The sequence below is a fragment of the Lipophrys pholis genome (genome assembly GCF_963383615.2).
Source record: "Lipophrys pholis genome assembly, chromosome: 2".
Lineage (NCBI taxonomy): Eukaryota > Metazoa > Chordata > Actinopteri > Blenniiformes > Blenniidae > Lipophrys > Lipophrys pholis.
This window is the reverse complement of record NC_137636.1, coordinates 35,280,768-35,352,856: the sequence shown is the minus strand read 5'-3', so window position 1 is coordinate 35,352,856 and position 72,089 is coordinate 35,280,768.

Sequence of the window (72,089 nt, the reverse complement as noted above, 5' to 3'; positions counted from 1 at the left end):
AACTAACTGGCAAAGTTAAACCTTTAAACCCACAGGAGTGGTCATTTAAAATGTTATTGTTGATGGGAGGAGTTAACAAACCTTGATTAAGCTTATAGTTCATGAACTTTTTTTTTTTTTTTTTAAAGGGACCTCATGTTCTTATCATTTTATTTGTTTGGAGGCTTGTTTGTTGTCCTCATGAGTCTTCACTCACAAACTTCACAACTTTCCTTGTGAGAAAATCTTTTGTGGCCTTAATGACACGTTGAAAAGCTGTTGGTTGTTTGTAATAAAGACACACACGCTGGAGAACGAGACGCTATATAACATTAAAAACAATGGCGAGGCCACAGACATTAATATGCAGTTGAATTGCTGTCACGGGTGACTGTCAACTACAAAACTACCAAGTTCCAGGAGAAATATGGACTCGGGAGTCATGACACCCTGGAAGCCACCGTTGTTGTACTCACATAAACACACCTATACACACATGTGTGACCTTCTGTAGTGTGGTTCAGAGTCCAACGGCATTGTGTAACTACAGAGAGAGGCCCTGTAGGCTCGCTCTTTCCTCTCTCTCTCTCTCTCTCTCCTCTCTCTCTCTCTCCTCTCTCTCTCTCTCCTCTCTCTCTCTCTCTCTCTCTCTCTCTCCTCTCTCTCTCTCCTCTCTCTCTCTCTCTCTCTCTCTCTCTCTCCAAAATCAAACGCACGCCGATATGGATGCAGGCCTTTGCTTTGTTTTGTTGTTGGCCTTCCAAAGCTTGGATATTCTGTTTTTGGCCGCAGCCTTGTCCTCGGTCGCGATGAGGCGGCCCTTTATTCTGCACAGCTAATCTGGGGTTATTTTAAATCCAATCATAACTTGTCATTTTGGTTTTTTAGAGGGAAAGTACTGCCATGATCAAGGGCTTTCTTTTAGTATTTACATCATGTGGTACATTTCACAAATAAAAAAAAAAACTAAAAAAAACTTTTCTTGATGTTTTTCGGACTCTGTTCACTCAACAGTCAGATGACAGCAAAACCAAAGTTCAACTCTGTGCAGAAACACAACATCAATTTTCTTTGTCTGCAAATGAATGGAGTGATTGTTAAGGCAATGTCAGAATTACACAATTTGGTTTGGCAATTAAGTGGTGAGAGACGCAGTTGTGCCTGAGCTCTTTGGGGGTAAAAGAGGATGTGTGTAGACGGCTGGATGACGCCCACTATGCATTTACTGTGTGCAGACACAAGCACGTTAATCCTGGCTCATCGTCACTTTCTTAGCTGAGGGATTGCTTTCACCTGTTAAAACATCTGCTCTCTCTCTCCCCCCCCCCCCCCCCCCCCCCCTCTCTCTGTGGGTTTGGGTGGTTTCATACAAACACAAAAGTTTTTTTTACAGGCAGAAGATTTTCTGTTGAAATCTTTCAACATGAGTGATGTGCTGTTAACATAGGCGGTTAGAGCGCGGGAGACTTAGACATGATTGTACATAATCAGCACCTACAGTACACAAGCAAACGCACACTTGTTCCTGCAGGTGTACTTGAGGTGAATGAATTAGCGCGCATGTAGACACATGCACATTTTTTCACACGGCACACACACACACACACACACACACTGCAGCGCTACCTATACAGGCTCACACACCTGGCCTGTTGGCATCACGTCTTTAAAAACAAAAAGAAGAAGAAACAACCCAATTTGAATGCCATCCTTTCTTGCATGACTCACAGCGCCGGCAACGCCGCTGTAACCAGAAGAGGCCCCGTACTCAGAGGGAGCGCACCGAGGCCTCGGCCGAGGAGAGGACGAAGCTAGTCCTGGGGCAGGGCACGGCTTTATGTAGAAGACACTGAAAAGAGCTTTTGATATGGCTTTGTGGGCAGAATTGTCTCCCAGGGCGAGATTAAGATTTTTAAAGCAAGATGAATTGCTGCTTATCATACGTCTTCTCAAAGTGTCAGACAGCATGCATACATAGATCTTATGCTGAACGACTAATCCTGAGTGGTCCTGTTGGAAAACTGAAGAGCAATCCAAGGACAGGATTTACTTGTTTATCATTCATATTTACATGTTTTCACAGTAGCTATAGGGGAACCATTGTTTTAACAGCTACGGTAGGAGAGAGAAGCTTTTGTAGAGTAACACTTCAAGCTTCTCTACTCTCTATTGGCAGTTTTAATGGTAGTAAAAGTAGTGTTTTGCTAATACTTTATTGGGAAAATTCTCATAAGTGAAGGTTATGATTTGTGTGTGTTTCTGTAAGCATAAATCCTACGCGTGTTAGGTGAAAAATGAGATTGTTCATGGGTTCGTTTTCTAAAACATAAATCTGGATGATGTTAAACTAGCACGCCTTGTGGCCGGCACCCCACAAAAAAAAGAAAAAAAAAACCACACATTATGTCTTTTCTATTTACTGACTGCATGGGATGAACAAGCACACATACAAGCATGATACTTCACATCCATTAGGTTGTGGCAGGTTTTACAGATTTGAACATCTTGTTCAGTTTTGTTATGTTCACTTTGTTGTTATGACTCTGGCAGAAACACATATTTGGTTTTATGTTAGAAACACACTCTGGATTAAAAAAATAAGGTTAAACAAAGAACGTTTCTTAAATTGTTATATAAAAATATTGCATTTGACAACCGTGCGGTGTTTTGAAACATGGTAGTCCTGGTGTTTGACACCAAACATTGCTGTACAAACATTGTATAAAAACTTCATGTATGCAGGGAATCTGCATACCGGTGTTAAGTAAACCGACCCCCCCCAAAAGTGAAGAAAATTTTGCCGACACACTTGTATTCGTTGTCTTGTAAACGGGGTCTTTGTCATCTGTCCATACGAATGTCCGTGCACATTGTAATATTTAAAGCATTTTGTTGTGTGTGTATGTGTGTGCGGTTTCACCACAAATCATCATTCCATAACAATCACAAGTGTTAGAGCTATCAGGGTTTTACATCCACACTCATGTTATAACTAAACAATCTATCTCCACCATTAAATGCAAATGGGTTAAAGCAAGAATTTAGGGCTGTCACCTAAAAAAGATTTTGAAAGTAAGTATTCAGTTCAAATTCAAATACTGTCACGGAGCAGCTTTTGAAATGTATATAATCTGTGTGCAAATTATAAGTATATCAAAATCTGGATGCCATTCACAGAGCCCGACACATGTCAGCGATACACGTTAAACAGGATTACAAAGTAATCGTCTGAACTGTCCTACCTTAAAGCGGCAATTAATTTCGTCTTTTTTTTCTTTTTTTTTAAGGCAAAGCTATTCGCATCGCTATAAAATGTATAGTTAACCATGAGAACGCTGGTTTTTTTTCCTGAGATTAGCACTGAATCTCTTCAAAAATTTAATTTAGGGGGCGTCCACAACAGCAAGACGGTAAACCTAAACGAGCTGCTTTTGGCCTATCATCCAGACGGTGTTTTAGAAGCATGAAAAGTTTTTTTGAACACAGGTCCCAGAGTGGGGAAATTCCAAAACCCCGGCTCGTGACGTCCAACACCCGGCGGTGTGGACGGCAAAGACGATCATCTGTGGAAAAAGATGACGTAATCGCCCCCTTCTCCCCCCAACTGCGGTCCGCAATGTCATCAAATAACCACAATAATCACGGACAACAAGCTCCGTTCGAGCTGCAAAAGCTACTGACGCTAGTTAGCCGGAGGAGCGGGGCCCATAGTCCTATAGAACTAGAGTTATATAGAAGTTTAAGAGCAGGAGTCTACTTCTAAATTTCTATGTGCTCTGTCTTCTTCTGCATTTTATGTGTGTATGGTGAGTCACAGCGCCCCTAAAGGCCTGGCATGTGTACTACATGCCCTGAAGTTTCGTGTTGAGCAGTGTTTATAGTGAGATGTGGACTGAAGTGTTTTTTGAGAACCTTGGGGAGAAAAAAGATCGTTTTGCCTGGTGTGGATGTGGCCTTTGAGGCCTGCCAATGAACCTCTGGGACACATTTCTCACTCTGTCTCTCAGAAGAGATTAAACAAAAGCACAATTCACTGCAATTTAACTTTCCCAACATCTATTGCAGGGAAATATTTTTTTTTGTTTTATTAGCTTTGCTCAGATCACAAATAGCTGTCTCTGGCAAAACAGCATTTTTCAAAATGGCTTGTGGTTTGGGGCAATAACATAATAAGGTATTGTATTTGCTGTTGGAAGGAGCATTGGGGTAATGTAGTGCAGCATATTTGTTCGTTGCTGGCCCAGCTGTCTTTGGAGGGCCGCAGTACAAATCCAAGTCTGGCTGAACGCATCACAGCTCTGACCGCAAGCATGGCGACCAAACATTGACATCCACCTTGGAGAGACAGAGCTGCTGTAAAGCTCACGTGTTTGTCAAAGGACCACTGGGGAATTCGTTTCCTGCATTGTGTTGAGCCACCAAGGGGAGATTCTCACCCAGGGTGTGCTACACAACAGTACAGATCACAATTCATTCCCCCGACACAAGAAACTCCCCCCGAATCCGCCATTAATCTATTTCACGGATCTGGATCTGTCTGCACGTTGGGATAGCGGTTTGCATTCTTGCACTTTCTAGCATTTCGATTCCAGGTTGGCCTCAGACACCTCATGTACTTTCTTGCTACAGCATGTGTGAAACTCAAAATGTGCAAATTGTTGTGAACGTGAGTGTGTGTATGCATGATTGTCTGTTGTTGTTTTCTGTGCGTTTGCCCATGTTTAGCTGGCATCTGTTCCATTACCCCGCGACCCTCAGTTGGATAACGAACTAGAGAAGTTGGATGGATGTCAGTTTCTGATGAAGATTTATGTTGAGTTCAAGTGGATGTTAAAGGGGTCATATTAGCCAGCTTTTCAACACTTTCATATGGGTCTTATTGGCCCAAAAATTTATTCAAAGTTTAGTGCCCCAAATCCAGCTTTTCCTTGATTTTCAGCCAATTGAATATTGGATCATAAGGGCTGCATTCAGAATCTGCTGCGTCTGTGTGAGCTGGACTGGCTCCGCCCACACATGCCCATCTTGGGAAGGGGAGGAAGTACTTCCTCTCATGGCACCATGTGCCAGAGCAGAGCTGCCTAATTGGGGAGAGTCAAAGGGAGGGCCTACCTTGATTGGGACTGGCTAAACCCCTGATGACACTATAGCCCCGTTTCCACCGTGTCAAGGATTGCAGGTGGTGTGTGGATGGACCCAAGCGCAGACTCAGTGTTCCATAACACCCAGAGTTTATTGAAACCCAGGGAGCATGTGGAGATGCAGGGGACACAAGGGCGACGAGAGTTGCGACATGATGACATGTAGACAAGGGCCGAGATCGCGGATCCCATGCGAGGACAGCCACCAGGTCTCGGAGCAGCTCCGGTGTCCCAGCGCACCGTGTGTAGACGCGGTCTGAGTCTGATCGTCGCTGTTAGCCTCGGATCCCCGATAGAACGGACTGGCCGGAGAACGGTTTGAGCAGTGAGAAAAACAAGTGAGGACAGAGTCAGCTTTTTGGGTGGTCCGCATCTTTTTGTTTTTATTTTCCAAAAAGTGCATTGGAGGATTCAGGCGTGTGGCTTCTCCAGCAGCAGAATACTGAATGATGTAAAATGGCGCCTTAAATAGAGTTCCCTCAACTGGGTGAAACCATTAAAACTCCATAGGTAATAAAAGTAAAATTTAGTGTCTTAAAACTAAGTTAAAAATCCTCCCATCCAAAACCTTACATATAAGTTAATAAAAGAAAACCCATATTAGCAAATACACCTAAAAACCAAACACCTATATAATGAAATAAATCCTAAATCCTTCTAAAACTATGTGCCACCCCCCCACTTGCTCCTCCTCTAGGTTCAGCCCGGAACCTTCTTTAGCAGTGTCTGTGCAAGGGGGAATCTTTTGCCTGGACACCGGCCTGAACACAAGAGAAGAAGGTAAGCGCAAACTCTCCTCACACACCACAAAACACTCTCCCCCACATCTTAAAACATTCACAGCACACACATCAACAACTAAAAGAATCAGCCCTTCTTAAATACACATATATTGCACAATGCTCAATTCATCAATTAATTGTTGTGTTACCTCCACAGATGGCCGGATCTACGGACAACAGAAAATTCAATAAATAAGTTAAAAACAACAATTGTGTGCAAACTTATTTATATGTGCTAATAGCCTGATCTTACAGTGCTGTGTGCTGCTCAAAGTGCTGGTGAACATTTAAAGTGCTGGAATAAAGTGCTGCCAGTGCTTAAATCAGGAACTAACTGCCTGTTCGTTACAGTCGCGTTGCATCAAGTCGCACACACCAGCAGGTTCCACAACTCCAGCGTTTGGGAGCTCCGGGGCCGGCCAGTGTGAGTGGACACGTGGCGGCCCATGCAATGGAGCACCGGCCAACACCGCGACGTGCGGACTTGGTAGTGCAACAGTAATGGCCGTACCGTCTGCTCCCGAGTCCCGGTCTCCATTCCTGCCTCATGTCGCTCTTTCGGAACCAACATGAAAGTTGCACAGCAAAAACAAAAACCAGTGCAAAGCTGAATATGTTAACAACAGAGGATTCATACAGCCGACATAATAAAATATTGAGAGCCTTTTAGTAAATCACTGACCAATCAGCAGACGGCTCCTCGAAACCGGACCGTTTTGTTGTCCTGAGTACCCCAACGGATAGCCCTAAAACCAAAAAGCGTCAACCATTGGAGCGGTTATTTCCGACAAATCTGCAATTCTTGCGGTAGAAACCCGAACTGTACCGGACCATCCGGTCCCTGCACTTTTTGTGCGGTGGAAACGTGGCTTTATATACAGTTTGACTTCTGATTGGCTTGCTTGACACACTTTTTAAATCTTTTTACAATTTCTTCACTTTTGGGGCATCATTTCAGGTATGGGGACGATTATTACTGTTGGAAAACCACTAGAAAGTGGATTTTGCATAATATGACCCCTTTAATATTGACATTTCACCTATTAACAGAAAGAAATCTGAAATACGCACCAATATTTTAATTGCAGCCTAGTAAATAAAATGTTGCTTTTCTGACCCATCCTTGATAAACTGTTTGCATAGACCACCTTCTATCACTCAATGTGATGTGAGTACGATGTTGTTCCTTTGAGACACATGACTGATGAATAACAGTGAAAATACACTTCCAGAAATGGAAAAGTTGCATCATCCAGAGAGAAGCACATAAATAATGCAGCTTGTCTTGAGGGCACACACACGAAAATGCTGCTTGAGGAGCCACTATGCAAATTAAAGCTGCAAGCAGCCTTGATCGGGACTTCACACTCTGGATTCTGGCTCATCGGGGTCGGCCTAATCATGGCCTCTGGCCCATTTAGATATTGATCAAATACAAATTTTGAAGGTTTTAACAAAAAATACCTTTTTTATTCACATTTTTATTTCAAAATGTTGAGAAGAACAGATACATTGAAATTACTTGTGGGACACAGAACCAGTCTGCGGCCAATTCACACATGTCCCTTCCCAACATTTTTTAAAAGTACAAACATAAAATTGTACAAATGAACAAAAATATTGAACATTGGATGCATTATAACACAATAGAGAATGACCGAGAGATCTCGTCTCATGGCAAAATTAAATGTATTTAAATTAAATGAAATAAAACCTTTCCCAAGTCAGGTTATTAACCCCTTCCTTTACATGTCCTGTACATTCAGAGTTGCTACATATTGCATTTGGTTCGCTGAAACATACAATATCCATTTTGGAACTTCCATAACTTGGAAAATGATGTCATCTGTAACCAGATTGAACAAGTAAATCTTCAATCTGATATTTTTCGTTGACAATATCTGTGCATTGTTCCATACTGGGTGGTTCAGGGAGAAGCCAGCACCTGGTAATCGCCTTTTTACCAGCAGTTATATATATAATCCTATATAAATATGTATTGTCTGGGTGTATTTTAGTCGTACCCGTAATGAATGTAGTAAATTCAAAAGGTAATCTATTATTCAATGTAAATTCCGTAGTTTTGTGTATATCCTTCCAGAATTGTATTAGTTTTGGACAGTCCCAGAATATGTGCCAGTGATTGACGTCTTGACTTCCACACTGCCTCCAGCACTTAGGTTCCTCCCCGGTACAGTGCTTCTTTTGCTTTGGAGTAATAAAAAATCTAATCAAGCATTTCCAGTTGAACTCTCTCCATGAGTGCGAATTCGTGCATTTCCAAACAGATATCCAGTAACCCTGCCAATCTTCATCAGTAATTATGTTAGTACCTTTATTTCATCATTTCAACAGGGAGAGCCTGAAACAAAAAAAGAAATCTTGGTAGTATGTTCATTTTCACTTATTCGATTCTTTGAGTCAGGCTTAAAAATGAACTGGCAGTCCATCTCTGAATATCTTGTTTGATTTTTGTGAGAAGATCATCGTAATTACATTTGGCTACAGTTGAAGTGTTGGTAGGCACGGCAACTCCCAAATATTTAACAGTAGTCAGGTCCCATTTTAGATTAAATTCTTTTTGTAAATTTGTTGGGTCATAATTTAAGGTAATTATTTGAGTTTTACTCACATTCAATTTATATCCTGCATAACTGCCAAAGGTGTTTAGGTATTTAAACAACCCTGGCAGTGATTTTGTTGGTTCACTTAAATATATATATAAAGACATCATCGGCATATATTGCCACCTTATGAATGTCTCCAGAAACAGCGATGCCCTGTACATCGGCTGTTTGTCTTATCATCTGCGCAAGAAGCTCTATGTAAAGAGAGGACAAAAGAGGCGACAGCCCACAACCTTGTCAAGGTCCACGTTCCAATTCAATCGTATTAGACAAGCTATCGTTAATTTTTATTCGAGCAGTTGGTTTTGTGTACATTACAATAGTTTTAATAAAATTATCATGAAAACCAAATTTCTCTAACACTTTATATAAAAAGCTCCAGCTAACAGAGTCAAAGGCCTTCTCGGCATCGGGACTGCCCGAAGCTGCCTCAATCTTATGTTTCTTAATGTCGTTCATAATGTGAAGAGTGCGTCGTATGTTATCATGTGTTTGTCTCTGCGAGATGAAGCCGGTTTCATTAGTATTAATGAATTTGGGTAAAATGTCTTCTCGTCTCTTAAGGTTAGGATTGATGTTAATATTTTATAATCAATATTGAGAACAGGAATGGGTCTAAAGGAGCCACAATTAAGTGAATCCTTTGGGAATTATGGAGATTGTGGCTTGTTTCCATGATGGTGGGGTTTTCCCATATTCTAATGCCAGAGTTAAGATTTTTAATAGAAACGGTGATAACTCACTTCTTAACTTTTCATACCATTCGCCGGGAAAGCCGTCTTGGCCGGGTGATTTGTTTGGTTGTAGTTTTGATATTGCCCATGACAATTCTCTTTCGTTTATTTCTGCCATAAGGATTTTTTTTTTGATTTTCAGACAAAGAAGGTAAATTGAGAGATTTCAAAAATTACTAATCTGTTGTTCATTATGTAAATATGGTTGTGTGTATAACTGTTTATAATAATTTTAGAAAACATGTTGAATTTCATCCTGCTTATACACCCAAATTTTAGAAATCGTATCTTTTATTTTATATATGGTATTATCTGCTTGTTGTTTTTGTAATTTACTTGCAAGTTATTGAGCAAATTTTGGACCTGATTCTTAATACTTTTGTTTTGTGTAAATCATCGTCTTCCTTATTTCTAGCTGATACATTGCATTTAGCCTACGTCTTAAAATTTTTTAATTTAATGTTAAGTTCTGGATTCAAATCTTTCTTGTGTTTTGTCTGAATCTCTTTTAATTCTTTATTTAATTCCTGTAATTTAGATTGCCTCTCTTTCTTTTTGTGTGAACAAAAGGATATAATTTGACCTCTCATACCTGCTTGTAATGCATCCCAAACAATTTCTGGACTGATTTCTCCATATAAGTTTTCCTTCAAAAAATTCATTTTGAAAGCCAGCCCACCTTTAGCCAAGATAAACTTACAAAATTGTAATTTTTGATGAACAAGGAAATTTATTTTGAAGGACTTTTGGGCTTTTATTTTGAAAGCCAGCTCACATCTACGACTAGCTATTTTTGAGAAACAAGGACTTTTATTTTGAAGGCATTTGGGGCTTTTATTTGGAAAGTCAGGCACATGCAGGTGAAGTGGTCACAGTTTGATTGACAGGGTTACGCTTAATTCTTGGTTTGAATGATGGACACAGCTGCAGTTAGTGATATCCTCAGAGTGTGGAGAGGATGGATTTTATCTACATAGTTTGGAAACAACTCCTCAAAATCCACAGTTTCGGGGCAAATATGTTCATAAAATTATCATTTCTTGAGAGGAAAATTTGTTGTCTTTCTGTGAGGGTTTCGAAGCAGTCGGAGGTAAACTTTAGACACTCGGAGGCTCAGTTTGACGCAGATGCACGATATTGCTCCATGTGACTCAATGTCGCTTGAAATCGCGGGATGAAAAAAAATGACAGAATTGTTCTCTCTCATCCAGAAGGTCATGTTTTATGGAATTTTCCCGTTTTACATCGTCTTGTTTGACAGGTTCTTGTCGCGCCTCCGATCTGCTCGTTTTGTTGATCAAAGTCATGGTTTAACCACAGTCGCCACTTTTTCCAGGTGTTCTATCATGGCTTTTTTTTAATACTTGATGAGCAATTGTGTCAAACACAATGGAAACTAAAATGACATGAAAATATACTCTGATGGCAATACAGTCATGAGTAAGCGGGTACTTGAAGTGAAAGATGTTTTAGTTACATATTGATGGCTATGCTGAATGGTCTTTCCTAAACAGCAAGAACATTATGGTTTGAATCTTCCTTGATTATTTTGTGTGGAATTTGCATGGTCTTTCTGTGTCTTCTGTGGGTTTCATGTGGGCTCCAGCTTCCTCCCATGTCCCAAAGATATGCGTGTTTGGATTCCCTCTAAGTTGCACGAGTGGTTGTCCAATCAAAATCACCCTAATACATGTTTTTGGACTGTGGATGAAAAACCTGGAAAAATTCCACACCTGCAAAGAGAGAACATGCGAACTCCAAACAAAATGATCCCCAGGCCCAGACTCGGGCTCCATTTACAGTGAAAATGCAATCTTTTTTAAAAGGTTTTGCATTTACACTGCATCATTTTGAAAACGATGTCCATTTACACTGCAACGGCAGAGATGCTGAAAACCATGTCGTTTTCATGTTGGGCTACTAGCAAGTACTGTTGGTAATGAAATCCCACACGTGGAGACACCAATATGCTATGACATTAACAATGGGAATATACGTGCACATTCTTGTGGACAGACGACCATGTTTGATTGTTATTACGGTGACTGTCAACTACTGTATAAAAACTGCCACCTCCCAGGAGAATATGGACTGGGAGCCATAACACTGTGGAGGCAAACAAAGTTCTTCTTGTCCATCTTCTGAGCATGTGCAAATGAACTATAGGTGATAACTACTGTTATATCTACTTAGGCCAAACTCCGCCAACACATCGTTCCAGGTAAATAATTCCAGCAAACTGGGAGTAAAATGTAGAGAACCACATTATCCAGACTGTAAGTCTTACCAGCAGCTGTTGCTCCAGAACCTTCCAGATCAGCTCTGGTTATCGTGTTTTCAGCTCATGATTAGCCTTCTTCGTAGCAGCATTCTGTTGTCATACAGTGACAACGAGTGGTCCCTGGTAATACGTGACAATATGTTTCTATACAGAGGTCGTGTTTTTGATTGAAGAAATGTGTCTGGAAAAGAAGGTACACCCTGAACATGCATATATGCACAAACAATCAAAGATACATTCACTTAAAGGTAATTTAAGGTCACCGATTACTCTAACAAGTGGGGATTTGGACAGTAGGAGAAAAAGGACTTCAGTTCCAAAGTTCAACCGAGTTTCCACAACATTTCTGAAGTCAGGCTGCCATGTTTTGGGTATAAAACTCTTTCCTTCCAAAAGCTCAATTTTAACAGAGAAGAAGAAAATATTTGAAAGATATCCACATTGCTCTGGATGTGGCGTCTTCCTTTCTGTTGGTAAAGAAGCAACGTCAAGGTAGGTAAACACTAACATATGTTCCTACACTTTTCAAAGAGAATCCCTTTCATGGCGGGTTGCACTCCTGTGCGTGTTCAAATCACCCGTTGATGTGCACTTGATGCAAACCCGTTTCTACCCTCATTTTCTGAAATCCTCAGCTGCTGTTGATAACAAGGCTCTCGCAGACTCGCGCCTTTCAGTTTCCACTGAAATGATAGGTCAGGCGCTTAAACAGGGTGTAATTACGTGACAATTTCCCTCATCCACATGTTCCATCACAAACCCAAAGCTGCTCGTCTGTAAATGCCCAAGAGTTCACTATAAATAGGCGCGTTTTCCTACTGGCCTGTGCGCCGCTGCCTTCCCTTTGTGCTCCTCAGAATGGAACTTGTAATTGTGTGCCGCGTCTTTTTGAGTCAACTGCACTTTTTTTGTTTTGTTTGTCGCTGGAACACAACGGCGCGCACAAAGTTCACAGGCTATCAATCAAAAACCACACATGTGGTATACACCAGCATGTATGCATATATGTGTGCAGGCATGCAGAGAATCCTCATTTTCTGCTTACAAAAGCTTTGAATCCTCTTATGAAATCAGCTTATGAAAGCTTGTTTTTTTTTTGTTTTTTTGTGTGCGTCTGGCTTCTTCAGAATATCTTCAACCCGCTTGGAGTTTTCTTTCAACTTTGGAAATAACAGATCACAGTGCATGCAGGCTTCCACGCTTGCTTCTTTTCTCCAGGTGATATGGGCAGAAGGTGAGGCCTGCAGCTGTGTCAATAGGCTACGGAGTAATCCTAAAGCAGCCACAGAAAAACCCAGAGAAATGATCTTTTATGTCGGGCCTCCTGGGTAAGAAAAAAAAAAAGATGGGCCTGTTTACACTTGGCTCTTTGTGAAGATGTCCGACACCTGCGCTCGTGGGAGGGAGGGGCCAGCACAGCTTAGTGTGAAGGTGTGTCCGCATACCTGTTGAGTGATGAGCAGCACCTGTTGTTCCTATGGACCCCGTGAACTCGCACGAGTCGTAAATCCCGGCAAACGTGGAAAACTGCTCCATTCAAAGTGCGAAGAAAGAGAAGAAGTCCAGCGGGGATTAAAACAGGGATTAAAACAGAAAACATTTGGTCAGAATTCATGTTGTTGGTTGTTTTTATTTAATTTATAACAAATATATGATGCAGAAAATATAAAACATATTTGTTCATCACATTATTTTCTCTGTGCAATTTTTTTTTTACACTTATTTCTTAATAACACTCTCAATAAAACACTTATTTCCACTTAAGATTTGCTTTCATGTGGTACTAGTATTAAAAACGGGTTTACACGTTGCTCTTTGTTCAAAGTGCTATATTGTCCACGATATTTGGCCGTTGATTCTTTTGTTGGTGGAGTTTCCTCACCCGTTTGTGGTTTTTGTTTTCTTTCTCTCAACCAACAATCTCAATTCATGTGTGACAGTTCAGGGATTTTCCAAAGCTTGAAACCAAAAAGCTTTTGTGGATTTTGTATCCAAATATTTTAGTCTTTCTTTTCTAATTTGTCTTTTAAAGACTTCAAAAGACTATTTTCTGACACTTACAAAAACAAACATGAGAATGATGATTGGAATGTCTTTCTGGATTAATAAAGAAGTCCTTCATTTGAATAAAATATAGTGTGATTTTTGTTTAGGACGAGGGTTCCTTATAGAGATGAGCTGGCCGATTAATCTTTTTGACATAAATGTTAGTAGTTTATGAACCTGCGAGGCTCCTCAGATCATCTGGTCTCTCATTGGTCCCAAAAAAGCAGAACCAAAACATTTAGTGATGCTGGAGCAACATTCAATAAGATCTGAGGGATCAGGTACATAAATGTAATATTTTTTCAATTCAAATATCACCTCTGTCTGTTTTGTTTTGTCACTTATAGCTTAATATCATTTAATTATTTGGTTTAATGTTGATCTATTCATTCTTTTCACCTTTTATGGAATGGATATTTGAACTTTCAGAGAGTATATTTTACCTCCATAAGATAATTTTTATTTTATTTTGGGGGGAATATACTGTATATATTTCATATACTCAATCAATCCTTCAAGGGACCATTGTTTAGAGAAGTGAGCTGCCAGGGGTCAAGGGTCTTGTTCTGGGACATGTCAGCCATGGGATTGGAACCTGAAACCTTCCAGTCCAAAATCTGTGTTCTTAACCGCTAAGCCACCACTGCCCAGTGACTGTGCCACCATGGCTACAAATGTTGGAACATATGTACATGTGTGAGTATAAAGTATAATCTGAATAAAATATTAACTTCACGCAGGCTGATTGTTTTATTGAGAAATTACTTATTTTATGGCATCTACTTTCAGGTGTGGCCACATGGTGGCATAGTGGAGAGCTCTCTCATGTCACAACAAGACTCCCCCAGTTTGAGTCTGAGCTTGAGAGCCTTTCTGTGTACAGTTTGCATGTTCTTCTCCTGCGTCTGTGGTTTTTTTTCCCAGGTACTTTTTTTTTCTCTCAGGATCTTTGAGGCTAATAGGCGCCGGAAATTGCTGCTCAGTGCGCGTAAATACACTCACCTGCACTGCACAAAAATATCAATGCAACACTTTTGTTTTTGCTCCCATTTTTCACGCGCTGAACTCAAAGATCTAAGACTTTTTCTATGTATGCAAAAGCCTCTCAAATATTGTTGACAGATTTGTCTAAATCTGTGTTAGTGTGTTAGCCTTATATTGTGGCCACCCTAAGGCACACCTGTATAATATTCATGCTGTCTAATCAGCATCTTGATATGCCACACCTGTGAGGTGGGATGGATTCTCTCAGCAAAGGAAAAGTGCTCACTAACACAGATTTAGACAAATCTGTCAACAATATTTGAGAGAAATATGCTTTTGCATACATGGAAAAAGTCTTAGATCTTTGAGTTCAGCTCATGAAAAATTGGGAGCAAAAACAAAAGTGTTGCATTTATATTTTTGTTTAGTATATGTGTTTTAGAATTACTCTTGCTTCAACATATCATCAGTAGGGTAAAAGTGCAGTCTTCATCCATCATATTTTAATTCATTAATCGTATTTGATTGTTTTTGTTTCGTTTTTCCATTTGATTTGTAGTTTCATTTATGCATGACTATATAAACAAAACTACAAAATATGAAAAGAGCTGCTTAATTTTTACATTCAAATACTGTTGAACAAAGTGAACTTTTTCTCAGTGATATTTTCGCTTGCGCTCGATGCACTGAATAAGCTATACTCTATAAAATGATTTGCAAGAGTAGATATTATCTTTTAGCTCATTGGGACACGCTGCAACAGCACATTTATAACTTTGCATTTGGACAACAGTGCTGTGTAAGAGTCATAAATTTGTGAACGATTGGTGAGAGGCGCTCATTCATGTAATGTCCTGCTGCTACGTGCTAATATAGCTCTGAAATAGTTTTAGTAATAAAGAAATAAAGTTTCTAATCAGATATCATGACTAATAAGTATTTGTATTTATCAGTATTGATAACAACATATCTTAAAATGTACATAGAGGTGAATATAATAAAAAAAGATTTTCTATTAATGTCTGTGTATAAAAAATGTGATAAACTAATGTTAGTTTTTATAGTAAAAAGGGAATTCAACTACAGATAAAAATATTTCAACAGTTCCGAATCAGCTAATAATTTAAACTATAAATAATCCCATTGCCAATATATAGACTAGAATGGTATGCATCTTGCAAACTGTTATGAGTTTTATCTTTATAAATAATCATTATCTTTATTGTCAATTATTATACCACGCTAGAAAACAAAATACAAACACCCTATTAATACAATTTTTACATTAATATGAATTTATTTACACGCACACACACACACACACACACACACACAACCCCTTGTATCTACATAAATGAATAAATCTGTTTTATGAATATATATATATATATATATATATATATATATAGTCCCCCGGCTAGCTCAGTTGGTAGAGCATGAGACTCACAATCTCAGGGTAGTGGGTTCGTGTCCCATGCCGGGCGCCACCTTCCCGTGGGCTCACCACCTGCAGGAAGGTTCTTAAATGGTGCAATGTGATCTGGGTGACGGTGCTCAGACTGTCACTCCCGTGACCCGGAAACGGATAAGCGGAAGAAAATGAATGAATGAATGAATATATATATATATAAAAAATAAATTTTACCCAATATACACAAATATAAACATACATACTTAAATAAATACACAAATACCACCGATATCAAGTAAAGTAAAGCTAGGGCAAAGATATAAGGGTTCAGGGTCATGTCATCGCTTTATGGAATCACTGGAGTGCCAAAATTAAAAGGAAATAAATGTGGAAATATAAAGAGAATCAATAATACAAAAAATATTCAAAGATATCCTTTTTCTATCATGTCTTTGCTTATTCCAGTTTGTCAATCCTTCTCCTGTTTTGTCTTTGTCTTTTCCATTTGTTTTTTGTCATTGCGTTTATTCGATGAGTCAAGACATCTGGAAAAGACAAAAGCACTACAATGTAAATCAGCAAGGGCTGTGGGGGGTCTTTCTGTTCAGGGGGACTTGTCCATACCTGATCACATGATTCCTGCTTGCAGTGGCTATGTAGTAGCAGTAAGTAGATGCACGTTTATTTGAAGTAAAATAGGGAAAGTTAAATATGACGGACGTGAACGAATTGAGAAGAGGCTACTACATAGCCACTCTATGCCGGCCTCAGTCAAACAGCAAATATATGTTTCCTCTAAAGTCCCAAATGCCGTCTCTTGTTCATCGGTAAAACCGGAAATATAAATATGACGACGAGTGGACAAGTTCACATTACACCAGAAAACCAACATAACCAGCGGATTCTTAATCAAACAAAATACTTTTGTTACCAAAACAAAGAAATGACATTTGTAATATTCCATCCATCCATCCACTCTTGCTTATCGGTTTCTGGGTCACAGGGGTGGCAGTCTGAGGACTGTCACCCAGATCACATCGCACTGATTAAGAACCTTTCCTGTGGGTGGTGAGCCCACGGGAAGGTGACGCAGGACATGAACCCACTACCTTGAGATTGTGAGTCTCATGCTCTACCAACTGAGCTAGCAGAGGACCCATTTATAATATTGTACAAGAAATATGAAATCTGTAAAAGGAAAAACTAATTAAATACTTCAAAGTTATTCTTTTGTCTTTTCCAGACGTCTTGACTCAAGGAGTAAACGCAATGACAAAAAGCAAATGGAGAAGACAAAGACAAAACAGGAGAAGCATTAACAAAATGGAATAAGCAAAGACAAGATAGAAAAAGAATATGACTACCTTTGTATATTTTGTGTATTATTGATTCTCTTTATAGTTCCACATTTGTTTCCTTTTGATTTTGGCACTCCTGTGATTCCATATTGCTTGAGTTCGAAGGCATCATACAACCTGGACAGGTCAGCGGTCCATCTCAGGGGAAACAGAACGAAAAACAACCACGCACACTCACATTCACATAAATATGAAATAAATACAATGACAGCACTGTGTTTGTCCTGGAAGCGCGAACAACTTTTTGTGTTCTCCAGTTAGTGTTTAGCCGGGGTGCAACGGAGCGTGCCAGGAATATATCTAAGACTCACAATACGGAAATATTGAAAGTTAGGGTCAGACAATATAATGACAAAGTTCGGGCTGACAGCATTTATTCACCAACAAGAGAAATAACTTAATAGCAAGAAAGCAAGTAAGTGTGCTGGCGTCGGCCCGAGCCATTGTGCTGTTACAGTCCAAATCCAGCTGGCCCGGCTACTGGCCACAGAATTAATTTCATGCTTCATCTCTTGGCCTAAAGAGCCGAGACAGAAAAGACCACAGTGATAATTGTGCTGCTGAATTCGGCGTGAACAAAACATTTTTTTTTTCCACAAGGAGGGGGCCAGAGGGGGAGATGGGCAAACATGCTGACACATCCAAACTGTCACACTCCCACTTGGAAGCAGGAACACCAGAGACGTTCAGTCAACAGCAAGGCTTTGACATTGATGTGCAAATACAAAGATTGTGTAATTACATTATACGACAGATAAAGTCCACCCAATATAAATAAACTGAGAGCCTATTGAAATGTGGAAAAACACAACAACAATAATGTCTCTACTCATCAATCAGTGTTCCTGCTTCAAAATATTCCTGCCTGGGTAGGTTACACTTTTTATTTCCTGTTGATCCTATTCAACCATTAAGATTTCATATCTTGACGTCAACCGTTCAAGTACCAGCCTTTCTGTGTGGAAATTGCATGTTCTCCCCGTGTGTGGGATTCCTCTGGGTACTCCAGGTTCCTTCCACAATGCATGTTTTATTATACTTCATTCTTTATACATTTTTTCTTGGGGGGGTGGCGGGTCAACTGGGTCTTGGAAACAGACTTTCAACAAACGTATAATGGTAGGACAATATAAACTGTTACATCTCAAGTACTGAGACTGAGGCCACGTTTACACGTACCTGGGTATATTTAATAAAAACTGTGATATCATTCCGGAAAACTTCGGCCACAGTGGAGAATTTGATGAACTCTGTGTCTCTGTTTGCATCTGAAAGGTGGAGGTGGGAATTTACATCACAATTTGTTTTTTTTTCCAGGACTATGATTGGCTGTCGTGGCTTCATGCTTCTCAGTACACTGCTCCCTACAGGTTTGACATGCTCGTAGTAGCTCTGAATCAGGTATATATGCGGATCAGTGTCAATGAAGATTTTTTTGTAAATGTAGAGGGGGAAATACTCGTTTCTGTAAAGAAACCAGGTGCATGTAAATGTGGCCTGAAACTGTTAATCTGTAAATTCAAAATGAAAGACATTGTTGTAAACATGTAATTCTTTCACAATAGTTACTTTTTGTTTATTGAATTACAGGTGTGTCTCTTATTGTTTTAAACTCCATTCTTTCTGCCTTCATCACAAAATGCATCTGGCATTTCGATATAATCATTGACTAATTATTTGAATAATTTTGAATTGGTTTATAATTTAAAAAAAAGTCTTGCATGCCTCCTCCTGCACTCCACAGTACTCATAGTAATACCGGTAAGCTCATTTAAAAAAAAAAAAAAAAAAAAAAAGACATTACCTACAAGGTAAATTATGCTAATTGGAGGTATTCCAGATAACCCCGGTTAATTTGTTTCCTCGCAGCAGACTCTCTTTGGACCTCTAAGACCTTGGATTTTATCAGAAGAAATAAGGAAGGAGGGAGGTTAGAAGGACAATATTAGGTCACAACCTGAGATGACCTTGCACCTCATTGCCCATGTGTCCTTGAGAAAGAGACAATGCAGCTCCCACATGCAATCTCGCTGGCTCGTGTGGGTGAAAAGCCTCAGCTTAACGAAACACGAAGCTCTGCCTGTTTCAGTTATGCTCCTCACCGCTGACTCAACGAGCTCTGCCGGATCCCTCAGAGGAATATTCTCAGTAATTACAGACTGTTGACACTGTCTAATATTGCAGCCGGGTGCTTGAAATTCCTGCGAATTGCCCAATCCTAACGCCACAGTGTGATTGTACGGTTTAATTTTGTAAGCTGTCATTGGGGCCTCTGTGTGTTGAACACTTCCGACCGAAACAGTTCTGTTCTAGAATTATAATTGTGGTAGGGGTCTAACTGAGCTGTCTGGCGCCATCCTCCTCCGAAACATGTCATTACTTTAACCACGAGGTCAGTGCAATACCCCCCCGCCCCCACATGCATACATACATATCCTCCAAACCAACAATCAGACCCACCAAGGCAGTGAAACACGGACAATATGTCAATAAGAGCTTTCTCAAACAAGCCACAAACAAACCACAACAATTATCATGTCTGCAAATTGTAAACTGATTTATTAAATTATGAACTCAACACAAAGCGACAACACATCTCATGGAAAAAAGCAATATGACGACACATTTATGGAGATGAATCATAGCTGAGTCCCGATATTTCAAGCTGTTTCTTTGAAAGATGATGCAGTATTTCTCCTGGGATGTTGGGATGTTTGGATGGTAGCTAATATGTGAAACTGACAAATGCACATCTTATAATCAGGGCTTTATTTATGCGACAACTTTTCAAATGAAAATGCATACTTTTTGCATTTTCTTTTTTGAAAAGTTTCACGTTTACACAGCAACATTATGAAAGTCATGTTCATGTTGGGCAACTAGTGGGTGCTGGTGTTTTCTTTTTGTAATGAAACCACACACGTGTAGAGAATAATACGCTCTAAACATTAACAATGGGAGTACACAGAGATTCGTATGGACAGATTCGATTCGATTCAAATTCGATTGTTATTATGGCAACCATCAACTATAAAACTAAAAAAGTCCCAGGAGAAAATGACATTGGAGTCATGACACTTTGGAGGCAACCGTTTATTGTTCAGCTACTGAGCATGTGCACAACAATTGGCCGTGGTGAACATGTGAAGCAGCATTTCAGAAAAGTCGGGTTTTCCCTTGTTTCCATGGATAAAGAGCGTTTTAGAAAATACTCTGCCATGGCTGTAGTAAACATTTATTCCCCATGCATGGGAAAAGAAAGTTACAACTATGGCGGCATCTGACATGGCATGAATCCAAGTCCACTGGTGGTGCTACATGGTAACTATATAATTTTCAGTCTTTCTGTGGAGAAAAACTACTTAAGATAAGATAAGATAAGATATCCCTTTATTTATCTCGCATGTGGAGAAATTTGCAGTGGTACAGCAGGATAGTACAGAGAAAGAAGCACACATAGCAGGAACTAAAAAAAGCAGATAAAAATACAATATAATAAAAAAATATGCACACGGTGCCTATAAGTGTGGACATGTACAGAATATGGGGGTGGAATGTATTTTACATTGTAAATACGTTCTTATAGATTATTATAGTTATTGCACCACTTCTTGCCCAGTTGGAGTGGAGTGATATTGTCCGGTTGTGGTGTGCAGTGGTCTACTGGCTTGGTTGAAGAGTCTGACTGCAGCAGGGAGGAAGGACCGGCGGTATCTCTCCTTCAGACACCGCGGGTGGAGAAGCCTGTCACTGAAGGAGCTGCCCAGTGATGTGACGGTACCATGTAGGGGGTGGGAGTGCAGTAGTGACTGCAGTGCACATGTACAGTACCTGTTTTGTTTTTTTTTAAACCAGTTTTCTCAGAAGAAACAGCCAAAACGCGGCTTTCTGTGTGGGACATGCGCAGTGAGTGATTCGAGTATGACGTTATCGAGTGCAATCCAACATGGCGGCATCCAGCTTGTAATACAAACTTTTCCGTCTGACGGGAAGAAAAACAAAAAAAACAAAGAAACAAAAGGGAAATTAAGCTCACCCACAACGCTGGAAGAAGAAACAATAGAAGACCTTCAAGCCTACTTGGACGAGTGGTACGACCGTCTCGTCATGTCCAAGACTCTGCAGACCTCTTCATTCAAAAGAAGCCGCCCAGAGCCGTCTCCACCCATGGCTTCGTCACCATCCAAACAGTTTGAGGAGATCCTAGACAGCATTAACATCAAGCTGTCCAGCTTCGATACCCAACAAGCTACCCAATGACGAGGCGGAGTACAGAGAACTCAACCTGGACTTTGTGGACTGGTGCCAGCGGAACCACCTCCAGATCAATGCGGGTAAAACCAAACAGCTGGTGGTGGACTTCCGCAGGCGGAGACCCACTCCCTCCCCACCGGTGAACATTCAGGGAAAGGACATTGAGATAGTGGACTCTTATAAGTACCTGGGTGTTCACCTGAACAATAAACTGGACTGGTCTGACAACACCGAAGCTCTCTACAAGAAGGGCCAGAGCAGACTCCATCTGCTGCGGAGACTCAGGTCCTTTGGAGTGCAGGGAGCGCTCCTGAGGACCTTTTATGACTCAGTGGTGGCATCAGCCATCTTCTATGGAGTGGTCTGCTGGAGCAGCAGCACTACGGCTGCAGACAGGAACAAAGTGAACAAACTGGTGAGGAAGGCCAGCTCTGTCCTGGGCTGCCCCCTGGACCCTGTGGAGGTGGTGGGAGACAGGAGGATGTTGAAGAAGCTTTCATCCCTGATGGAGACCGTCTCCCACCCCCTACATGGTACCGTCACATCACTGGGCAGCTCCGTCAGTGACAGGCTTCTCCACCCGACGTGTCTGAAGGAGAGACTCCGCCGGTCCTTCCTCCCTGCTGCAGTCAGACTCTTCAACCAAGCCTGCTCCCAGTAGACCACTGCACACCACAACCGGACAATATCACTCCACTCCAGCTGGACAAGAAGTGGTGCAATAACTATAATAATCTATAAGAACATATTTACTATGTAAAATACATCCACCCCCATATTCTGTACATGTCCACACTTATAGGCACCGTGTGCGTATTCTTTTATCATATTGTATTTTTATCTGCTTTTTTAGTTCCTGCTATGCGTGCTTCTTTCTCTGTACTATCCTGCTGTACCAATGCAAATTTCTCCACATGCGAGATAAATAAAGGGATATCTTATCTTATCTTATCTTATCTTAAGCTCTGGTTGAGGTGCTCCACCGCGAGTTTCAGGCTCTCCGGGACTCGCTGGAGTTCAGCCAGCAGCAAGTAGTGGAACTGACCACTGAGAATCAGGGACTTCGGGACGAGGTGAAATCACTGAGCAAAGGACTGACCGGGTTGACGCAGGAGAACAAGAAGATGAAGGAGTCCATCCTCGATCTCCAGAGTTGGACCATGTGGGACAACCTCGTCTTCGCGGGACTGCCCTAGTGGGTGGAGGAGGATCGCTGCGGGACTTCATTCAAGTGAGCCTGAAGCTGCCCACCGACACCGTGAGTAAGATCACCTTCGCTTCGCCTGGGAGGAAGACGACAGGACAACCATATTACATCGTTAATGTACACCATGTTTGCAATATTGTTAACAAAAACATCCTTCAAAGCCTCAATGACCAGGATTTATTTTATTATGTCAAAAAGATCGCCCTAAATTAATTTCTCATCTCCGCTCCACTCCCCTAGGGTGGGGGGTCCAGGCTACTTAACTGTGGCCTGGCCCCTCCCCCGACTTTGCACCGCCCACAATTTTAACCACACCTGGTCACGCAGGGTTCCCGCTACCTCTCAATTTTAAACCGCACCTTAGACACACACATTGCACCCACTTCTTCAAAACACAAAGACACACCCCTACATGCATCCAACACTCCACAGGGTGGGGGAGGCAGGAGATGGGGCTCCCCCCACCACCTCCCGCTGTGCTCTCACCCCGGTCCGGGGTGAGTACAGCTGGAATACGGGGGGCGCGCTCACTCAGGCATTGTGCTTGCGGGGGGCTAGGGTGCAGTTCTCCCTCCCCATTCATGGTTGGATTATTGGAGAATAGGATCTCGCAGAGGCCTGGTGGGGACCCGGCTGGGGGGCGGGGGCTCGCTCGGCCCGGTGGCCCTTGTTCGGCCGGTCTTAGCTTGGCGGCTTGGGTCGGGGCCTGGGGCCCTGTGCCCTTTATCCTTCTCTTGTGGGCTTCTCTTGCCTGGGGGGGATTTCTCTCTGCATTCTCCATCCGGTGCTTTCTGGCCTGGGGCGTGGCTCTCTGGGGTGGTTCGCTGGGGTGGTGGCATCCGGGCCCGATGGCCTCGGGCCCCGGGGTGTCGCTACAGGTCCCCCCACAACAGTTCCAACCACACCCAGTGGACAAACGACACACACACACACACACACACACACACACACACACACACACACACACACACACACACACACACACACACACTCGTCAATGAGATATGTTACTGTTGTCACTAGTTTTCTGCCATCATTCGTTCAACTATCAAAATCATGTTCTTCTTTTGTTGTTGCTTCTTTGTTAATTCATGTTCCTGCTTGAAAATCATGTTACTGTCTAGATCAGGGGTCTCAAACTGAATTGACCCGGGGCCCACAGGAGGTAGAGTTTGGGTGAGGCTGGGCCGTATCACAGATTCCAATAAAAAAAGTTGTACAAAAACTCCTCAAATGTCATTATTAACAGTTTTAATGATTTCTTCTGAACATGACCTGTCCTGAACATGAATGGCACATTGAATGTAGATCATAAACGGCTCTTCTAAAAAAGGTTTCTCTTGCCTATGCATATTGGTCCCTCGAGTTGTGGAGCGCTAACTTTCAATAAATTCACATATTTGTGTGTGCTGAGGATCCCCGATATGGCTTCTTTAGCAGTGTCTGTGCAAGGGGGAATCTTTTGCCTGGACACCGGCCTGAACACAAGAGAAGAAGGTAAGTGAAAACTCTCCTCACACACCACAAAACAGTCTCCCCCACATCTTAAAACCTTCACAACACACACATCAACAACTAAAAGAATCAGCCCTTCTTAAATACACATATATTGCACAATGCTCAATTCATCAATTAATTGTTGTGTTGCCTCCACAGATGGCCGGATCTACGGACAACAGAAAATTCAATAAACAAGTTAAAAACAACAATTGTTTGCAAACTTATTCATATGATCTTACAACGCTCTGTGCTGCTCAAAATGCTGGTGAACATTTAAAGTGCTGGAATAAAGTGCTGCCAGCAATACAGAGTATTTAATAACATATTCAGAATCTGTGATGGGATTCATGTAATAAAGAATTTATTACCTTGATTATCATCAAGAGCACCATGGCAGGACGACACCCCACACAAAACCCTCTTTACTCCTGGTTGCCCACCCTCAACTAATAAACCAAACTAAACTAGATGAATTAATGAACTACATGAACAAAGCAACAAAAACACAACACAATCATTACCAACACTACAAACCTAATATAACCCCCAATAATTACATTTAAAACGCGACTGACAGAAACTCCCATGATGCACTGCAGCGATCCCCTCCGTGATCGCTGCAGTGCATCATGGGATTTTCCACTGCGGTCGAGCGCCCGGGGCCCAAAGTTTGTGACCGCATGGCCTGTGCACTGCCGACTGTGCATGCGTCAGAGCCGACTGGCCACTTGTGTGAGGAGATCCTCTGTCTCTCCGTCTGAACAATCACAAATTAAAAGCAAATAAAGAACCAGACGGCTCAGAACTCCTGAAATGGAACCTAAACTACTTTAGGAAAGGTGGAGAGCGCCGGGCAGCAGAAGTGGAGATATTTTTGGGATCGTTACGTTCCGTTATGGAATGCGCACGGAAGTGAACCCAGAAGTAGAGCATGAATACTATCATGTGTGCACCCGCGACCTGCGCATGGTCTGCAGACGAGCCTGGCTGAGAGCATGTGAAGGCCTTAAGAAATGATCCGTGCAGAAACCTTCCATCAACGATCACCAAAGTGTGCAGTGCCAATCGACACTGTCACACCGAGATACAAAAAAGAGCTTATTTTCCACTGGGAACGAAGGTCACAAAGAAGTACGAGGAGACCTTTAAAGACACAGTGCTGTGTCTTTTAGTCACCAATCCCCAAGAGTCTTTTTTTTTTTTTTGCCTTATTTCTTCTCACTTCCCTCCTTGTCCGTCAACCCCAGCTTGGCCAAAGCCCCCGCTGTGCTCCCTGACAGATTGTAGGAAATGGACGTCTGCAAATTGGCCTCGGCGGCGAGGGTGACTCCAAGACCAAGTCGGCTGTGCTTTCCAATCCTTGCGGTCTCTCGTCTGGCTCCTTGGTCTCCTGCACTAAATTAGCATCGGAGAGCGGCCCCGTTTGGATGTCAGGATGATTATGGCATTTGGGGTTTTGTGTTTACATTGGAGTGTGTGAGAGTGCCTATTAGTGGTTAATATTAGCAGCGTAGCACGTGAAAGGCTGCGATGTGGACTATTTTATGTCCTAAACAGCCTCAGTCTCTGCGTGGGTTTATTGTGCTGTGAAATGGTCAGTCCTGCAGTTCCGTCAAGTTTAAGGCTTTTAAGGATTTTAATGTGCTGTGAAGTGCTTGTACAGGTTTGTAAATGACAAACGGGCACTCTGATGATGACATTACTCCCCGCCAGTCAGTCAATTAATTTTTCATACGAGTGCTGGTAACATCTGCATAATGAGGGCTCTTTTCGTAGCGCGATCCAGTTTCTCCTGTTATTACAATCAAAAGGAGCGGTAATGTGTTTCACTGCTGCCTGTCTCTCCTTCAAGCAATATACTTTCCAGCAGTAATGATCGACGGCTGAGAGGTCTCTCGTAATATTTCTTTTCCAATTATGCCCAATTTATAGTTTAAAGGATGACATTTACACAGTATCACCCCTAATAGAATTGCCCCATCAATGGACAGTAACCTACCATATAAAATCTAAATTTTTCTATATAGACCATGAAAGTACAGCCTCATGAGGCTTCTGCTTTCTTAACTTTTAAACAGGAAATGCCTGAAAAGTCAACAATGGAGAAACTTGTTTGTGTTCATAGAATTGTGGCGTTTTGATCTTTTCATTTCAATTCACCAACCATCGGACCATTTGGCCATTAATAGGAACGTAAGGTGGATTTAGACCATTGTGAGACTGGTTAGTTTTACCATGCTGATCAGCCAATGGTGTGTTGCAACAGTAATGCGTCCCAGTATGAGCAGAGTCAGACATTTGGTGTATGTGCCTGGTCGTCGCCAGGCACATACTCCAAAGGTCTGCTGACAATGATGCAAAGCTACCATCTCTGGTACTGAATGTCTCTCAGTGAAATTACTGTATAGATGTAATAATACTGTAACACTAGAGAACTTCAGTTGGTCTTCTTGTCGCAGCCAGATGTTGGGAAAGGCTCATTCCAATGCATTGGGCATTTTAAAATATATAATGTCACTGACATATACACATTTAAAGCACGTATGTTTGTGTTTTTGTGCATACTTGGAGCATAAATCAAGGGTGTGGAGAACATTTTAGTTCAGGAGCCACATACAGCCAAATTTCATCTAAAGTGGGCCGAACCAATAAGATATTACCATAATAACCTTTGAATTTCAGCTTTGAAAATTTTTTTTAACCTTTATTTAACCAGAAAAACCTCCTGGTTAAAGGACCAAGACTGGCAGCAATACATTGAAAAGGTTTCAGACAAAACAGGCAATTGTACACATAAAAACATAAAAAAGTAAATACTTTAAATAACACAAAACCAAGGAAAGACTTTTTTAAACATGCAAATTTGCAAAAAAATTTTTTTATTAAAAATTCACCAATGAATTAAAATTAAATCCATCATTTGAAAAATCTGCAGATGGGTGTGTATGTCTCCAAGTCTCTAAGCAACTTCTTAAAAGAGTCCAGTGAAACCAGGTTTTTGAGTTTCAGGTCTTTTAGTAGTTTGTCCCAAGCAAATGGAGCCGCAAACCTGAATGCATTTTTTCCGTTTTTAAGTTTTCATTTGTTGTCGCACAGAGTGTACACGATTAAAATGTCCATATTTTCACAACACCGAACAAATACAATGGAAAATGACTAAAATCTCAACAGAAAGTCAGTTATAATGATTCATTCTGGTGCAAAATACAATGAAATGTCCCCCCAAAAAATTCTATAGCTGTGGCATTATGTATGTTTTTGCAAACTCCTTCTGACAAAATGAGTAAGGTAGCTTTTATGGCACCATCAGCTTGGGTCTCAGTGTTGTGTTGTGTTCGTTACTCTTAAGAGATTTGCTTAAAAAGAAGTAAATAAATCAATGTTTTCATTGAAATTCTTACAATTGGTGGTTTGTCGGACCCGATTGGAGCCTGTTGTGGGCTAGTTTTGGCCCATGGGCCTCGTGTTTGACTTGACCACCTCTGACATAAATGATCCTCAAGAACCACACACACTTTTACCGATGTCGAGGAAGTTACCTTGAAAAATGCACACATTTGTTACTGAGCCAAGCGTCAAAAGCAGGTTTCTGTTGTGTGGAAATAACTGAAAACCATGTCCCCAGGCCGTTTAACCGACTGCATGCAGACCTTCAAAATTTGTCAGAAGATAAACAGATTACAGATGGCTGTCACTCTGAACGTGTTCTAACAGTCAATTCTTTAAGTTGGACTGCTGAGTTATGTTATTTGCACTTCAAACAAATCCATGGCATAGCAGTGTCATAGAAGGAATCAGAAACTGAGAGCATGCCTGCAGGGGAGACCAACCTCAAACACAGCATAACAAGCCTACAGCAATCTGCAGCAGCTGTAGGAGGCTCTACTGCACAGGAGGACATTTCCCGGTGGTCCACCAATCTCTGAATTGATATGGTTTGTCCTGGTTGTTACTGCCCTGTGGGGATAACCTATCAAACAGGAATGAGTGGTAGGACCTCTCAAACAAGACATGTTAGGCACAATACTCACTGCACTCATAACTGTTACTTAACCAGTAATCCGTGACCTTGAAAAAAACAATTCTTATGGTCATGTTGCTTGTGCTGCTCCATTAGGCATCTCTTAGTAATGTGAACTTTGTACACTTGCTGTGACACGGCTCCCAAGGTTCAACTTTTCAAAAATGCCTGCATCTCCTTTTATAATGTCGGAAAACGCAACTTTTGGAAAATGCTCTGTCTCCCTGTACACAGGGAAAACGCTGCTACTCTGCATACTCTAGTAAATAGTTATTCCCCACAGGTGTCAGTAGATGGACAATAACAACAATGGCGGCATCCAGACTCCCAGTCCATAGTCTTCGGGGATGTGGTAGTTTTTATAAATGAGAATCGGATATAATTGTTATCAAACTTCGTCAATTGTCCCTACGAATGTCCGTGAACTCCTGTTGTTGAAGGGGTCATATTATGCAAAATGTATTTTCTAATGGTTTTCCAACAGTAATATGCACCCCAGAAGTGAAGAAAGTCTGTCATCTGTCTCCCTGGCTGGTTTCTGTTTTTATAAAGTGTTTGCTGCAATGAGCCAATCAGAAATCAAACCCTATATAGTGCCACCCTATACCTGCAATCCTTGAGATGGTGGAAATGGGGATATAGGGTCATCAGGGGTTTAGCCAGTCCCAATCAAGGTAGGCCCACCTTTTGACTCCTCCCACAATTAGGCAGTTCTGCTCTGGCACATGGCACCACGAGAGGAAGTACTTCCTCCTCTTCCCAAGATGAGCATGTGTTACACGTGTTACATGTGTAAATATTGCCTAAGACACTTATTTAGGCCTGAGGAAATAGTGGAAAAGGTATCAACTCTACCAATAATTCCATTACCAGTAATACATATTATCTGGTTAACTTTGCTTCAATCATGTTCACTTTGGCCACTAGAGGGCAGTTGATCAAGATAAAAACATGAAAAAAGTTACTCCAACAAAATTTGGAGTTGCTTTTGATGAAAAGAGAAAAAACACCCAAAGCTTTATGTCTTTGCACAAGAAAAAAAGTATGCCAGTGTTATTATATCTTTTACGAGCACAGAAAAGGAAAAGGAATAATTTTAAATGTGACATGCTAAGAGAGAAGAAAACCTTGAAAACATCAATTCCATTCTATCTTTCGAGAAAGAAAATCCACTTTTCTTGGACTAACAGTAAGTGGTGGTCTGCTGAGCAAGAGGTAGCAGTAGATCAATTAAAACCACCACTTGTTCACAGACGGTATTAGAGAGTTAATAACTATCTCTTTCCATGGAAAATAAGACTAGTCCATGAAAACAGCTGCAGTCACATCAGAAATTTACACTTTCCTCGAGAAGCTCTGTTCTCTCAGGTTCTGTCTCTTCATTGTTGTTCGGGCCTCCTTTTGCCTTCTGGGAGTGAGATTAAGTTCACTGCTTCTGCCTGTTTTTTCTTTTTCTTTCTTTCTTTCTTTCTTTCTTTCTTTCTTTCTTTCTTTCTTTCTGAAGATTGAAACTCACAAAAGCCTCAAAAAGCCCCGGAGGTCGATTTTCCTGCCACAACTCACGAATTACATGTTGCACCCTCCACCACAGCACCCCTTTAATCCCCGAACCCGCAAACGTACATGCTCACACATTACCACATACTTTCCCTCACCGGCCATCTTTTTAACAGCCAGTGATTTCCCGCACACAGGGGGAACAACTCTGTAAGAGGCTGCGCAAGACCCGAGTCTGAACCTGCCTCAAAGGAGCAATTTATTGTACAAGACGAAAAGGTAGAAAGAGATAAAGACATATGAAGCACTCCCTCCTGATCTTCAGGATTCATAAATCCACATTGTGAGCAGCGCTAGCGACGCACATCAAAGAGACAAGTCGCAATCACCCCTTGATGTGTTCAGTTATGCACATTTTTATGCACTATACAGCTTAATAAATGACATCAAATGAACCTTGATATAATGCACTCCGATTATCTTTGTCAGGAGCATTTTACCGTCAGTCCGCTGTGTGTGTGTGTGCATTTGCGTGACACACACACACAGGCCGTCGTTATTATACCGACAACAGCAAGTACGTTTTAGAAAGCATCTCCCTGCAGGCCACATTAGGCTTCATCACACAGTGATGAAATGTTACGAAAACATAAGGAAGTGTTTCATGTGATCGAACTGCCAAGTCCTTCATAGGTGCTTGAGGATATGCCCGATCAATTCAGAGATTTCATGTTTTTACTTTCACCATGATCACTCTCATCCGACCAGCTCACTTGGTAGAGCATGAGACTCACAATCTCAAGGTAGAGGGTTCAAGTCCCACGCCGGGCGCCACCTTCCCGTGGGCTCTCCACCCGCAGGAGAGGTTCTTAATTGGTGCAATGTGATCTGGGTGATGGTGCTCAGACTGACACCCCCGTGAAACGGATAAGCAGTAGTGGATGGATGTCTGATCCCTCTCCGATCCATGTGCAAACTAAAATGCACACAAACAATACGGAAACCATCAAATTTTATTTCATTCGAATGCATGTTTAGTTTTCTATTAACCCCTTGAGGACTGTCCTCCCCGACCGGTGAGGGTTTGTAATGTATCTTTGGTAAACCAGTATTCATAAGGTTTTCACATGTTTCATGATGTGCATGTTATACCCTGTTTGAAAGCTTGCTTCCTCTACAAAAGGAATGTGTTAATTTTATGATATAAATGCAACCCATGAAGTAATAAGCTGGAGGCAACTCCAATACAATGCTTCCATTCATATTTAGCCACGAAATAAGAATATGACAACATGTTGTCTATCTTAAAGTCCATGCCGCTGATTTGGGTATGTATAATCACAGAAAACCAACTCAAAATCTTTAGTTCTTTTTTTTTTCTCTCTTTTCTTCTTTAAAACACCTCAGTTTCACGTTTCCATCTTGCCAAGCAAGATGGAAATACACTACGTGTAGTGTTAGGTCTACAATGGCACCAGTAGTCTAGATCTCCACCAAGATGACAGACACAGATAACCAGTGCTTTCCAACTGTGCCCAGTGAGTCCTGGGGGGATTCTGCACGTCCATGGGTCTTGCCAAGAGTCGGAGTGATTTTCCTATTTTTGCAATATGGTATCCACTCACAGACAAATATTGTTTTAACTAAGAACTCTTCTTCCGGCTCTCACCGAAGGCGGTCGCTTCTCTCTTCTCTCCCCTCCTCCCTCGTCTTCCCTGCTTGCTGCTCCTGTCTTGTCTGTCCCGTGTCAGAATCTAACAAGAGCCTCTCTTTACACTCCTATCCAAACCGAAAAGGAACAATGGAATTGATCAGCTGGTCTCTCAATGCAATCGACCAAATTTTCACGACAAGACGATCGGGCAACGGAGAGCCACATGTCCCGATGGGACGTTTGCTGCCGGATACACGCTCGACTCCTGGGACAGCTGGAGGATCATGTGTCTGTCCATTCTTTCCATCGAGGACGCGGAAGACCTCTACATAATTGGTTTCATGATAACAGGTCTGCTGCTGATTGGAGCTGGCGGTTTCCTGAGCTACCGCAAGTTGGAGAAGACGCTGGCAGCTGCATTGGGAAGGCTGCCAATCGTCACCGAGGGACTGTGCAGGGCTTTGAACGCTCAGACTCATGTGATAAACGAACTCAAGAGTACGCAAGACGCAATTCTTGAACGTTTAATTGGAATGGAAACCAACTTGGAGAAATTCAGAGCTCTGCTGGAACATTAAAAATGGCCACTGATTTGGAGCAGCATGAAGACCAGAGACTGAAGGACGAGAGAAAGCTGAAGTCATCCTGACCGAAAACAAATCTTATCAACATTCGGATTCCCTCAGACGTCCAGACGCCAAAGGCTGGATTGTTTTTCTATTTCTCCTGGATGTGATTGTTAAAACGGAGGCCCTGTCCTTACCTGATATCTCCTCACACCCACCCCACTGGAAACTTGTCTCTGTTCAGGACTATCAAGGCCGTCTCACAACATCATATGCCGGACTGACACTGCAGAGATAATCAACAGCTCTGCTTCACCACTTCCGATGGCCCCATACCCCCCTCCACGCAGACGCAGCTAGCTGCGCGCACTTGAAAGTGGCCACGCGCTGGAACCCCCCTCCCTCCGGCGGCGAGCTGCAAACCCCCCCCCCCCCTCCCCAAACACACACATGTGCTTGTACCGAAAATATGTTGTAACCTGTGGTGTTGACGCTTTAAATGTGCTGAGGTGTTTTTTTTTTTTTTTCCTAATTACACACTGTACCCTCTTAGAGCACAGCAGTCTGAAATCTGCCTTTTCTTCTCCTCATCCCACCTCTTGTTGTCTCTCTTTCCCCAAGCTTTATATACAATTTTGTTGTACCTGTACTTGTACAATGACAATAAATGCGATTCCGATTCTCATTCTGATTTAAAGCCCTAAGAACAGGTGACCATTTTTCTGTGAAGTCTTTCAGTTGCAGTTTTGTAGTAGCAGTTATTTTTTCCAGCGAAAGGTATTCCATCAAAAGATTCTGCCACTGATTGATTTTAAGAGCCTGCCTATTTTTTTCCAATTTAATAGGATTGTTTTCTTAGCGATTGTGAGAGCTATAAGTAGTGGATGTGCTCAGTTGTTTGTGGTATCAGTTGTAGTTGGGTCACCAGTTAGACACACGCTGGGCGACTGGGGAATCCTGCAGTCCATTATGGAAGAAAGTTGCTGGATAATTATTGACCAAAATTGCTGGACTGGTGAACACAACCAGAGGGCATGGAGGTAAGTCACACTGAGTACACGTATCTGTGTTAGAGAGCCCATTTTTTAAAACATTTCTTGAGTGATGTGTGTCCTGGCAGGCCCCCGGATAGCTCAGTTGGTAGAGCATGAGACTCGCAATCTCAAAGTAGTGGGTTCATGTCCCACGCCGGGCGCCACCTTCCCGTGGGATCACCACCTGCAGGAAGGTTGTTAATCAGTGCAATGTGATCTGGGTGACAGTGCTCAGTGCCACCCCCGTGACCTGGAGATGGATAAGTGGGAGAAAATGGATGGATGGATGGATGGATGTGTGTCCTGTGGAGGATTTTAAAATGGATCAGTTGCAGGTTGGTGTTTCTTGTCATAATGAACATATTTTCACATATCCTGGACCAGAAGCCCGAATCAGACGAAAAGCACAAGTCCTCTTCCCATTTTAACACTGACACATGTACAGAGTCGGTGTTTAGAAGTAACCTGTATATTTTGGAGAGATTTTTTTTTTTTAAGAGATCTTCTTGATGCTATTTATCATATCGGGTACCATATCTATGTACTCTGCATTAGTGGGATTCTTTTTTTAATTGAGTTCTTTAATTGTGGATACAGTAGAAAATTCTCTTTTGGTATCTCAAATTTTTTTAATAATTTTGTCCCCATCATGAGTGTATTGTCTTGAAAACAGCGTGTTTTCAAAGTCTGGGTTCTGCCAGATTGGGGAGAGACCGCAAGGTTCCTGAGTGGATCCTGTAACTTCCAGACTTTTCCACCATGCAGAAATTGCAGAAGCAATCAGTGGGTCTTTGAAGCAATTGAGTCGTTTTAGAGTGGTGGTAATGAAAAGTAAGCCGGAGAGTTTAGTTCTGTTGGCGTTGATTTGTTCCAGTTCTATCCATGAGCAAGATTCGTCAGTGGGGTTCATCCATTTACTGATAAACTGCACTTGATTGGCAAGGTACAAGAAGTTGGGGGCATCTAAGCCTGCTTCTGATTTAGATTTCTGAAGGGTGGATAGACTGATTTTATGTTTTTTATTCTTTGCGTCGAACTTTATGATGGCAGAGTCTAAGATCTGGAACCATTTTGGTGTGGGTTTGACTGGAATCCTTGAAAAGAGATAGTTGATTTGGGGTAATATTTTCATTTTGACTGTAGCTATACATCCCAGAAGAGAAAAATCTTTACTTCTTAATTCATAGAGGAGATGCATTTGTGGGATGTGCAACAGAACTGAGTTCAAGGGTTGCACCTATGAAAAATTAGACCAATCAAATCCACATTTGTGCTACTCTTCCAAAAAATGCAGGTTCCTTATGAATAGGGCACTATCTGAAAAGAAAATAAACAGGCTTTTAAATAAGATAAGATTTATAGTAAAGAAGCTTTGTTAGAACAAATAAATACTTTACCAGTCATGAATTTCTTAGTTTTTTGTGCTATTTTTGCTTAGAGGCCTTATAAGTATTCTGTTATTGTACCATTGTGTGCATCTCTAACCTGAATAAAATGCACCTAGAATCAATCCAAGGTGTTTAGATCTGTTTAAACAAAAAGTACTATCAAAATGTTACATAAATTAAAGCTCCAGTGCTACAGTGGCATAATAGGTACTAATTAATTTTTAGTTACAAAGATAAACTGATTTGCATTTTGCACAGGGTTTCAGCAGGCCAGGGGATTTTTCCACCAAGCCAGGTGTTTCCATTCAGGAAGCATTCATCATCCAACAAAAAGCAGGTGTGGCACCAAATCACATGCACACCATTGAAAGAGGAGTTGTGTTCCTGCTCAGTCTGCAAGATTTGCAGCTGCAGTATTTGTTTGGCCTTTTCTCCCGTGCGACTAATAACGGAAAGCTCAGTCAATTAACTACTTTTGGACAACATTTGCAGGAATTTCCACAACATCTCATAAATTGGACACAGGGGATTAATGCGCTCGACCAGCTTTTCGTCTGACGCTCAAGCAGGACGACCCTTGAATGAACCAGCACAAATATTATTACAGATTTTATCTTCAGGCAGTGTAGCATAGTCCCTTCTTCATGTGTGTCTTTGCCCCCAAAATCACAAGTAAAAGACTCACCGACTGCGTGAGGAGTTATATTTAATATATTGTGTGTCTTTATACTTATTAGAACTGCCTATTGCCGCAGAAACCGCTGTAGTACAACACCATGGCTAAAAACAGAGCAACTCCCACGTCTGAACAAGGACAGCCATTCATTACTTCGTCTCGAAATACTCACTTCAACCGGACCAGTATTCCCTCTAAACCAATGTACAGGCCACATGAGTGCTTCCATGTTTGTGTTTCACATCAGTGACACAGTGTCCTTGTTGTTTTATTTATGTGGAAAACGCTGCTCTTTCTATACAGATGTGTTTCCCAGTTGGGGTTCAAACGCAGTTGGACCTGCAGGCAAGATTTCACCTGGCTGCATGATTCAATTGCGGTGAGTCCCCTTTGAATTGGTGCGCCTTTGTTAACGCAGAGAATTCGTATGTGCTTGTATTTGCCTGAAAGGTTCACATTTAATCTGGCAATCTTCCATTTCTTTTCAAATGACTCATTCAACAGGACATTGTGAAAACACGATCATACGTTTCTTGTAGGAACGTGAACTCTTTGATTTTGTTAAAAAAAAGAAAACTGGCTCACATACACAAAAACACAGGCCTGGTTAAACTGCTGGATGCAGTTATTCTACCGTAGCTTCACATTTATCAGGTCTATATTTTTTTTCCCAATCTTTTTTTTTTTTTAAATCCCTTTGGCAAAATTCATAAATCCCCAAATACTTTTTCTTGTCCGTGCTCCAGGCCAAACTGCTTTTCGAAATGTGTGATTGTGCAGGGTTTAGTTAAGTGAGTGATAGCTCAGTGAAGACGTACAAAGAAAAACACAGAAACTGAAAGTTTGCTGGTTTTCACATGAAAAACACTGTGTAAACAGGACCCATAAGAAAAAACCCAAGTGACATCACACATAACAAACAAGTTTTTATCAGCACGTATGTCACACAATCCGAAACAGCACTTTCATATCTGTTTGCTTATGACCATGTAGTGACGCGATGGACACCTGATTCTCGACAAGCACAAAAATTTGACGTCTTTGGAGAAAAAGTTACCAAACATATCGGATCGTTACGATAAATAAGTCTGAATTTGGCAAAGAATAATAAAATCGCAAAGTAACCGGTCACAACGTCAGAAATTCTAAAGCGTTACATAGAAAAATATCTTTGAATAAACTCTCCTAACGGGTGTGTGCACAGCATCATGCATTTTTCCTGTCATGGTTCTGCTGAAATATTGCAGAGTAACAAAAATCTCTTCCTCTCACAGTGAATAAAGCTACTTTACCAACACAATTAACAAAACACATGAAATACTTCGGTCTTAAAATCTACATAAACCCTCCAATCTTGCAAATCCTAAGACAGAGACAGGGTGCTTCAAATGTTTTTGCGCAGAATACACACTATAAAAATATCTATATTTTCAAGAAGCCAAACAATTACTCCAGAAAATGACTACATTCTAAACATAAAACCAATTTTAATGAAAACTTCTGGTGCGGAAAAGAATGAAATGTCCTACAAAGCTTCTCCTATAACTGTTTTTTATGGATGTTTTTACAAAGTCACCCTGACAGCATGACTTTGAGACCAGTTTGCCATTTTTCATGGTAGCGTCACTGATATCACAATCAATGTTTTCTGTGAAATCTTTACAATTTGCTCAGCGGTTTGGCCCGATTGGAGCCTTTCTCAGCCCAGTTTCGGCCCACGAGCCTTATGCTCGACGTCCATGTGCTCAGGGATCGAGAGTGAAAGTCATGCTCCTATTAAAGACACTAACATGTAGTGTCTCATCACCAAGTTGAACATTTTGGCTGATGTTGAACTTTCTGAAGAACTTTCTATCAAAAGATTTTGTTGTTCAGGCCTGTTGGGATCCATGAGCTGAAAAATGTGGGTTATGAAGAGACCTGCAGTCATCATGCCAGTTACATTTATGGTTGTTTTCTTGGCTTATCTGGTCATTTTCTTTTCATGATTACTTTGTTACATTAGAAACATCCACCCTTCCACTTGTCTTGTATGTTATTATTGGATGAGCTCAAATTGACTTCTTAATTTACTTCTTAATCATTGTGGATAACAGTGTTTTGAGATTGTTTTAGCAGTACAGCTATCTTTAAGAAACAAATCCTGTTTCTACAACACTGATTCTCTCTCTCTTTCTCTCTCTCTCTTTCACACACACACACACACACACACACACACACACACACACACACACACACACACACACACACACACACACACACACACACACACACACACACACACACACACACACACACACACACACACACACACTTGAGCTTGTTACGAATTAACACAATTATTTATGAAACAAAGAAATTCTGACCACATGGTAGCTTGCACAGCTCACGGCCGTGCTCTTCTCAACACTTAAGGTGAAAGAAAGAGGAGGAATCAACACAAACAACCAAATTTATAAACTCTGGGTGCTTCCATTCTTCTTGGAAACTGCCTCCAGTGACCGTTTCGTCACTTCCTGTCCTCTCCAGCCCAATCACAGTGGACTCCTGTCCTCTGAGGCGGGCTACAGTTTCCCAGGCTGCAGTCACTTCCTTGTTTACATTTCAAAAGGCTATTGTATGTGGATACGTCCGAATTGTCCCTCCTAACTCCTTAACTATCGACTTTATCTTAACCCCTGGATGACATCACGGGGTTAAGGAAAGGTGTCAGAAGGCTTCCTAAAGGAGTTAGCGAAAGGCGATCACGTCAGTGTGGCAGTCGGACAGCACTTTCACATAGTGATGTCATAATAATGCGACGGCGGCACAAATGAGTGACGTCTGCCATCGTGGGGAAAGTTTCTGAAAATAGACTACAAAAAGTTCATTTGGGTTTTATATGATTTAAAGTTGTTCAAGGCAGATTATTGCTTTGGTAACTTACATGATCTGCTCCCTTTTTCCAACATCGTGAGTTTCCCTGAACGCTCCGATGAGTGGGTTCCTTTAAATGCTGTCGCCGCAAGGAATTGTGGGGCAGCATGAGATCGCCTCATTTGCGAAAGGATGCATCAGTGGTTCCTAAGCTAAAGGAGGTCCTAAAGGAAGCAACGAGCCTCCTTTCCTTAGCTTATTGAGAATTCGGACCGTCCTTATCATGGCCGCCACACAAAACACTTCCAGGGTTAAGGAAAAGTCGATAGTTAAGGAGTTAGGAGGGACAATTCGGACGTACCTTCTGAGTATCAGTGAAGCCACATGGTAGAAAAAGGGGTAAGCACATGTATGATAGCAAAGCCAATGTCTCTAACAGTGAACCTAAAATGGCAGACCACATGGAAGAATTCGGTGTCATCCCAGTTAGACGATAGTGTTTTTTTCCCAGATAGACAATTTGCAGAGAGACGATTCCCTTAATATAATAAGTGTATTATTTGGAACATTTCAGTGACCTAGGATGAATAGTAATGTTTTTTTTACACATAAAGCGCATAGTTCCCTTGAAAAAGTGACTCAACATTAGTTTAAAATCATGGCGGGGGAAGAAAAAAACAAAGCATGTTGGCTAAAAACATGTTTTATAAAGACACATAATGGAGCTCAACAACAGCCAGGGAAAGAAAAAATAGATAAAAACCCGGGTCTCGATGTCGGACTAAAAACATATGTTTTATAAAGACACATAAAGTAGCTCAAGAACGGCCACCTTCCTGCCCACAGCAGTGAACGGACAACTCATGCACGGACAGCTGTTGTCAGTGCTGTAAAGCTCCTCTCCGTTAGTTCCATCTGTTGGGATTTATGGTTGGTTATTAGCATTAAATTACTGTAAGTAATAGATTAAGTAATTTATGAAAATTTTTAATTATTAATGGAAGTAAACGGTCATTTACTCATTAACAACTCCTAAAGTAATTGAGAAATTACTTAAAAGTTAATAAATTATCAAAAATAATTTATTATTGGACCTACTTGGTGCTCTCTTTACCGTCCCGAGGCAGCAGAGACGTGTGTCCCTCTCGGTGGCTGGCATGAGAAGCAGAGGACATTTGGTCGGGTTCGACCATTATCATTGGTTGCCAACCTGGGGGCGACTTCTTTGGCCTCTTCCCTGCTGTTTTATGGCCTGTTCATTGTCCCTGGTGTTTCTCCTCTGTCACAGAAAATGCTTGGAGGAGTTCAATGGAATCTTTAGCCCAACACATCCATCCATCCATTTTCTCCCATTTATCCGTTTCCGGGTCGCAGGGCTGGCAGTCTGAGCACTGTCACCCAGATCACGTTGCACTGATTAACAACCTTCCTGCAGTTGGTGAGCCCACGGGAAGGTGGCGCCCGGCATGGGACACAAACCACTATCTTGAGATTATGAGTCTCATGCTCTACCAACTGAGCTATCCGGGGGCCTGCCAGGACACACCACAAATTTTGGGTTTGAGTGAGAAAATGTCATTGGAGTGGATGGGAGGAAATTGCACACTTGCTGCCAATTAAGTCTTTTTTTGAGAGAACCGTTTATTTCCCAGACGAAAGGGGCCCCTTGTTAGAAGCACAAGGCCTGTAGCCACGTTTTCATGTATAATAATATGAGAAAGAGGAAGAAATGTGGCCATGGCGACGAGAGAGAGACATTTTTTGGGGGGAAAATAGACAGCTTCTCCCACCCAAAATCTCCCCACTCTAACTTTTCCAATGCACACCCATGTTAAATTCCAAAAACGGCTGAAAACTTTATCAAACTTGAAGAGAGGCGTCTGGCTCTTAAATGAGCATCGCCATTCTTTTTCCACCGTTAACGGAGCCAAGTAGGAGCCACATCATTGCGTCACTCAACAATTTCGCGCTGACAGCGCTCATCCAGGTACAAGGAGACGGACTGTATTCATTGGTTTAGTCTGTGTCGCTCCATCTAGTTTGGCCTGAACCTCAGATACAGACCAAAGAGCGAGAAAACATTACGTCTCTTCGTATCTCTATTGGTGTTTTTTCACATCCATTTTGCTTTAGTCCGTAGCCCCGGAGTGGCCATTGAGGGAAAAAAAAATTAAATAAAATGCATGTATGAGTTGGGCCTTATTTTTCACCATTTCGGCATTTCATTGTGAATTTCTGCTCCTTTCACTTTATTTCTGGGTGTGTCTGAATCAAATGCTTCAACATCGGAGAAGAATGGAGGTTTACAATGATAGAACGCAGCTCTAAAAGCTGTTTTCAATGGCAACCTACGTAAACACACTGATTAAAGTTCTCTTTCACATGAAGCCGTTAAAAGGCTCATTTTATGCCTATAAAATCCAAGCTTTCATTTACATTGGTATGTAGTTTGTTTTTTAGTTGCTGATGAACCAAACGTATTTATTATAAGAAGTTCTGTGGTTATAAAATAATATTGGAGCGTCTCGGAGCGGAGCGCAATGCAGCCGCACACTGCATTGCTCAGCGGCTGCAGCTCCTCAGCCTGCGGTCAGAACGCGAAACAAGACCTGGACGTGACGTTAGTTATAGCAATGTTACCATGAAAAGTGTGGGAAAAAAAACGACAATGGAATACTGCTTCTAAATTATATCCGACGTAGCTGACTGACAGTGGAGGAGCTCTGCTGCGCTCTCGAAAGCCGCGGCTCCTCGATTATGGATTAAATAATCCCGTTCCCTCTTATTATTAACTTCAGGGAGCGACTTATGATATCGTTCTCACGCGTTATTTAAATTTTTTTCTCTATAACCACTCTGGGGCTCCGTGTTCGCTGTAGTTTTCAGAAAGTCGGTTCAGTTCCGGCCACACACACACACACACACACACACACACACACACACACACACACACACACACACACACACACACACACACACACACACACACACACACACACACACACACACACACACACACACACACACACACACACACACATTTGCACTCCACATGAGATGTGTTGTTGAAGTAGCTTGTTTTCTGTCATCATTTGCTCAACTTTCAAAATCATGTTCCTCTTTTGTTGTTGCTTCTTTGTTAATTCATGTTCCTGCTTCATGTTACTGTCTAGATCGAGCTGCTCAGGCTGGTTAATCTAAGAAATCATCTTACTGTCTAGATAGAGCTGCTCAGGCTGGTTAATCTAGGAAATCATCTTACTGTCTAGATAGAGCTGCTCAGGCTGGTTAATCTAGGAAATCATGTTACTGTCTAGATAGAGCTGCTCAGGCTGGTTTAATCTAATAACAGTTGGAAAGTATTTGGATCAGTGTTAGAACTGCAAATAATATTTGTCGCGCTAACAAGGGTATTGTATGTTAACCCCCCCCCTGCAGTCCAGAGACTCCAGGTCTCTTCCCGTTGCAAGAGCCAAAACTGTTCTGACACTGGAAAGCTCTCAATCACATCATATTGTTTGCCCAAGTTGCTAAACAGGACAAGGGCAAAAAAAAACGAAGAAAAAACAAAACAAAGAAAGACAGCCGGTTCAACCTCGCTTCCACCTTGTAGGTAGCAATAACTCCGCCTCCAGCTGATGACGCGTCGGGCCCCAGTCTGGCTCCTCTTTGGCCCAGCAACGAAGTGGGGCCAGCGTAGCACCAGTTTAGCCCCTGTTTGGCCGGGGCTTCGGTGGTGGAAAGACAAAGACCTGGTGCTAAGTCTGGCCCTGGCTCCGAAATAACCCGTGGTTCTTTCCAGTGGAAAAGCCCCCCGTGAGGCTCCCTCCACTGTCAGACAGGAAATGACCACACATTCAACGCGAACGCTGCAGGCACGAGCTACTTCGCGGTAAGTTGCTACTTTTAAATTTCCCGATAAAGTTATGAATGTACGGCGTGTGCTCGCCGTTGATATACTTGCCGTAAACTAACATATATTTGTGATGCAAAAAACAGCGTGTTACACCAGTGGTTTAGGTTACGTGCAGTGCTTAATTTGTAAATCATTAGGTCCCGGAACACAGGCTACGTGTTGTTCCGGCGGCAACACAGAGACAAAAATGACACGGAATACTTCTATTTTTAAAGCACCTTTTGTTAACTTAACGGGCCAATAATATTGCGTGATCACAAACAATCAATTAACCTAAATGTTTAATAAAAGAATGATGAATCAGCGTTAAAGAACCACGGACAATCAGCCGCCATGGAGCGTATCCGTCTCTCTCTCTCTCTGAGTGACAGCTGTCAAATCTGACGTGTTTCAGCACAAAATCACCGGTAATTTAGCCACTCTGTCTGAATGTTTAATACAAGAAAGATTAATCAGCCTTAAAGAAGCACGGACAATCGCCTGTACTCTCTCTCTCTCTCTCTCTCTCTCTCTCTCTCTGAGTGACAGCTGTCAAATCTGCCATGTTTCAGCACTCAGTCCAAAATCACTGCTAATTTATCCACTCATCAAATTTCACTATACTTTCAGAACAGAAAAATCTACAAATAATAAATATTTACCACCTTTTACACCCATAAGGCCACAAATCCTCTCATGAATCAGCAGCAGCGCAGCAGAAAATGAAAAAAAGAAGCGTGCTTACCTTTTTAATCATCTAAAACAGCCCAAAAAACAGCCCTGGAGGCCTTTGTATCCATTTCTCTCCTAACGCACACACAGTTTTAGTACAAAATCACAGTTTAGAGTGACGTAGCGTGGGAGCGCCGGAAATTCCCTCTCCTGCTCACCGGCGTTCAGTTTTTACATTCAGTTTTGTGTGTACAATGGCATTTCTAGTGATTTCAGCTCAATAAAAGACACAGGTGTCAATATATAATATTTAAACACATAATTAAACACATAATTAAACGCATAAAAGTAAAAAAGGGGTTGGATTTAGTTGTTTTTTTTTGTAATAAGGCGCTGGATCCAATCAAATAAGTGCCGGTCAAAATCTGTGTGGTGCCGGATCCTGTTCCAGCAAGATCCCGCCCAAATTAAACTCTGGTTACGTGTCATTTTAAAGCTAAGTAATGCTAACGGTGATCAGCATTCAAACACCGTAGGTTTAACTTTTTTCAGAACGTAATGTAAAGTAACTTTTGTATATCCGATGGGTGAAACAGTTTGTAAAGAGTACAGCAAGCGATAAACCTTCCATGCAGTAGCTAATGCATTGCAATGAAGTAGAAAATGTGTTTTTCTCAGCTTGTGAATGTTTTAGAGATGCGTGGTTCTCACAGGACAGCCAAAGTATCAACATGTAATGTAAAGTAACATGATTCATTACTGTAGTTTAGATTAGTATCTAAAGTTGTTAAAAATAAGTCAACCGTAATCAGTTGAAGTAAAGAAATTAACATGGATCAAATGCAGGAGAAATATTAATCCAGTAGCGATTGATAAAAGTGGCTGCTTTTAATTTTCTCCTTAATTATAATGAATTTTTTATATGGGTATATGTTTATTTTTCCCATGTATTCCATAGGGGAAAAGTATTTTTGTGGTTGATTTCTATGACGTACCGACATGGCGACAACCAACAGCCTGCAACACACTCAAAACTTTACCTGTAAGTGTACCATGTCATACTGATTCTCAATAAAATCATAATTGTTAAGCATTTTCACTGTTTTCATTCAAAATATTCCTTTATATTAGAATGATGCTCCAGTCAAAGATGCCATTGTGGTTCCTGTGTGGAACCCTGCTCACTCCCTGCTAGTAATGATGCTCCCTGTGACATGTAACTTTTATTGGTAAACATTATCAAATGTTCATAAAAAAATATTAGTTTTATATAAGCTGTGTTGTCTTGTGCTGTTTTGTTTTGTTGTCTTGTTCTTTCACACAATGTTGAGTTCAAATGTCAACAATGAATCATTCTTGAAATTACTAATATCATGTCAGTGTGGAATACTTCAAAACCCTAATAGTGTCTTGCTTGTGTTTGAATACTGAAACTGATCATTTTACATGTTTATGAGTGTATGTATGTTTTAAGAAGAGCAGTGCACTAATGTTTGTTTCAGATTGGACACCAGGTGGTGTGACAACAGTTGAGGAGGAGTCTTGGTTCACAGTCTCTGTCAAATACTATTGATGCAGCATTGGAAAGACAATTTTTCTGTTTGTCTTTTCCATAGGGTACGTGTGAATCAATGATTGTTGGTGACTGCAGACGTCCAGCAAAGTGGGTTCAGGTGAACATGCACCTATTTACTGGCCGAGTTGACCTGCCATCAGTACTGGACATGAGGGAGCAGGAACAGGCCATCAGTACTGGACATGAGGGAGCAGGAACAGGCTGAGGCTGGTCTGCAGTACAAAGTCTTGTGTAAAGAAGTATTCCCGGACGAGTTGAAAAATGAATCACTTTTCGAGCCATTTAAATTATTTTTCTATAATATTAGAGATGTGGACTTCTGGGCTGAGCTTAATACATTGAGGCCTTTATTAGTTGGTTAGTGGGTTTGAAGTTATGTTCTCATGAGCATTTAACCAATATTGATTCGAACTGATCTGATATAGTAAGAATAAATACAAACGTAGATAAAAAAATTGGGGGGAAAAAATAACTTAAATGTAACACAATACAACAACATGTATAGAAACACCTCCTCCTCATGTAATATGTGCTAGTCTTCAAGTGCTGTATGTGTTCAGTTGTGAGGGTGTTAATGGATGGGAAGATCCTCTCTATGGATTATGGATGAGGGTTTGGTGACCTGTTTCTATGACTGAATGTGTGATTGGATGATAGAGCAGCATCAGGTGGTTTAAAGTCTAAATTATTCAGGAATGGCCTCTGGCCACTGGGAGATCACGCCAAATGTGCATTTTGATTGAGATATAACACACAGAGACAATTTCCACGGCGGGCAAAAACATTTTCAGGTTAATTTCACAAACCAGTGGTGTATAAACATAGAACATTTTTTTGAAGATGAGTATCCTCACTGAAGAAACCAATTTCACCCTGACATAATAAGCGGAATCGACTAGTCTGTATTGTCCACGCATTCCCATTTTATTCCTAATACATTGCAGAAGTATAGACTTTTGGTAAAGCTGCCTTTCAGTTGGAGCTGCTCTCCTCAACTAAACTGTGTTGATTTCAGTGAGTCTTTCGACGGTGCCAACCACGGGATGTGAACGTGCTCAGCTGTGGAGTCAAAATATCCACGACACAGAGGCCGGGTCCTTGGCAAGCACTTAAGAGGACCTGAAGGCTGAATCTGGGCCTCTGTTACAAAGCCTGTGTGCTATGCACATAGAATCGAGGAATTAAAGTGTGTTTGGGTGCCTGCTGTCAGAAGTCAAATGGAGAAGGTTGACTTTGGATGACTGATTATGTGGTGAACGCCACAGGCAATGTGGGTAAAGTTTGATCGTTTGTCCTGAAGTGACACGGCATAGTGTGACAACAGACCAAAAACAAAATTATGTTCTTGGTTACATTCGATGTGGCTAACAGCATCCAGGCTGACCAAACAGCCTGGCCTCCATTATTTATCTCCCTTGTTGGGTTTTTCATTTGTCCACCTCATGTGGCGTGTTTCCGATGACGGCTGACTGCCTGGAGTCTAATACCTGGTAAACATGTGTTTGTGTGAGGTTTTCCGGACATTTGCAATAACAAGCGCTCAGAAAGGACGGATTCATGTCATCTTGTTCTTTTCACTCATCCGAGCCTGACTCATATTTCCAGGGATACGTCCATCGTCAGCACAACTCAAGAGTGAGCTCACTGGCATTGGTTCGATTAAAACTCAGTCCAGTGAGACGACGGCGATGCTGTAGTTCAGGGGTTGTTTGCGATCCGAGTTGCGGTGCGCAACTAACAAGGAGACCGGTTTGAAGGGTGAGTCTGGAGTGCTGTCCAGTGCAATTTGATTGAGAACTCACTGCAGCACAAATCAAAGTCGTCTGAAAAAGTCAAAGATGCAGCAGGCGTCAGTTCCTCAAGACTGGGCCGGAGGTGGGGCAGGCTGAAGGCCCTCTCTACAGGAAGATGTACTTCACCCATTTGGCCCCTTTTATTTAACATCTCCATGCTCCCGCTGGCTCAGATCATGGAACATTACAACATCTCTTATCATAATTACGCAGACGACACACAGCTCTATATATCAGTGTCAGTGAATGACCACGCCCCCTTATACCAGCTGAGTAAATGCATAAATGAAATTAATGAGTGGACGTGTCAGAACTTTTTACAACTCAACCCAGAGTTCATCTTGACTCCAGGTCACTCAGGACATTACATCAGGCCAGAAATCTGGGTGGAGTTCTGGACTCAAACCTGAAATTCAACAGCCACATTAAGACAATAAAAAAATCAGCTTCCTACCATCTGAAAAATATCAAGATCAAGATCAAAGATTTCTGACCAACAAGATTCTGAGAAACTTGTTCATGCATTTATCTTCAGTAGGTTGGATTATTGTAACGGTGTGTTTACAGGCCTCAGGAAAAAATCTGTCAGACAACTACAACTCATCCAGAATGCTGCAGCCAGAGTCCTCACCAACACAAAGAGGGTGGAGCACATTACACCAACACAAAGAGGGTGGAGCACATTACATCCATGCTCCAACCCCTGCACTGGCTGCCTTTGTGCCAAATGATTGACTTCAAAATCTTCCTTCTGCTCTATAAAGCTTTGAATGGTCTCGGGCCTAAATCCATCTCAGATTTACTTGTAGAATATAAAACCTCCAGACCTCTGAGGTCCTCAGGAAGAGGTTTACTCAGTGTTCCTCCAGTCAGGAACAAACAAGGTGAAGCAGCTTTTAGTTCCTACGCTCCCCACCTGTGGAACAAACTTCCTGAAGACTGCTGACACACTCACTTCTTTTAAATCAGGACTTAAAACATTCCTATTTGCACAGGTTTTTGAATAAAAAATAGACTCTACTTACTTAGTAAACTAATCTTAATAAATCTCTTACCTTTTTATCATACTTTCCTTCATTATTTGTTTTAATATATGTCTTTCATTTCTTCTAAAGCTTCAATGTATTTCTTTATTCTGTATTTCTTTAATTTATTTTATTTCTTACGCCCCCAGCTCGCAATGAGACTTGCAATCTCAAGATAGAGGGTTCATGTCCCACACTGGGCGCCACCTTCCCGTGGACTCACCACCTGCAGGAAGGTTCTTAATTGGCGCAATGTGATCTGGGTGACGGTGCTCAGACTGCCACCCCTGCAACCCGGAAACGGATAAGTGGGAGAAAATGGCTGGATTTTATTTCTTTGTAAAGCACTGTGAATTGCCTTGTGTTTGAATGGTCTATAAATAAATTTGGCTTGCCTTTGCCTTGCCTTGGATACATGTGTGGTGATTTATTTGGGAATATTCACAATGAATGGATCTCATGATGTGTTTAATTCTCTGTATATGAAACACATAAATTCAACCACAGGAAAACTTGCAACGCACTAACAACCTGATTGAATAAGATCCTATATGAAACTACTACTAAACTTTTTTTTGTTTTGTTTGTGTGCATTTTGAGTGACAGTCCATGCAAAAAGAAGTATTGAAATGGGGATTTTCCGTGCATTATATATACGCTGTTCAAATCTCAACAATCTGCCGAAACGGCATGGCTCCCATACTGGTTTGCTTGCATTGTCCACACCATGGTTGGACGGAGCGCTGAGCCACCACAAGAACAAAATGAAATATGAGGGGTTAACGTGCTTGGTGGGGGAAGTTATCAAACTACGTTGGTCAGAGCAGGGCATGGCTGCTGCTGCTGTTTTCTTTTGTTTTGTTTGCTGACAACCACACATTTATACATACATACACACACTACTGACTTCTGATTTCCACATTTATTATCAGTTGTCTAATTTTTGTAAATATATACTTTGAAACTTTGAAACTTCGTCAGACTCCCTTCATTCGTCGCAGTCTCAGAGCCGGGCTGTGACAAATGGGGGCTCGTCCAGGATTTATGACTTGGTGACGTTGGAGATCAGCTTTAGCTGTAGCAGCTGTTGTAATTGTGTTTGTTATGGGGTATAGTGCTTTGTCGCCAGACTGCGTGTTTTGGTAGGCCCTGAGTTGCTATTTATGGCCAAATTAAGTCACTGTAGTTCTGTCCCTGTTAGGCTTCAGAGTGGGCTCCCTTTGGAGTTCGTTGGGGGGTGGTGTATTGTGAACGTGGCTGGAGCAGTTGTCTCGGGAGCACATCCCGAGCTGCAGGTGAGTCACCTTGTTTCCGGGTGCTTACCGGGCTCGCAGGCTTTAGTACATAAATACCCACCACAAGTAACATCCGAAGACTAGGGAAGGAGTTTAGCTAGATTCGGGTTAGGCAGTTAGTGGGACGGGGCTGTGGTGACAAGGTGGCTGTGTGTGGTGAGCTTGGTGTGCTGCCGGTTGGATTGCAACCGATTTTTGTTGCATTGGTCTGTGTAGTCTCTGTTTTGGACGAGCAATTTGTGTGGTAGTTAGCCATGGCTGGTGTGGAGGATTTTTGGAGTAATCCGTCAGAGGTTGTGCTGGAACGCTGCACACGTGATTGCTGGGGATTGCTGAGCATTTTGAGTTTGTCAGTGACAGGCGGTCTAAAGATACCAATTAAAGCTATTATTAGGGCTAATCTGACTGAGTCTGGGGTTTTGAACCCTGTTAAAAAACAGGCTGTTGGTCCTGGGGTGAATACTGTTGTGACCCGGGAAGCTAGTTGGACTTTCGAACAGAAGTGGGAGTTGCTTCCGCTGCAGACTGAGATGGAGAAAGTAGCTATAGAGAAATGGAGGTGCGAGGCAGAACTTAAAATGCTGGAAGTGGAGGAGCGTAGGCTTAGTTCAGGTGGTGCGGGCTTTGCTTCGTTAGCTGCGTCTGGCAGATCTGGTTCGCTTGATGTTGCCAGTAACCTGCGCCTAGTTCCCCAGTTTTGTGAGCGTGATCCGGACAATTTTTTCTCCCTGTTTGAGCGTGTTGCTGAGAGTAGGGAGTGGTCAAGTTCAGACCGCACCCTGTTGCTTCAGTGTGTGTTAACAGGGAAAGCACAGGAAGCGTACTCTGCTCTCACAGTAGCCGAAAGTAAAGCTTATACTACAGTGAAGGCTGCTGTTTTGACCCCTTATGAGTTGGTGCCGGAGGCATGCAGGCAGAGGTTTTGGACTTGGGGGAAGTCTGGGAAGCAGCCTCATGTTGAGTTTGCCAGGGAGCTGCTGACACATTTCACTCGTTGGTGTGCTTCCTTGGAGGTCATCTCTTCTGGTGACCTGTGTGATTTGATTGTGTTGGAGCAGTTTAAGAACACTGTTCCCAGTCACATTGCTGTGTACATCAGTGAGCATAAAGTGAAGACTGCTGCTGAGGCTGCCAAGCTGGCAGATGAGTATGTGCCTACATGCAAGGGTGGCTGTGAGTACCACTCTTGGAATGATTGTAGTTATCGGGGAGGTAGTAAATTCCGTGTGGCAGGTCAGGTTCAGGGGGAGGAAGTAGGCAGTCCTCGCCTGGGTACCAGTAGACCAGAATGGGTTGCACGGGGTCAAGTACAGTTTGACTCAATCAAAACATGCCACTATTGCAAAGGCAGGGGGCATTGGAAAGGGGATTGTCCCAAACTTGGTAATAGTGGAGCCCAAACTAAATCTGCTGCTTTTGCTGCCTGTGAGACGTGTGGGTCCAGCCATTTCCTCTTCTCAGCAGAAGGAAGCTGGAGGGAGGTGCAGTTTGGATGAGGTAGATTTCTCAGCTTTTGTTTCAGACGGCTGGGTGTCACTGGTAGGGAGTGATGTCACTGTGCCGGTTAAAATTTTGAGAGATACTGGGGCTTTTGACTCGTACATTGTGAGCTCTGTGTTGCCTTTTTCAGCAGAGACTCATACCTGAGACTGTGTTCTGATGTGGGGGATGGGGTTAACAGTGTTGCCAGTTCCACTGCACAGACTGATGCTGAACTGTGGGTTGGTTAAGGGGGAGGTTGCCATGGGGGTGCGACCGGCACTTACCATTAAGGGCGTTGATGTCATTCTTGGCAACGACCTTGCTGGGAGCTTGTGTGCTGATGGTCCACCACCTCCACCCATAGTAACATTTGTTACAGGGACGCCAGATGAGAGTGCACAGCGTTTTCCTGGTTTTTTTTTACAGCCTGTGCGGTGACACGGGCTATGGCGGTGCAGAGTCAGAGTCTCAGCCTGAACTTGGGGGTGGCGGGGCAGGAGAGAGCGACGTTTTCTCTGTTGAATCCCTGAGTCCCTTTTGTCTGTCTCTCGCAGTGACCTGCTGACAGAGCAGAAAGCAGATCCCTCTCTGAGTCAGTTGTTTGACCAGGTTCTCACTGCTGAAGAGGCAGAGAGTGCTGCAAGTGAGTATGTGTTTCAAGATGATTTGTTGGTGAGAAAATGGTTGCTGCATGGGGAAAACTTTGTTGGTGGTCCGGTCTGGCAGATTGTTGTTCCTTCTAAGTTTCGCAATGAAGTGCTAAGGGCTTCCCATGATCAGTCTGGGCATCTGGGAGTCCACAAGACTTACAATTACATTTTGCGGTACTTTTTCTGGCCTCGGTTAAAGAAGGATGTGTCTGGGTATATTAGAACATGCCAATACATGCCAGATGACAGGGAAGCCAAATCAGAGTATTTTGCCAGCTCCTCTGTGTCTTATCCCAACTATTGCACAGCCATTTGAGCATCTGATCATTGATTGTGTTGGTCCCTTGCCTCTTGCCAAGTCTGGTAGCAACTATTTGTTGACAGTAATGTGTCAGAGTACAAGGTATCCAGCTGCATACCCGCTCCGTACTATTACTGCTAAGTCTGTGGTAAAGGCCCTGACTCAGTTACTTTCCATTCTTGGCATTCCTAAAATAATCCAGAGTGATCAGGGCTCGAACTTTTCTTCTCATCTGTTTGCTCAAGTTTTGGAATTATTGCATGTAAGGTATAACCAGGCATCTGCGTACCATCAAGTCAAGGGGCTCTGGAAAGATTTCACCAGACCCTGAAATCTCGGTTGCGTGGTTACTGTGTTGAGTTGAACAAGGACTGGAAGGCTGGGCTGCCGTGGCTTCTGCTAGCTGCTCGTGAAGTAGTGCAGGAGAGCACCGGGTTTAGTCCGAATGAACTTGTTTTTGGACATACAGTGCGTGGGCCGCTCGTGTTGTTGCATGATGTGGTGGGGCAGTCGGAACCTCCTAGAAATTTAATTGACTATGTTAATGGGTTTCGGCACCGGTTGTATGCCGCAGGGGAGATGGCTAGGGAGAAGTTGACCTCTTCCCAGGAGAAAATGAAGCGTCTGTATGACCTTAAAGCAGAGCAGCGACAGTTATCCCTGCTGATCAAGTGTTGGCGTTGCTGCCAATTGTCAGCTGTCCTTTCCAAGCAAAGTTTACTGGTCCTCTTACAGTTCTACGGCAGCTGTCAGATCAAAATTATTTGCTGGCAATACCAAAGCGGAGGAAGTTGACACAACTTTGCCATGTTAACTTGCTTAAACCTTATTACACTTGGGGGTCACAGGTCCCTGTGTCTATAGGTGAGGAGGAAAAGGAGGCTGTTGAGTCGGTGTCCGTAGCTGCGGCAGTGGGAGGTTCAGGGTTTGTGCCTGTACGTGAGGATGATGGGGTTATTCCACCTGATGAGTTTGTTGCATGGCAGGCTAACAAACTCTGAAACCCTGAAGAATTTGGAGCCTCTGTTTGGACATTTGTCTGAGGATAGGAGCGCTGAGATGTCTCATCTGATTACTGAGTACCCGTCTTTGTTTGGTGATGTGCCAAGTCCAACCCACGTGATCGAGCATGATGTGGATGTAGGTGGGGCGCAGCCAATCCGCCAGCATTTCTACCGGGTGTCCGAAGAGAAGCGTAAAGTGATGGACCGGGAGATACAGTACATGCTTGACAATGGTATTACCGAACCCTTTGCATCTAGCTGGGTGTCGCCTTGTTTGTTAGTGGATAAGTTTGATGGGAGTCCAAGGTTTTGTACGGACTACCGGAAGGTGAACGGAGTCACCAAACCCGATGCTTATCCACTGCCGCGCATGGAAGACTGCGTTGATCAGGTTGGCTCAGCTCAGTTTGAGTAAATTTGATATATTGAAGGGTTACTGGCAAGTACCACTGACCGAGAGGGCCAGAGAGGTTTCTGCTTTTATAACACCTTCTGGTCTGTTCTCCTATACTGTCATGAGTTTTGGGTTGCGTAATGCGCTGGCAACGTTCCAGCGCCTTATGAAAATGGTTGTGACAGGGTTGGAGGGTTGTGCTGTCTACCTAGATGACGTTGTGATCTACAGTGATACGTGGGAAGAACATCTGGTCCGTATTAAAAAGCTGTTTGGTCGTCTAGCTGATGCACGCCTGACTGTTAACTTGGCAAAGTGTGAGTTTGCTAATGCCACCATCACATACCTGGGTAAGGTTGTGGGACAGGGGAACGTGCAGCTGGTGCAGGCCAAGGTAGCTGCAATTTTGCAGTATTCAGTGCCAGCAACTAAAAGGGAACTCCAGCGGTTCCTGGGTCTTGTGGGGTACTACCGCAGTTTCTGTAAAAACTTCTATACGGTGGTAGCTCCCCTGACAGATTTGCTGAAAGGGAAAACAAGGGAAAGTATATCTGATCACCTTCTTGTCAGCAAGCTTTCGACGATGTTAAATCTGTTCTCTGCTCTCCTCCCATCCTCGCAGCACCACACCTGAACTGCCCTTTCCAACTGCATGTGGATGCGAGTGATGTTGGTGCAGGGGCAGTTCTATTGTGGAGCGATGATTGTGGGGTTAACCGACCTGTGAGTTTCTACTCCAAGAAGTTCAACAAGTTTCAACTTAATTACTCTGTCATCGAGAAGGAGACACTTGCACTCATTTGGGCGTTGCAGCATTTCGAGGTGTACCTGGATTCTGGCAGTGTGCCTCTAGTGGTCTATACAGACCATAACCCAATAACCTTCCTGCATTCCCGACAGTGTCCAAACCGCAGATTGATGCAATGGATTCTGTTCTTCCAATCCTTTTGTCTGGATATTCGCCACATTAAAGGCTTTGAAAATATTGTGGCGGATGCTTTATCTAGAGCACCATGCTCTTATTAACACCGTGCCATCTTCTGCATAATTCTCTTGTTTCCATGTTTCCCTTGTGCTGTTACTCTTAAAATGCTTCTCCAGGCGCCAGAGTTGCTGAGCTGCAGAGGGGAGATTTGGCTGACTGGGGAAAGCAGCAAAGCCAGTCAGTATAGATTGTTTAGTTTGGAGTAATTTCTGCTATTGGCAGTGATGGGCTGCCCTCTTGGTGTTCCAGTGGGAACACCATTTTTATGGGTGGGGGTGTTACGGCCCCTCCTCTCCACTAGATGCTCCCGTTTCTGCTGTTTTTCCTTTTGCAGGCCGGAGGGCTCATCAACGGAATGAGTCACATCTGGGTCTGTGTGAAGCGTTAAAAGGCTCCCCTCCTCCCACACTGGCGGCGTTTTTCCTCTGGTTGGCCTGGTCAGAGCAGGCCATGGCTGCTGCTGCTGGTCTGTTTTGTATGCTGACAACCACACATTCATTCATATACACACTACTAACTTCTGATTTCCACATTTATTATCATTCATTTGTCGCAGGCTGTGACAACACCAGTAGAGCAGACTAAAATCTGATCTCCGGCTTTAGTTGCAACCCAGGAATCACACCACGCTGCAAGCCAACTCTCACATTACTGTGTGTTCTCACACCAGCTGCTGCGATTGGTAGATTTGTATGTCTCACCAGAAGACCAGGTCCTATTTTATGTGTGCTCCAGCGAAAACAAATCGAAACCAGATATAAACAAACAACTGAACCGAAACAGAGCCAAGCACTGTCTTTCATTTGAATGGAAGTGGCTGCCAGTTGCACAAATCTGCCGCTTACTGTTTGCAGATGTAAACTGCTCTTAGACATGAGAGTTAGACATGCACGGAGCACGCAGTGACCTCTGCCTGGTGAATTTTGTATTTTACTGACATGTTAATACAAATATTCAAAAACAGCAAACATCTGCATTTAATTCACAGTATATCTATCATCACTGTTACTGCTGTTGTTTTTAAACCCAGCATGCTGTGGTCTGCTCCTGCTACCCCGATGCTGCACGCTGGCTGTACGGCTACAGTGTATGTGATAGTAAATGTACAGTGGGCTCGCCTGTGTGTGAATGCACATAATTGCCAGGTTCTCACATCAAATGCTTTTCAATCTGCACTTCATTATTGGTGCACTCCAGTGGGTGGGAAAATCAGGTGTGTGTGCGTGCGTGTGTGTGTGTGTGTGGGGGGGGGGGGGGGGGGGTGTGAATGTAACCCACGTCTTTTAAGTGCCATGAGCCTTAGGAAATTCCCGTGGGCTCACCCCCCGCAGGAAGGTTCTTAATTGGTGCAATGTGACCTGGGTGACAGTGCTCAGACTGCCACCCCCGCGACCCGGAAACAGATAAGCATGAGAAAATGGATGGATGGATGGATGGAGCCTTAGGAAAACATTTTCACCTCTCTACAGCTATGACTGCTCGCACTAAATCATTACTAAATGTACCATGCGCTCCACCCCCAGTAGCACATGAATTACATGCTCTCACACAGACCAGGAATTATGAACACACACACATACATTCAGAAGTCCGTAAAAAAACAACAACACCTTTTTGCAAACAGCTCTTAAACTCTATGAGGTGTTTAATTGTGGCAAAGAACTTGACATGTTGGGGAATTTGTGTCATAGCAGAATGCAGACTTACAGGGGAAATCCACCATAAAGCACTTTAAGACCGCTGCAAAGCTTCTACCAGCAACCCATCATGCACTGCTCCATTTGCGAGGCTGTATTTCCCGACACGGCTTGAGTGTTCATGCACAAGCGGAAAAATAACCTGTCCTCACGTCCATTCAAACGTCATGCAGCCATTCTGAATCTTTTAGACAATATCTACATCTCTGACATAGACCTAGAGTTGTACAAAGTCCTGATAAACTGTAATGAATTCCTGCACCCTAGTTACATCTTCTAAAATGTAAATTATTTAAAAATAAGAAGTTACTAGTGACTAGGGAGGGTTGGAGGAAGATTTTTAAACTCATGACATCAATAAGAAGCACCAGTATAACAAGTGACTGTTGTTACCCATGCAGAATATTTATATAAGGATCACAGGGACTGTGGATACAAGTACTATTAATATTTCTTATATTGAGACAATTTAGTTACTTCAGTATGTTATATAATAAACTAACTAAAGTAACTAATTGACTTTATTAATCCCTTTAGGGGCGTTGTTTTTTAGGTATAGACCCATCCTATTTCTCGGATGCAGTGAGCAGCCACATCAGCAGGGACCTGAGTCAAGGGTCATGCTCAGGGATTCAAACCTGCGAACCTCTGATCCATTCCTCCACTGCCCCTTAATAATGAAATGGTGAAACACACACAAATATATAAAAACTAATGTTGGGGCTTCAAATTTATTAATAGTTCTGCAAGGTCCCCCGGCTAGCTCAGTTGGTAGAGCATGAGACTCACAATCTCAGGGGTAGTGGGTTCATGTCCCACGCCGGGCGTCACCTTCCTGTGGGCTCACCACCTGCAGGAAGGTTCTTAATCGGTGCGATGTGATCTGGGTGATGGTGCTCAGACTGTCACCCCCGCGACCCGGAAATGGATAAGCGGAAGAAAATGAATGAATGAATGAATAGTTCTGCAAATAATCACATTTGAATCAAATCTATTTGATCGTCAAAAAATAATAAAGTTTGGTGGCTCAATGAAACAATAAATAGACAGAATCATGTTAATTTGTAAAAAATGTTTTAAACGATCTTGTTTTGAAAATTCAGTGTTCACTGACGTCAAGTCATTAACAGTTATAGACAGTCGCTGCTTGCTGCTTCAGCTAAGATAGAAGGAATTTGTTTTTCTTAATTCTGTATGATGTAAAAGGAAAACAGGGGGATTTCATCCTGAGAGCGCCGATCACATGTTGGTGGCTTTACAGGTTGGAACAATTTAAAGGTGTGTGTAAGGAAAGAGAACACCCAACTGACCGAGGAATACAGAGTCCATTGACGGGTAAATAGTTTACGTTGATTCTTAAATCTTAGGGCTCTGTGAGAAGCTGAATATATCATTAAATACATCTTGGATTTGCTCAAAAGCCCGGGCAACAGCACATTAAAAAATTGCATAAAGATAGAAATATGATTTTGCCACGATGTTTGTATAAACGGTAAATCATTTATGTCCCAAGACTGAAGGCCTGAGGATGATGCAGGAGTGAACAAACTGCTTTTAATTAGATAGATGATTAACAAACCAACTCAGGATATGATCAGACAGGCCTGTCACACAAACTGTTATGATCAACATCAAAAAGGCCTTAAACAGTTTGATGAAGTGAATGGATGTGTAACACATATCTAATATTTAAGAAAGAGAAATTTAATATATTGAGAACAGTGAATTTAAGTTTGTTCATCATAAAATGTTACAGAAGAAGACCTATTTGTGATTCTGAATTAAAACTCATCATTACATATGAAGTACATTAGTGGTTCCCAAGCTTTTTCTACTCTAAATGTAAAATTTTGCAGATTAAACAAGAAATCCATCTATTTTCTTTCGCTTATCCGTTTCGCGGGGTGTCAGTCTGAGCACCGTCATCCAGATCACATCGCACCTGATTAAGAACCTTCCTGCAGGTGGTGAGCCCACAGGAAGGTGGCACCTGGCGTGGGACACGAACCCACTACCCTGAGATTGTGAGTCTCATGCTCTACTAACTGAGCTAGCCGGGGGTAAATAAGAAATTGACAGCAGAATATTCAAAATTGCATTGCGTCTGAAATTTTTTTGCATTGCAACATTTAGATTTTCAACATTTAGTGCTTTCAAGATATTTTCTGAAAATGTCTTAGTGTGCAAAAACAACTTTTAAATTACAGGTGAGGGAAAAATGGACACTTAACCTGAACAGCTGTGTGGTAAGAGCGCCCCTCCTCACACAGTCAGAAAAATATTTGGGCTTTTACTGAAGATTGTTCATCACATCATTTTAGCATCAATGAAGACGTCTGTCTGAGAGATACTCGTATGTCTTATCATCACCATAGGATGAGGAGATAACTAGAGAAGAGTACTGATTAGAACTTTTGCCTCTTTAGAAACACAGCTACGACTCGCCACAAACGATGAGTCCTGAAAACTCTGGCCACTGTGGAGATATGTTTTTTCCAGGATTGTGATTGGCTATCATGGCTTCATGCTTCTCGCTATAATGCCCCCTGCAGGTTTGGCATAGCAGCTCTGAACAAGGCGTATATGTGGTCCGTGTAAATGAAAACATTCTTAAAGGTAGAGCGGGAAATGTCCATTTTTGTAAAAACCCAGGTATGTGTAAACATGGCCTCAGTGAAGTATCAGTGAAGCCACATGGCAAAAAATAGAGGGGAAAAGCAAATGTATGACTTGACCTTAACTCCGGAAGTGTTTTGTGTGGCGGCCATGATAAGGACTGTCCGAATTCTCAATAAGCAAAGGAAAGGAGGCTTGTTGCTTCCTTTAGAGCCTCCTTTAGCTTAGGAACCACTGATGCTTCCTTTATCAAAGGAGGCGATCTCATGTTCCCCCACAATTCCTTGCCGCGACAACATTTAAATGGACCCGCTCATCTGAGCGTTCAGGGAAACTCACGATGTCGGAAAAAGGAGGAGATCATGTAAGTTACCAAAGCAATAATCTGCCTAGAACAACTTTAAATCATATAAAACCCAAATGTGCTTTTTGTAGTCCATTTTCAGAAACTTGTAGTTCTTTCCCCACCATGGCGGACGTCACTAACTTGCGCTGCCGTCGCATTATTATGACGTCACAAAGTGAAAGTGCTGTCCGACTGCCACACTAACGTGATCGCCTTTCACTAACTCCTTTAGGAAGCCTCCTAACACCTTGCCTTAACCCCGTGACATCATCAACGGGGTAAAAGTAAAATCGATAGTTAAGGAGTTAGGAGGGACAATTCGGACGTACCCCCTGTGTATTTAAACCCCTCTCCCTCCTTTCTGTGTCGGCTTGTCTTGTTGCTCCTGATTTCCCTGCGGTTCCTTGTGTTCCCTGGGCTTTTTCTACAATAAACCTGATTTTATGGAACTCTGTGAATCTGCGCTTGGGTTCATCCTCACACGTCCTGACAAATGCCTTACTTTAGAAGTTTCTATATTATGCTTGTGTGTCAGTTTATCTCAAGGTCCCGCACAAAAGCATGCTTTGGAGGTTGTTGTGTGTTGAACTGAATGAGGTGCCACAGAAGACGAAGACTCCATGAAAGCAAATGGGAAGAATTCAGTTCAAAATAAGTGAAATGTAAGAAAAACTGTCAGTCGATGAACAACTAATCGAATTAGTCCACGGGGCAAAGTGGTACCATCTGGGTGGGCAAAGGCTACCATATATTTTCTGAACACCAACAGTCTCAGGTGTCTGAAAATGCATGATAACCTTTTCAACATGATAGCTTTTAGAAATTACAGCTCGGCAAAGATCGGAAATATTACACACATTACCGTATATAACACATTTCCTGAAAGCCCATAGCCTCCCCTTCAAGATTGCTTTACTTTTGGAGCAATAAAATATATGTGGTGGTATCTAGAGCATGTTAAATATGTTTTTTGACCTTGCCCTTGACCTTAGAGCATGACCTTGACCTTTAAAAAAAAAAAAACAATTCCCCATATCAAACAACTTTTAAGTAGACATTTATTGCAAATGTATATCACTTTTGTATGCTGAGCTATGCTGAGCTATATCACAGTTTGCCATATTTTTTCACAATTTCCCATCTTTGCCGAGCTGTAATTTCTAAAAGCTACCAAGTTTCAGACACCTGAGACTGTTAGCTTTCAGAAAATATATGGTAGCCTTTGCCCACCCAGATGGTACCATATTGGCCTCTGGCCCATGGACTAAATTAGAGGGTCCTTACTGTGTTTTTGGCACCATGAAAGTACTTCACTCAGTTTTATTTTTTTTCGTTCATGCAATCACACATCCACCAATTACACTTTAATGGTGGCTGCTGCCATGCAGGGCCCTTAAGAACTACTTTTACCGCATGATCTCAACAAAACTCCAGTATTTGTAAAAGTGCCACTGATTTCATAATATTGATCAGTCACACGTGTGTTACTGCTAATCTTGACACTACCTTTCAGAAGAAATAAGCTTCCGTTGTTGTCTCCGCTTTACGGAAGAGTATTAGGGCTACTGAAGAAAATGAAAGTGAATTTTTTTTTACTGATTAACAACTCCTCAAGTAATTGAGTAATTATTTAAAGTTAATAAATGATCAAAAATAATCTATTAAGGAAAAATTATTAATTTGTATACATTTGTTATTTATTCATTAATAATAAAAGGAGCACCACCAGATAAACTGGAAATAGCTAATACCAAAATATCAGTCTCGTTTGTAAAAGGTTTATGTAAGTTAGATAATCTTAAATAAAGGGGAAGGTGTGAGATCCGAGCACAGACTGTTACAAACCAGTGAATTGTCAACAACAAATACACAATAATCACCAAGAAGCGTTCAATTCAGCTAACAGGCGTTTATTAACAAAATGTATTAATTCAGAAATAATTCCATAAATCAACACATTTAAGTATCAAACGTCATCTAACACTGAGATCTAATCTACTAAACAGCAACACTATGTACAAAGAGTGTGTGTGTGTGTGTGTGTGTGTGTGTGTGCGTGTGTGTGTGTGTGTGTGTGTGTGTGTGTGTGTGTGTGGTCTGGAGTGATGAGTATGAATGGGTGCAATGACCTTGAACGTCCACCAGGTGGAGGCAGACGTCGGGTTCAGTGTGGTGACCGTGACGACCACTAGGGGTGTGCGGCGGCACACAGGGAGAGTGCAATGACCTGATGCGTCCACCAGGTGGACGTGAAAAGGGATTGCGATGACTCGCTCTCTCTGGGGGCCGCGGCTGTAGCTTAGTGGCCAGATAAACAAGGCGCCCGTCGCGTGCGCGTGCGTGAGGGAGTCTCGGAGCGACGCGGTGTCACCTACTCCCGTGACGACCGGGCGGCTTTGTCCGTCCATTTCTGAGCGCCGGAGTCGGGTTAGTACGGGGTGGGGGTCGGGGGTTGGGGGGCAGAGAGTTCTGGCGAGGTTTGGTTCAGAAACCCGGTTCTCCACACAGCGATCCCACTGGGCCTGGAGCTCACTTGGACCTCTGGTTCTCAGGTGGAAAATCCGAGTCTCGAACTTGCGCGCATGCACAAGCAGGCTGCTGCAGTTCCGTGCAGAGCTGCGGCCTTATCAGTGACACATTAAAACACATTGCATGTTAGCTTCAGGCTAATCTAACAATTGCTGCCCAGTCAAAAGCTCTTACTGCCGCTGTGCTGTGTTGTTCAGCACCGTTCGCGGGGCTGTGCGGTTCTGTGAGGCCGCGGTAACTTGTTCATTATTATCGGGTCGGAATTCAGTGCTGTGAATTTGACTTGAGCCTCACGCGGGTGCAGGATCAGGGTAAACGTTCTGTGCAGCTGGAAGAGAGGGGTGCGGCTGCGGTGCGCTCCGGAGATCCAGTTGAAGAAGAAAAAATGAAAAAGTACGTTTCCACGGCTTTTCCAGCTCGTCCAGCAAGTTGGAAAGTTTCCGGGCCGGTCCGCGTGAGTTAACACGCGGCTTCTTGTGTCCCCGTACGAAGTTCTGCGTCTTGCTCGACGTGAATCCGTCTTGGAGAGGGGTGGGTTATCGCGGGTCTGATTTTTATACCTGCGCGCCATGTTGAGGCACCCTGCTGTGTTCATGATGGCGTTGGCCAATCAGAGCAGGGTGTTTCCTCCGGCTAGTGATGGAGTCTTTGGACCCCCTGGTGGTGAGGTGTAGGGATGCAGCTTCCAGGGAGGGGTTGCCGTGGGCCCCCTGGTGGGGGTCACTTGACCAATGGCAAATTTTTCCAGAGGTGACCACATGTTTCTTTGTTCTCAAAGAAACGTGCCCCCCCCCCCTCCTTTGTCCGAAGGGGTGAGCATGGAGGCCAGGCCCAACAGCATGAAGGTTTTTTATTTTTAGCCTCCGAATTAGATTTTTCTTCAGTGGACCTAATACTCTTCCGTACCTCTTCATTTGTTTTGCAGTCAGTCTAAACAAACACTGAGTTGAGTGTAATGACTCTTACCCTTAGTTTCATGCTGTGATGTTCATTTATATTTTTTCTTTTTTTTTCTTCATTATTTTTGGCTCCATCTGGGATTGGGAAATCTTTCTCGATATCCCAAACAAGCCGTCAATGTTTCAAACAAGCCACACAAGAGGACTTTACAATTTTGTAAGCAATACCTCTGGAGAAAACCCCTAATTGGCTCTTAATTCTGCTCTGGATGGGGGCGATTCGCTCCATTTTTAAATTTGTTTCTTGTTTTCACTCCAGGCCAGCTGAACAAAAAGGAACATGCACATCCAGGTTTGACACAGAGCAGATGTTCCTTCAGGCTTTAAAAGGGACACCATCAGATTACTTCGCCTGTCACATGTACCATATGTGCAGATACACAGCTTTCACACTGCTGTATGTTCGGATTTCGGTGCTTCTGCTCCAGGAATCATTTCATGGCTGTGAACTGTAACCAATCCCGTCTAATTCAGAGTTCAGCGCTGTCACAGATAGCACTGGCATGAGTCACAGAGCCAGATACGGGGTACAGCAGAGACGTCAGGATGTCACGGAGCGAGAGGCAGCTGAGGAGATAAAATTAAGACAATGTCAAGGATGAGGCTGGCCCGACGCGACTGCTGTGAAATTACAAAGCTATCGCTTGATGGGAGGCTTAAACGTCCCGCGCATCCACCGCCCGTCTGTAAGCCCGCCGTGAACCCCGCCGTGAACCCCATGCACCGGGGAAAACTATTTCCAGGTGTGAAATGGATCTGCCGTGGCACTACTTTAGGGATTTCAGATGGAAGGAAAATGGAAACTTCAATTTGATGAAGACTTCAGCTCAGGCAGACTTCCTCCGTAGCTTATCAGCGAAGCCGTAATGAACCTGAATGGATGGAGGAAAATGTTCTATGCAATATAACCACAACCCCCATTATCCACTAATAACACACAGCTGAATATCAACCACCTGAACTTGGTGATAAACACACCTGACAGTGGTGATAAAACTGCACGCTGATAGCCAAATGGGTTCATGGACGCCTATGGTTTTAAATTAAATTGAAAATAGTGGAACACGGTGGATAAGGATTTCAAAAAAAAAAAAAAAAAAAGATGATTTACTTGTGTGTTCCTGCTAATGCCACAAAATGACTTCATTAAAAAAATAAAAAAATAAAAAAATAAAAAAATTAAACCTTTGTGAGACTGCAGCATAGTTGTTATCAATTATGTAAAAAGACAATTCACTTTATTATTGTTATGGAATTTTGTGAGACAGAGACAAAGATGAGGAGTCAGGGTTTCAAAAGAGGTTTATTTAGGATTGCAAACGACACAAACAGAAGTCAGCGGATTGAGAGCAAGGCTACCGCTCCAAGTAGAACCCCAACATATCCTCGCCATTGCGTCAGTGAAACCAATTTATATAGACAACAGATGCCAGAATCATCTGTTGTTATTCAGATCAGAGTTTATGACTCCTCTCATTGTTAAAGCACTGTGACCTACTCAGTTATTGAAGTCAAAATATTCCATGTCAATTATTCCAGAATCTAAACAAAACCAATTGTCAATATGAAGCTGAGTAGACATTCTTAGGTAGATGCTTTAGAAAGACAACGATAAAAGCGAAAACGCATTGTTTTTGTGTTTCAGAAAAGTTCTGCATCTACACAGCAACATTTAAAAAAAATAAATAAAAAAATGGCAGAAACGCTGTAGGTCAACTAGCCACTAGTGGTGCTGTTGTTTTTACACTAACAATGGGAGAACATTCGTATGGACTGACTGTCAAATATTAAGCCATGAAGTCAGAGGAGAATATGGAGCCGCCATTGTTGTTATTGTCCATCTACTTGCACATGTGCAGTAGCAGCGTATCAGAAAAGTTGTGTTTTCTCCCTTTTCCACGGAGATGAGTCAGCATTTTTGAAAAGTTCCAACTTGGGAATACCTTTTCAAAAAGTTATGTTACTTGTTGTGTAAGCGGAGCCCTAAAAGATTAATCTTTCTTTATTGCAGACACAGGTCCGTATAAAACTAGAAAATATTTTGCAAGTAAGTCATAACCCACACTGCAAAGACCTTTGAATCAGCTTTCTATATATATTGTATTGTAATTTTTTTGCATTTGAGAGCACGCATTAAAAAAAGTGTCTTATAAGCCAAATACATTCCAAGCTTAACCGAACCAATTGTGTTATTACAGCCTCCCAGTGTCCATTAGCTGCACTCTTCAGGATCAGTGTTTTTGTAGCAGCGGGGCTGAAGCTTCTGCAGCCTGAAAAGCATCAGTGCTCTGATGAGGCTACTCTCTCAACAGTCTGCACCTCTTCTGCTTCACTCAGGTGGGCTCACCTGGGAGGGGGCCGTCACACTTCACTCTATGTGTTCCATGGAGACAGAGTTGGAGTGTTTTCAAAAAGTTGTGTATTTCCTCTTTCCATGGAGACGGAAACAGACACGGAGCATTTGCTTGTGTCCATGGAGATGGAAATGGACCAATTTCCAAAAAGTGACGTTTTCCCCTGTTTCAATGGAGATGGAGTATTTTCAAAAAGTTGCATTTTACCCCATTTCCATGGAGATTAAGCGTTTTCAAAAAGTTGCATTTTACCCATTTTTTTGTAGAGATGGAGCGTTTTCAAAAAGTTGCATCTTCCCCCATTTCCATGGAGATGGAGCATTTTCAAAAAGTTGCATTTCTCCTCGTTTCCATGGAGACTGAGTCGGAGTGTTTTCAAAGGTTTCCTTTCTCGGGGCTCGGAGCACCACTGACATGTAAACACAACCCCAGAATGCAATAAAAGTTCTCTCTTTTCACTTGGGGCCTCAATGCCACTGTGTCTTTGACCGTTCAGATCAGTTAGTGTTGAAAAACGGCACTTCTCATAATAACTTTGGCACCCACATTTCACTGCTCGAATTAGTTTAATATTTTCAATAAAATCTTAATTTGTATTACGCATTGTATTTGAATATATTTTTGCTCCATGGGTTAAGTTGAAGCTAAAAAAGATTTTGAAAACAGTTTGAAGGTCAACCTGAGCAGATGCAGAAATAAAAGAAAGACTAAAACTCAACTGTCAGAGATAATATAACCGACTTTGTGTTGCCCTATTTCGATAAAGAACTCAAAGAGCTTGCACAGTTTCTTTTAGTCTTCCTTCCAGCCAGGCGGACCTTCAGACAGCCAGAAATGTCAGCACCCCTGTAAAAACACTTCGTCAGTTATTTTGTACAAAGTTGTTCTCGATCCTCCTTTAATCTGATTCCAGCCCCTCGCAGATCGGCGCTGCTGTATCGCTGACATTTGCAGGTGTGCACGCCAGACTTTGTGACGTTTCCCATTGCACTTGGAGGAAAAAGACGACAAAGTCATCTGGAAGGACGGAAGGAGGGACACTCTGCTTCTTCTGCTGCTCAGAACAGGCATGAAAAGCCTGAGGCCTGCTGCTTCCCCTGACGGATGAAGGCGGCGGGATGTTTAGTCATATCACTGCTAGGCTCATTAAGGCCCACCCGGGGGTGCTGTAAACAGAGGAAGGACGATTAGTCTCCATTTGGAGTTCCAGTCCAGCTACAATCTCTGCTCTCTCTGCAGGGAAAGGAGCCACTTCGCACCGGCACTCATCACCTTGCCTGCTGTGGTTCGGCCCGAGTGGCCGAATCACACTCAGCACATGTTTTTGTCTCCACCTACTGTGATACTAAAGCCAAAATAACAAGCAGGAGAACCCACACAGAGACAGACTAATGCTTTCAACTGCATTTCTTATATGGAAAATATAAGGAACACGCTGTTTTGACTTACGTATGTTTTGGAGTGAAATCAATGTTGTATTAGCAGAAACTGTATTTAGATCATTCGGCTGCTCTTTTCAGGAGACGCCTCGAACTCCATGACAAACCTATCTTCCACTGTTGGACCAACTATCTCCATGTTCTCCTTCTCTATTTCTTTTCTGAGGGCCTCCTCTTCTCATGAATACCATCTCCATCTCCAAACAATCCTATCCCGAACTATCTGGCTTCATCTTTAAAGTGATCAACCTGAGCTGTCTTTGGTTTATTGATCAGGATGGCCTCTACACCCTCTGTTCTTCACATCCTCACCTTTCCATCTACCTTCCTCTTAATCAATTACAAGTATTCTGTCTGGTCTCTATTCACGTCCATTCCTTTTTTCTCCAGTTCAGCTCTTCACCTCTTCAGGTTGTGTTCCACACGCTCTATACCAGGGGTCGTTTCCCACAGAACAGAACAAACTGGGAGCCGCAACCCCCCCTCCCCAGATGGAGTCAGAGGGTTTTCCAAAAGTTGAATTTGCAGTGGCTCCGTGCACCTTTTGTCACCGAAAATGTGACGAAGCCTAAATGTGACACCCCAGATCTAAGAGTAAAGTTTTATTATTGTGTTGTTCGATGACTTCAGGACACTTTTAGAAATTTATTTTTTGATGCACTGTGGTGCCAGTCCCTGCTGGCAATGAGCTAAAAGCTAACCAACAACCATCCCAACAAATACTGAACCAAAGAAGGAGAACATAGAAGCTCCTCGCGGACAGCCTGCTTTGGCCAGAAATCCAACACCTTTTCACAGTAAGAAAGACTTCTGCAGATAATTAATCGATCAATTTCAATCTTTGATGTCAAGTATTGACAGTTTTACCGTCGCGTGTGAACACGAACAGTATTTCACCACATCCTGCCCACTCTGTTCACCACACTTGAGCACAATCAGGCCTTGAGAAAAATGAGTCCCATGGATTCTGCTCCCCCTGACATTTCCCTCCTGTGCCACTGTCGAGACGAAATTCCATCAAGATATCACATAATCAAATCAAAAGATGGCGATCTTAAGAGATGGCGATACGATCCACATCTCCACCGGGCCGGTGTCAGTGCTGCAGTGACTGATGTATGTACAAATGTGACGGAATGGATTGTCAAATATCCTGAGATAATGGAAATATATGGGTTTTTTTTTCATTTTCCATCATCTGCCTGTCAAATGAAAGCGCTCCTTGAAATTTTTTTTCATTTTTGTCTTCAGAATATGCTTAAAATAAACCTTTTCTTACTCTAAACATCTGACAAACCTGGTCTCTGGTTAACACGTTTTTGTTTTTTTAATGGAGTTTGAAAAAATGAAAATGAAAAAATAAATGAAATTCAAGGTCAAAAGTCCATTTGTGAGTTTTTCAAAATACATCTTGTGGGTTTTCTTTGGCTAATGGATCAGGTTCAGGTGTCATGTGACTTAAGAGGGGAATATCACGTCATGTAAAAGGCAGTCTTTGTAAGATGATCTTTTTGTGTGTGATGTGGATCGTTTCTGTGATCTGCCTCTGATCATCCCTGGACTGATAACTCTGGAGACGAAGCATCAGGAGCAGCAGGACGTTGACCCGTGGACATAGTTAAAGGTTTCACCTCTGCCCGTGCAAAACGCCGAGTAAAATGACGTTATTATGTTCTTGGCACTGAATGCAAACTGTTCCTTAACTCTAAAAATGTACTATTTTATTTCAAATGTCAAGTGAACTCAGGACACCACTATCACGCATTGAGAAGTCATGTATTCACCTGGATTCTTTCCCCCGTTATCATCGCAGTGTTTATTGGCAATGCATCTTTGACTTATTCAATCTTTGCGACTGACTGATTGGAGCTTCTTGACAGTGAAGTTGTTAAATTGCCAATATGTCTTGATGTATGTCTTCGATCCTTCAATGATAGGAAACCTAAAACAAATGCGGAATAAGCATCTTTATTATTGGCAGACGTGGCTGGGAAATTATTCACCACGCAAATGCATGTTGGCACCATTTTAACAGGAATCTTTCCAATTTATTTCAAGAAGCATTTTCATAATAAATGCTTGGTAACTGTACACAATAAATTTTGCAGTGTTAAATTAACACTTAAAGAATTAAATTGAACACTATTGCCGAGTCTATTTGGTCCTAACCTGAACTGGTGTTAAATTAACACTAAATAGATTAAAGAGTAACACTGGCTAACACTGTATAGTGTTATTCAAATTTAACACTACAGATTTATTAACTCTGGAGAGTGTAAATATTATTAGTAGTATTGCTAATTTGCTTTTCTGTGGTAATAAATCCACTCTTATTGAGTTACATTTAATTGCTCAATAACACTGCATTGGCCGTCAAATAATTCGTGCCTGAGCATTAAGGTTAGGCAGGGCATTGCAAATTGAGATTGCCAATGTTGAATCCAAAGGCAGCTTCTTATTGTGGCGAGAGATGCAGAGTTATTATCACGTTAGTGAACTTTGGCCTTTATACGAACCACAATTGACAGAGGCTTTTGTTTTGACGCCCATTGATCAGGAACACCATGGCAAGAGCAGATGGCACACAAAACCCTCTCACTCCCGGTGGCCAACGTACAAATATTAAAATAAAATAGACCAGATCAACTAACTAACTAACTAAACGAACTAAGCAGCAACAACACAACGCAATCATTACCAACACTAACAAGCCTAGTATAACCCCAAATAAAGACATTTAAAACACTGCCAACCCACTCCCACAATGCATTGCAGCGATTAAACTCCGTGACGATACAGTTGCCGTTTTCCAATTCTTAGAGCGCCAGTGTGTACTCGCATACGTCATGAGTAACTACTTGCAGGGCGTCCTCGGAAGTGCGGAAATACAAATTAACGAGGACGCATCAACGTTAATTAATTGGAACACAAGCGTACTTGATGACGTGGTGGCTGTCATGGCTGGATGATGGCCCTTGAAGCTGAGGAGGAGGAGGAGGAGGAGGAACCTGTTGCCTCTGGTTCAGTAGGTGGGTGATTTGTACATGACATTTTATATGATGATCTGAACTTTAGAAAATTATTGTAAAATAGTACCTTTTTTGTCACATACATGCTGTGTATATTACAGTGTATAGTACAATGTACAGTACTGTGTATAGTACAGTGTTACTATTACTTCTAGCCTCCTATCCAGCCTTTATTTTAATATTCATCTACTTGGACTCCAAGTTGGAGTTCGAGTTCAGTAACAATAAAAGCAGCTGATCAGAATTTTCCGACAAATACAAATACTTATTTTACTGTTTGTTTTACTGAAGATCCCTGATGTATATTGAATGAATTAACCAGCTTTTACATACCTGCCTGCTTGTTACATACCTGCCTGCCTCCTTCTGGTAATGTCATTATTACGTACCGTATTACATTTGTCTAATATACATCCTACAGTTAAGCGCACCAATCATTAGCGCTAATAATTTCTCTTTAGAGTAAATACATACATCGCTTACACTGTCAATCAAAGAAAGATATCAAACAGAAGATAAAATAAACTTTATTTAATAAACTTCAGCAGAACCTACAACAGTAAAAACACAAGTTAGAAACATTATGTACATAGAAAAATTACAACTTCTCCCCTCTGTCATAGTGTAGTTATTTGCGATGCCAAAGGAGGTTTATTGAGAGTTGAATTGTGTTAATTTTGTCGTTCTAAACACGTACATTACAGAGTCTTTTTTAACGACAGATATATGCAGGGAAGATTCTACCTTGCTGACATGTTTCAGCTTCATCTGTAGTCTTCCTCAGAGCGTCATCTGGCCGGTCACCTGATAAAGACCGACACGTCACCACACGCCAGATAACGCTCTGAGGAAGACTACAGATGAAGCTGAAACATGTCAGCAAGTGTTAAGGCAAAATTATATATTGGAAACCTCAGTTTAACCTTTCCCTTTTGTTATGCAAAAGTTCATGCAAAATGCAGACAAACTCTGGATGAACTTTTAAGATACAATCTTGGCATAAAACATACGAAACTAATGGAACTAACACCTACTGCATAGTCTAGCTCTGTGTTCCAAGAAGTACTGTCGTATACCCTGTTTCACCTATGTCAGCAAGATTAACTAAAGATGCAAGTTTGCAAATCTTACTGCAAAAGGGGAATTGTTACCCTCTGAACCCCCTTAATCTCACTGTTTGACCTAAAGTTGCCTACGCCGATCCAGGGCAGGTACAAATATTCTGTGTCTGCGCAGTTCTGCGCACTGTAATACAGACAGTTCTGTTCTCTGTGTGACTCGTGTCTCGAAGCTTCGAATACAAATCTTATAAAATAAACACTTCACAACTTGTGTAAACAAGGTACAATCATTCCTGCATCTCCCTGTCGTTAAAAAAGAGTCTAGAATATATGACTTTTATTGACGTGTACATTGGCAACTGGGGATCTGTGCAGGATGCCCTTGTCCTGCACAGATCCTCCATGTACCAGCAAGCAGGGTACTTTCTGCTGGGTGACGGAGGAAGTTCTGTATCAACCAGGTACTTTCTGCTGGGTGATGGAGGTAGTTCTGTATCAACCAGGTACTTTCTGCTGGGTGATGGAAGAAGTACTATATCCATGCCTGCAGCGCACAGTTGTTATAATAGCACTGTACTGGCAACCTGCTTACCTCAATAATCACAATCATGAACACGAAGGGTACACAATAAATTCTGATTCATGATTACATCAAAATATATCAAATGTTTTCCGTGTGAATTTTAACTGACAGGCAGGTTGAAACCCAACAGACACCAGGCCAAACCTGCTGGTGCTCCGTCTTTCTGAGAGCCTGGACAGACGTCCTCTTGTTGCTGCTTGTCTGTGTGACAGTGGGAGACATCATGGGGGTGGAGGAGGAAGGTCCAGGGATGATGATGGAGATGACCTGGTGACGCTGAGGGCGCCCAGAGGGACCTGGCAGGAAGTGATGCCAGTGAAGAAAAAATTGTCTCGGGTGAATTTCACCAATTATGAGGTCAATGAGGAGGACATACAAACAAAAAGAATGACACACTACTAATGCAATAAGTTATTAACACATGTTTGAATAAAATATATGCATGCAATAATTCAACATTCAAACACAATCCTCACTCCCATCCTCATCTGGATGTGGAGTGGTCTGCTGGAGCAGCAGCACTACGGCTGCAGACAGGAACAAACTGAACAAACTGGTGAGGAAGGCCAGCTCTGTCCTGGGCTGCCCCCTGGACCCTGTGGAGGTGGTGGGAGACAGGAGGATGTTGAAGAAGCTTTCATCCCTGATGGAGCCCGTCTCCCACCCCCTACATGGTACCGTCACATCACTGGGCAGCTCCTTCAGTGACAGGCTTCTCCACCCTCGGTGTCTGAAGGAGAGACTCCGCCGGTCCTTCCTCCCTGCTGCAGTCAGACTCTTCAACCAAGCCTGCTCCCAGTAGACCACTGCACACCACCACCGGACAATATCACTCCCCTCCAACTGTGCAATAATAATCTATAAAAACGTATTTACTATTTACTATGTGCAATACATCCACCCCCATATTCTGTACATGTCCACACTTATATATTTTTTATTATATTGTATTTTTATCTGCTTTATAGTTTCTGCTATGTGTGCTTCTTTCTCTGTACTATCCTGTAGTACCACTGCAAATTTCTCCACATGTGAGATAAATAAAGGATATCTTATCTTATCTTATCTTAACTATGGAGCCTCCCAGCCCCAAAATGATGATGAATGAAGTCCAGGACGATGGATCAGTAAAGAAATACTTCATTAAATAATTAACATATACAATAAATAATAAATAACATGACTATGTAAACTAAATGCAAACTTTACACACAATATATAAATGCCAGAAAAACAAACACAACCAACATGTGCAACATTTTAATTATGATAAAAATGCAACCAAGCAAAAAGACAACAAATAAACACAAATACTCAACATTTGAGATATGTATGGAATAATTAATGAACATTCATTTGCAGTAACAACTTTAATGTTTCATGTTAACATTTTATTTAATGTAACATTTAGGGTATAGCAGAAGATTTATGGACATATTACTATATTATCATTCAGTTCTAAATACAAATTAGCCACAGTCTAGACTAAACTGACATCAGGATTGATTAGTATTAGTTTATTTAAAAGGGGAAGTGCAATTTCATAAAACACATGAAAGAACGTGGTTAAAAAAGCCAGAATTAGCCAGAAGGCTCGTTTTCATCTGTAGTCCCCTGGCCATGATGTAAAAAAGGCAATAAAATGACATTTAAAAGTAAGGAGTAAGAGTAAAAAAATTTTTGTGAAGCCCTTGTATGTTGTGAGCAGTTTAACCTCCTCAGGTACTGAGTTCCACACACTTGCACTCCTTACTGACCAGGCCAACTTACTGAAAGTGCTCCTGCGCAGAGGAATATAACAGTCACCTCTGATAGAGCCTCAAGTGACACGCTCAAGGCTGTTTCTTTGGCTGAAGAACTCTGCCAGAGGATCTGCAGCCAATTTATGTGGTACTTTATAGGTCAGTTTTAAGTCTGCAAATATGTGAAGACCGTCCCAATTTAAAATACTGTAATTTTTTTTTTAATTGCACAGTAATGATAGTGCCTAGGATTTTATCCATAACTTTAATTGCTTGTTTATACAAGATTTCCAATGGTTTCTTTGAACTCTGACTAGCCTGAGACCAGCTGGTTAGGCAATAGTCAGGTGATGCTCTATTTGTTTTAGTGAAATACATGCCTCCAGTTTTAGAAACGTTGAGCTGTAGACAGCACTCCTGCAACCAAGTTGTAAAACAGGACATTGTTTTAATGAGTTTAGCCGCAACAGTGTCTTTGGTGTGACCATGAACAAAAGAAACAGTGTCGTCTGCATACATTAAGCATTCAGCTTCAGGACAAACAGTGGGCAAATCATTAATATAAAGACTAAATAAAAGGGGGCCTAATATTGACTCCTGAGGGACTCCGGAGGTTAGCCTAAGAGAGTCAGAGCTGCAGTTTTTAACTGATACAGATTGTGTTCG